Below are 72,089 nucleotides of genomic sequence, written 5' to 3'. Positions count from 1 at the left end.
CAACTTAAGTTCGAAAGTGAAAAACTTTTTCTCCACTGTGCATAGCGCCCATCCAAGATCTTACGAACTCAGTCTTATAAATCACATAGAATCACTTCTTATCTACCAAGGTCGATAGATTCCATGTAGGTGCATACCCAACTTCTACAGTGAGCCTACTGCAGCTAATCTATACCACAAGAACTCATATGGCTAGAGACCATGTATCTGTGTAGTCAAACTATAGCAACCTCACTATAAATAGCCGAAGCATCGTAGGTCAAAGGACCAGTTACACTACTGCAATATCAAGTAAGTCACTGACAAGTGGATAGACATCTAAGTGACTTCTTGTCTTGGTCATGCTCAGTACCCTTGTTCTCTAACAAGCACCTATACTATCACTTCAGTATCCCTGCATTGTGGATTCAAGACTCGTCCATCCATAAGGAAAGCAATCTGTACACGGATCTCATCGGATCGATCACTATCCTCGTGATGATCCATCGATCAGGAGCATTTAGAAACTAATCACCAATGACATATGGCTCAAATTCTCAACTCTTGAGAATATACATCATCATCTTATTAATTCCTTTGATGATTCATAGATACATACATAATATGAATGAAAAAGATGCTCATTTATTTATTCAATAATAATAAAGTCAAGTACAAAACTATGTTTCAGAATTAATAATATATCAGCCAGATTGGCTTCTAGGGCATAAATCTAACATGATCATGGTGGTTATGTGATGTCGGAGCCTCATTTTCATGCTAAGTTGGCTTCCTTTAATCTTGGCATTTTTATTCACAGTTTCTCTTTCCAGAATGCACTGCACGACCCTTAGCCGATCTTCAACCTTGTCCACTAGCTAGATCACCATGGTTGGGCATCTGAAAGATTCGCCCAAGAACAAAATCATTCAACTCAATGATAATACTTCTAACGATAGAAAAGACACTTCTCAAACCAAATCTGAGATTTTGGTAGAATTCTTAAACAAGATCTGGGTAGATGGGTCCCTTGAGCCTACAAAAATGCTCCCATCCTTGACTTTTGATGAGCTCTCCGATTTTGAAGCCTTCGCTATTCAGAAACTGAAAGTCAATTTTCCTTACAGATATAATCTTTCGAGTGGAGAGGGGTGCTAGGCTTGGAATCCTTGCAGAAAAAGCTAAAATAGGAAGAATAGAAGAGTGATCCTCTAACGGGTGCTCAAACTGAGATTTTTTCTTTACAACTTTTCTCCATTCACCTTCAGGTCTATTTCTTCTTTGAGGAAACATCTTTCTTGGGAATATAGAGGAATAAGGGGCAAGATGCAAGGGTGGAGGCACAAAAGCAAGGAAATCTAAGAGGAGATGGATCATATTTGCTCAATAAATAATAGAGAAGAATAGGGATTTTGAAGTGATGAAGAGGAAAAAGGGTAAGATCAGCTTCGATTAAAGAGAACAGGCCTTCCAAGTGTCGACCTGGGAGGTCAACCACCTTTTTAGAGTCGGGTCATCATTAAGCACGAGTCAGCTCCTCAATAACTAGTAGAGCTTTGAGTTACTATTTGAGGCGACTCAAAGCTCTCCCTTACTCCTAGGGGTCGGCTCCTCATAATTTTAAGTCAACTCCTTGATTAAGAGCCGACTCACATAGAAAAAAGGTACAAGATTTTCAATGAGAGGTAATTGAAATAGAATTTGATTCAAGGGGATAGTCAAGAATTCAACATAAAGGATTTAATAGAAGGGATTACAAATTCCCAAAAAGATTTGATCACACAGAATTTGTTTTCATTTAGGGGTTTTGTAAAGATATCAACCAATTGATTTTCAAAGCACATAAATTCAATTATAAAATCATTATTTTATATGAAGTCTCTTACGAAAGGATGTCTTATTTTAATGTGCTTAGTTCTTAGGTATTGTTTTGGATACCATATGCTTATGTTTTGCATCATATCTAAGTGTTCTTTCAACTGCATTTAAATGTGATTCTTTAGGATTAAACTGAAGTTTAGCATATAAGCAAACATTGAATATGATATCAAATTTACTAGTAGTTAAAAATTCTAGCATGCCACAATAAAGTTCTAAGTCAATGCTTTTGTCATACTCATCTAATTTACAAGAGAGGCTTAAAGGAGTACCGAAATATTTTGCATTTTCTATGCCATGTTTTTATAAGATTTCTCCTGTATGCTTTCTTTGGTTGATGAAGATCTCATCTATTGTTTGCTTGATTCAAATATTGAGAAATAATATAAGTTCACCTATCGCGCTCGTCTTGAATTCTCACGGTACGAGCTTGGTAGAATATTTGACATGAAACTTCATAAGAATCACTTCATTTAATATTATCAATATAGATGTGCATAGTTAATAATACTCTCTTCTCATGAACAAGGTTTCAACAATATTTCCTCTTAAAAGATTATTATTTAACAAGAATTTGCTTAATCTTTCATATTAATCTTTAGGAGCTTACATTAAACCATACAAAGTCTTGTTTAGTACATGATTGGGAGATTTATGTTTTTCAATTTCCACATCATTCATAAAGACATTTTTGACAATCAATGACACACTTTAAATCTCATATAGCAAGAAAATGCAAGTAATAATTAGGTATCTTCTAATCCTGCTACAGGTGCAAAAGTTCTTATCAAAAATAATGTATTTTTTCTAGTTAAGTCTTTTAACAACCAAACTAGCTTTGTCTCATATTGTATTTTCATCTTTATTTGGTTTATTTTTGTAACCCATTTAGTTCCTAATATTGGACAGTTCTTGGGTCACTTGCAACTTCTTATACAAATATTATTTCTTTCAAATTAGTTCAGTTCTTATAGCATTTAAACCAATTATGATTTTATTTAGTTTCTTTAATTGATTCAGGTTCTATTGGGGAAACAAAAGCTAAATTATTGCATATATGTCTAATAGATGATCTAGTTTTTACCCCATGCGAAGGATCACCAATAATTAAATCTCTAGGGTGATTGTGAACATACCTCCATTCTCTAGGTAAGTCATGTTTATCTTGAGATTGCTGTTGTGGTTGATTCTCTTCTTCATTACCTTTTTCATCATGGTCCTTTGCATTTTGTGTAGATGTGTCCTTCAAGGTGAGATCCTTTATTTCTTTGCTCAAAGAACCTACATCATCATCAAAGTCCTTTTTCTTTCTTGAAGGAAGATCATTAGTTTCATCAAATATGACATGAATGAACTCTTCTACAACTGAGGTTCTTTTGTTGAACACTCTATATGTTTTGCTGGATGAAGAGTATCCAAGAAAGATGCTTTCATCATATTTGGCATCAAATTTACCTAAACTATCTTTTCCATTGTTAAACACAAAGCATTTACACTCAAAAATATAAAAAATATTCAATTTTAGGTTTTTTATTTTTTGAAAATTAAAAGGGTGTTTTCTTCAAAATAGGTCTTATAGAAATTTTGTTTAAAATGTGACAAGTTGTATTGATTGCCTGAACCCAAAAGTATTTTGGTAGAAGGCTTTCACACGGCATAGTCCTAGCCATCTCTTCAAGGGCTTTTTTTTTCTTTCAACTACTCCATTTTATTGAGGTATTCTAGGTGAAAAAAATTATATTCAATTTCATTTTCATTGCAAAACTTTTTAAATTCATGTTTTTTAAATTCAGTACTATGATCACTTCTTACTTTGAGAACATGTAAATCTTTTTCATTTGAAACTCTTTAATATAGTTATGAGAATTCAGAAAATACTTTATTTTTGTGCACAAGAAATAGTACCCATATAAACCTAAAAAAGTCATCAATAATAACAAAGCCAAAATGCTTGCAACCAAGACTTGAAGTCCTTATTTAACCAAATAAATCCATATGCAATAATTTTAATGGCCAAGAGGTTGAAACTATATTTTTGGATTTAAAAGAAGATCTAGTCTATTTTTTTAGTTGGCATGCATTATAGATTTATCTCTTTCAAAACTTAATTTAGGTAGTCCTATAACTAGATCTTTTTTAACTAGTTTTAAAATTAAATCTATGCTAGCATGTAATAATCTACGATGCCATAACCAGCTAGTCTCACTGATCTTGGCATTCATGGCTACAAAGCATTGCATATTTTTCACGGATATGGTCAAGATTGACCAAGTATACATTAACATGCCTATGCCTGCCTATGTCCTGTAAACTTAATGCCATTATCAATGGGATTAGATACAAAGCATATAGATGATTCAAAAAATTACTTTAAAGCCTTTATCACATAGTTGGCTAATACTTAACAGGTTATTCTTTAAACCGTCTACCAACAAAATATTTTCAATAAATAAGGAGGGTGTGATACAAATTTTACCAACTCCAATAATCTTTCCTTTGTCGTCGTCTCCAAAGATAACGATCTCTCCTTTTCTTTCAAAAGAGATGAATTGAGACTTATCTCCTGTCATATGTTTAGAGCACCCACTATCCAAGTGCCAGTTACTGTTTGCTTTGTGGGTAGCTAGACACATCTACAACACAGAATTTAAGCTTTTATTTTAAGTACCCAAGCTCTCTTAGGTCTTTGAAGGTTAGCAATAATAGTTTCTTTTGGAATCCAAATTTTCTTAATACCAACTTTACCATTTAAGTAATTTCTTTTGTAACTGCAAAAGTTCTTATGTCTAGTTTTTTCATAGTTAGAATATGTCATCTTCTTTTTTTGATTATTTGGAGATTTGATAAGCATTTTTTTAAAAAAATTCTGTTTTAACAGAGGATTATAGCCAAGTCATGCTTTGTCAAATATAGCTTGTTGACTATTCAAAATCATGTTTAGTTGTTTTTTGAACTTAAGGTAAATTTATCTATGATTGGTTTTAACTTATTTACTTCTTCTCTTAACTTCTGATTCTGTTCTAGCAATGTTTGTTTAGCTTTTAATGTATTTTTATTTTCATTCATGAGAAATTGATTTTCTAGTTTGAGTTCTCTATTCCTATGGGTGAGTTTTTTAAATTCATCTGATAAATTATAAAAAGCTTTTTGTAGTTCATCAAATGTGAAATCATTCAAAGTTTCAGAACTCACCACATCCTTATGAACCATGAGGCATAAGTTTACAACTGCTTGAGTTTATTCCTCTTCTTTACTCGATTCATCGCTATCACTCCATGTGGCAACCTTTGCCTTCTTCTTTGACCTCTTTTGGGCTTTCTTCAACAGTGGGCAGTCCGTTCTATAGTGGTTAGATTTTTTGCATTCATAGCATATTAGTGGCTACACTTTTTTCTTATCTTTGCCCAACACCTTTAGCAAAAGGTCTCTTTTCTTGCCATTTTTTTCTTATAAATCATTTTCTTATCCCCTTTTGTGTTGCCAGATTCCTCACTCTTATCTTCTTCTTGAGCATTTAACTTGAGAGCGATGGTTCTTTTTCTCTTTGATTCATCCTCTTCCTGGTTCTGCTTTATGGATAGTTTGTGTGTCATCAGTGAACTCAATAGCTCTTACAAAGGAACGACGTTGAGGTCCTTTGCTTCTTAGATGGCAGTGACCTTAGCTTCTCACGTTCTCAATAATGACCTAAGAATCTTTCTCGCCAGATCACTGTTTGTAAATAATTTTTCAAGACATTTAAGACCATTAATAATATTAGTAATATGAATAAACATATAAGATATAGACTCACTAGGCTTCATTCTAAATAGTTCATAATTATGAACAAGCATATTAATTTTAAATTTTTTAACCTAGTTAGTGCCTTCGTGAGTTACCTCTAGCCTATTCCAGATTTCTTTAGCAAAAGAGCAAGTAGATATTCTATTAAATTCATTAGTATCTAAAAATAGTATAAAACATTCATGGATTTAACATTCAGTTGAGCCATTTTCTTATCAAATTCATCTCATCTTTTTTTTAGATTTAGAAAGAGACACACCATCAATAATTTTTGTGGGTGTGTAAGGACCATTTGTTATGACATTTCCCATGTCATAGTCAAGTACTTAAACAAGTATGTGCATGTGTGCTTTCCAAAATGTGTAGTTTGTTTCAACAAATAGAGATGGTCTATTTGTGAATTGTCTCTCAGCTAGAGAGGTACCAATAGGGGCTACCATATATCTCTAACTCTTACGATTACGTCAATGAGCAGCTTGAGTATCAGGGGTTCGATACCACTTGTTGCCAAGCTATGCAACCCAAGAAGAAGGATAAACTAGATTTTTCAAAAATATTAACTGATAATGCATTGGAATAAAATGTTAAATAGATAATTATTCAACTCAGTAAGTAACCACTAAGTAAATATGCGAGAAAGTAAAGAAAGGAAAACAACAAGACGAATACAAAAAAATTATAGTAGTTCGGTGCCAAGCCTATACCTTCATTCACTCTCCAGGACCTCTTGAGAATTTTACTATAATTTATATCTCAGATTACAGTCTAGTTTTTCGGATTTATAACCAAATCTAGTTAATTTTTTTAGATCAATCAACCAAAACCATCATCGATTATTTTTCGAGTTCATAATCAACCTAGTTTATTTTTTAGGCCAACCAACCAAAATCTACCCCGAGCCTATTGTTGGGAATTGTATCCTAAATGTCAATCATCAGCATGTTGATAATTAAATTTTGTAAATGAATTGATAAATCAATAAAATATTTTTTGGCATTATTCATCATTTTACATCTTCAAATGAACTCTTATATGATGAAGTCCTTAGGACTTATTAATGATAAAGGAGGATTTATCTTCGAGTCCTTAAACTAGTTCGCGACCAAATGATATGTTGTTACAAGGACGACAGTATTATCGAGATTAGGTCATTGTGTGATATATACGTTGGTTGTCCTCTTAACCAAGGAGTGTGGAGACACTAGTATGCCACACAGGTGAAGTGTTGGAGTACATTTCACTGAACGTGACCAATTTCGGAATACTCTACTGTCAAGAGATGTTCCGAGTGGATATGGGTATAAGTTTGACCCTCTGACCTGAGACTGCAATCTCTGACTAGCATGCAACTCATTGTACTTTGGTACCGAACTACCTGAATTTCTAATTCAGTAACGGAAGGTCATTGGGTGCAGTCAAGTACTTGCGTAGTCAGTTATGAGTCGAGATGGAATTGACCCTCCTGGAAACAGAAGATAATGTATTGTGATTAATTTAGCAAAACCTTGGCCAGAATAATCCCAGTGAGGAGTCACGGGATATCTAAAGTTAATCACATAATGGATGTACTAATTATAGGGTTAACAATGAGCTCTAAGTCATTCTGGCATTAGGAGTCAAAGGGATTGAATTATACAGTAACTATAGTTCAGGGTTCCAAAATATTTGCTTTGCATATATTCGGCCTATTCGTACGTCGGATACCATTGCTAGATGGTCACATTGATTAGTGTAGGAAGTCGTTCCTATACTACCGGCTTAGGTTCGAACCTATGAGGTCACACGCATAGAAGATTCCTGATTGATCAAGAAGGCTGATGAATGATTAAGAATCAATCAGGGATAATTTGGTCAATTCGATTGGTAAATTATCTTATAAAATAATTAAAGTAATTATCGAAGGATTAATTAGTAATTAGATTGCTAATGAACTCAATTGGATTGAGTAATTAGACTAAGGATGAGCCAAATTGAATTAGATTCAATTCTGAGCTCAATCAGAATTTTTGACCTGATTGGATTAGGTCTTAATCAAGAGGACTTAGGTTGACCAAACTAAATTAGATTAAATTTGTGCTTAATTAGGGATTGACCTAATTGGATTAGGTTCAACCCATGGTAATTGGATCATTCCAATTGTTAGGATTTAATTAAATTAAATGTGTTTGATCTGAAACTGTTCGGATCTTGAAATCCACTTGTCACATATCCATGCATGGCACCATAAATTGATTTTTAATATGATTCAAAATTAATTTAATTTATTTAATGGTGCCATGGGACACTTGGCAACATCAGGGATCTCTTTTATCATCAGATGGGGTGACATGGAGAGATAAATTCATGAAAAAAATTGGATAAGATCAAATTCTTTCTCTTCATGGCACATGTCATCCTTATCTTTATCTCACTTCTAATTAAGGTTGAATTTCGAATTTAATCACCACAAAATCACCACGTGACCCTCTAATCTGATTGTGGGCATGGGAATTTCGAAATGGAGTGAGGGAATGGGCGACATGATGAAGGGCTTGGATGTGATCAATCCTTCATCATGTGATAGCGCATGAAGCTATATTTGAATTTTGAATTCAAAATATAACTTAACTCTACAAAATCTTGATTGTTGGCGTGTGAAGAGGAGTAGAGTTAGAGTATAAGAGGGGGTTATCAGATGGTGGTCGAATTCAAGGAAAAAAGAGAGAAAAAGGAAAAAGGAGAAAAGAAAAAAGAAAGAAAAAAGAAACTAGTTCATCATCCAACTTGCCATTTGATCTTCCACTAAGTCCTTCACGCCATTAGTATTAGGGGTCCCTGATAAGAGTCTTTAGATCAGATCTAAGTCCTCTTCAATCTCTCTAAACCTTTCCTCCAAGTTCTTCCAAAAAGGCGGATCAAAAGTTGATAGCGTTGGGAAGATCAAATTTCAGCCTCAAGAAATTCTGCGCAAGCTAGCACTTCCGCAAGATTGGATCTCTTCAGGAACTTCGCATGTACTTCTCGTAGAGGCCATTAGTGTGAGTGGCTGCAAAGTCAAGGATCAGATCCACAAGTTTCATCCATCATAAAAAGCATTAATCTAGCATTAATCATTCATTATGGTGTCAAGATCTAGGTCTCATTCTCCGAGATTTTACCCTCTTTTGGGGCTTCTCACAGAGATATCTCCAGAATCCATTCGATGGATATTCGGAGATTAATTGGAATAGAGTTCTTAAGTTTCAAATCTGATAGTTAATCATGCATAAAAGTTTAAGCATAATTGTTTAAATTATTCCGGCATAATCCTATGTGTTCTTACAGTGCTGATTTCTAGATTTGATCTTGTAAGCATGCATGAATTAAAATTGTTTGATTCGATTTTTTTGCTGTATTTTTGAAACTTAAAAGAACTACGTATGGCTTAATCCCCCTTATGAAAGGGTACATAGGCAACCCAATCAGGTTCAGCCATGGTTTTAAAAAATAATAATAATTTAGCATGCTTAATACCGAAGAACCTAGGAATCACTTTCACCTATCCCATGCTCAACACAATCTAATTACAGATTTGGACAGACTTTTCTTCATGTTTCAATCTCTAAAACTTGTTACAGCAATAGATAGAAAGAATTAATTGTTGTTACAAAGAAAACAACTCCTAAATGCAAAAATAATAAATGGAGCTACATTCTGTTGGTTGACTTGATGGATCTTGAAGGCGCTTCACCAACTTTCTAATTTTGAAGATGTAATCTTACCTCACAATGAAAGCTCTTAAAATGATATCTTCTTTGAAGCTCTCTCTTTTGCTCTCTATTTCTGACTCTTAGTGGATTTGTCTTTGTGGTGCCTAAGCTCTTATCTTTTCTTTGGTGTTCCCTTGCATTTATACTCTTTGGAGATGATTGGAATACGTTTCTAGCCGTTAGACAGTTAATAGAGTCATTGAGAGGAGAAAACAGTCGTTAGACTCGTAGAAAAATTAGTCGTTGCAGTTGTCAGGTGTAGAGGGATCGACTTGCAGATTTTTAGGATCGATTCAAGATTTTCAAAAATCGACTCATGATCCTTAGAAGTTGGCTCGAGCTTACTTCTGCTTGTACTGCTCTCTGTCTTCTATCTGCGACACTTGTCGTGTTGGCTCTCTCTTAGTTCATGGGTCATCTCGAGATTTTCAAGAGTCAACTCATTGATTTCATGGGTCGAGTTTCTTCTTGTTTTATGAATTAATCAATTAAACTGAAAGCAATAGATTAGTAAATTTTTGACTCAACTATTTTGCATCATCAAAATTAACTCTTTAGGGTTAACATGATTCATTGGCAGAGAAAGGTGATAAGTCTTGTAACTAAGTTGTGTAATTGTGTCACCGATGTAAGATTAGCTAGAAATAGGACGATCAAAAGATAATGAAAGTAGCATAGATCCAGATGTCTTGATCTTTAAGGACTTTCTTTATATTCACACCATTCGTTTAAGAGAAGAAGGATAGGGTAGCATATGGCATAGTTGGGGCTACAATCAAAATAATCTATTGCTACTCCTATAGATAAATTAGAATCTTTTTGGTAAATTAAGAGCAAAAAATTTAAAAATAAAGTTAAAGATAATTTGAAAATAAAGATACATTATTTTTGTTGATGGGTCGAGAGGTCCTCTGTTTGGATTATAATCTATTATTTATACATATCGCAAAAATTGTAGAATAATTGCTGAATTTTTGTAACTATCCATGTTGGCTCATCTTGATCTTCACCAGTTCTAGAACTTTACCTCCATAATTCCACATATCTCATATATGGCATAACCATAAGTCAAATGCCAATTAAGATAAAATTAACATCCTTCAACCTATGCCTGCACACACTATACTCGAGTCCCATTCTTTCGGCCTATGTCCCTACACTTGTCTTGGTTAGATTGTTATAGTTGAATCCTATTACGTCAAGTATGGATTATGTGATTTCCATCTATTCTGCTTCCTTAATCTCGTCCATATAATGCTTATTCATGACTGCCTAAGTGTTAGATGTTAGCTCTAGAAGCTAATCTGGCTGACACATTATTAATTCTGGAACATAAATTTGTACTTGACTTTATTATTACTGAATAATAGGGCATCTTTGTCATTCATATTATTTATGTGTCTATGAATCGTCCAAGGAATTAATAAGATGATGATACATATTCTCAAGAGTTGAGAATTTGAGCCATGTATCATTGATAATTAATTTCTAAATGCTCCTGATCAATGGATCATCACGAGAATGGTGATCGATCCGATGAGATCAGTGCACAGATCGCTTTCCTTATGGATGGACGAGACTCGAGTTCACAGTATAGAGACACTAAAGTGATAGTGCAGGTGCTTGTTAGAGAACAAGGGTACAGAGCGTGACCAAGATAAGAAGTCACTTGGATGTCTATCCACTCGTCAGTGACTTGCTTGATGTTGCAGTAGTATGACTGGTTCTTTAACCTGCGGTGATTCGGCTACTCATATGAGGTTATTGTAGTTTGACTACACATATACATACTCTCTAGTCATATGGATCCTTGTAGTGTAGATTGGCTGCAGTAGGTTCACTGTAGGAGTAGGGTATGCACATACAAGAAATCTATCGATCTTGATAGATAAGGAGTGATCCTATGCGATTTATAAGATTGAGTTCATAAGACCTTGGCCAGGGCAATATATATATAATGGAGAAAGAGTTTTCCACTCTCGAACTCAAGTCGAATAAATCTAGATATATGACAGACGACGGGGTTTGACGAGTTATCCATTACCCCCGTTCTGTAGGGATCCACGATAGAAGGACTGTATCATACGATAATTGCACCTAGAGGTTCATCATTTCATTTTGCTGGTAGCCACTACATACTGCTAGGTGTCACTGGTGGATGGTGAGACTCATAGGGACCATCTTGATGGTCGATGATCCCAAGTGAGTTGAGTTGGAATTGTTTCAACTCATTAAAAGAAGTTTTTAATGATATTGTGATAGAGATCGCAATATATCTCACTACCAGACAAAATAGAACCTATGGGATCACACACATTAGAGGTATTGACCGATCCGATGGTTGAATATGATTAGGAATCAGAAATAATGAATTTGATTGATAATTAATTGACTCGTTAAAGGTTAGTGAATTGAAGAAGGAATAATTGCAATCGGATTGCAATTTAATTAAATTAATTGGACTTGATCACGAGTCCTACTTGGAGTAGGATTTCTAAAGTCCTAATTGAATTAGGACTGAAATTTCAGTGGTCCTAATTAGATTAGGATTTCTTAAGTCCTAATTAATTTTAATTTAATTAATTAAATGACTCCTAATTAGATTAGGATTGAAGAGTTCAATTGAGTCATGGTTCAATTAAATCCTAATTAGATTAGGATTTGAAAGGAAAGGAAAAGGGTGCACATAATCCTATTTTGAATAGGATTGAATCCTAGCACTTGGATCCAACCCTCCCCACTTAATTAGATTAAGTGGGGGCTAACCAAATAGGAGAAGAGGGAGGGGCGTAGGCCTACGCCCCTCCCTTGGCTGGTGGCGTGAAGGAAAAAGGAGGGGCCATGCCCCTTCTATTTTGAATTCACAAAGGGATAAAATGAGCTCCTAAAATTTAGGAGCTCATCTCTATCCACACACCATAAAAGAGGGGTTCAAGGGGCTACAAATTTTTCATGGTTTTTCCTTGGGATTTCGGCAGCAAACTCCTCCTCTTCTATCCTTCTTTGAGCCGCAAGCAACAAGAAAAAAAAGGAGCCTTGGCGGCTCTCCTACTTCCTCCATTTTGGTTCCAACGCGAAGGAAAAAGAAAAAGGCTGCGGGCTTTTGTTCTCCTTCCATTGAACCAACCTTCTTCTTCTTTCTCCCTTAGGCATTCAAGAGTTGATTGAAAGAGAGGATATCGGCTATCAATAGCCATCTCTGCAAGAGAGCTAGCACTCCGGGAAGATCCAAAAGCTTGGATCGGTGCTTTACTTCATGTGGATACCCGTAGAGGCCGGACGCATGTACGGCTTCCATCGAACCTTCAACAAATCCACGTAAATCAAATTTGTGGAGACCATCTACCGCACAAGATGAAGATTTGATCTTTTTAATGTCTTAAAAATGATTTATAAGAATTTAATCCTAATCTATCTACAAACGATATTTTAAAAATATGTTCATGCGATGAACGGGATTCGCGCATGCCCTTCCGCTGCAGATCTGAAAATTTTTAAAATTTTTCTGCGACATGCATGAGATCCTAACACTAAGTTGTTGAGATGGATTGTAAATAGAATCCATAAAATAAATATCTATAACAATCCAAGATGCAAGCATATAAAAATTCAAACACTTACTCCTCCTTTTGCAGCTTCAAAGTTCAATCTCAAGCTTCCTATTGCACTGCAAAAGCTTATTAATGATCTCCTTCTTCCTTGTATTTGAAGGCCGATCATGCCAACAGAAGTAAATACAAGGGAACATTGAGTTGATATTGATAATTAAAATAAAAAAATGAGAGAATAATGAAGAAAATATGTCAAAGTGAACTTTGACTTTAGTATGCCAGTGGATGGTGTATATGGAGGTGTTGGATTTATGATCAGAGATTTCTTGGCAGGTTGGTAGCAGCCGGAAGTCGGTGGATGCCTGATCTCACTGTTGTAGAGGCAGAGATTCGGGCTGCATAGGAGGGGCTGTTATATGTGAGGGGTGTATCTCGAGGGAGATTCTTCTATAGTGATTGACTGTATACGAGGTTTGGATAGGTATGATGATGGCCACCCTCTTATCAGAGAGTCGCGCAGACTGATTCGGAAGATGGGTGGTCTCCAGATAGCACATGTTTTTCAGGAGGCGAGTCGAGCAGCAGACTGAGTTACTTCCTTCGTCGTCTGGCACTTTGGGGAGTTCCTCTGAACTTCTATAGGAGATATTCTCTATCCCTTGTACTCTTTACTTTCTATTGATTTGGCAGGATGTACTCATGTTAGAGCTATATAAATTGTCGCTTTCACCAAAAAAAATTGTCTAAAATGGTAATATACCTCATATATCGAACATCTAAAAATATGCCAAGCAAGATTTATGCTAGTCCATAATATTTTCCATGATATCCTTTTTCTATAATGGTAGAAATCGATATAACAAATTAGAGAGAATCTAAAATTTGCTTTAAATGCTTCCATAATTTTTTTTCTTTCATTGCATTCGCCATCACCTTTCTTTCTTCGAGTTCCTCTAGGCCTAAAGAAGCATCGGTTATTTAAAATAAAGGCCCATTTGGGGGAGCTGTTGATAATAGAATTTTTGAAAATATAACTTTTAGAAGTAGAGCTTTTATAAAAAGCTATTTGATATTTGGTAACTACATTTATGAAGTGTTGTCACTTTAATATGTGTTTTGTAAACAAACTAAATTTTTTCGTATGACAAAATGACTATAAAGAACATTACATAGTATTATACAACAGAGCATAATAAAATACAATACATAAAAATATAATATAGTATAATATTACTATAATGTAATATAATATTATTATAATATAGTAATATAATTTTGTATACTATAGCATAATAATTTAATATAATATTAAATTATTTAATATAATATATCAATATATTATGTTATAATGTAATATAATATTATATTTATAATATAATATAATAATAAAGATATAAAATATTATAATTATTAGCATAAATTAATTTTACATAATATAACAAATTTTCTAGCTAGATAATAAAATTGGTTAAAAAATTATTAAAGAGATATTTTATGTAATTGTTTTATTTTTTTATGGATATTTTGATTAAAAAAAAGTTTTGGGATGGAACTTAAAATGTTTTTTCAGAAAGCTCCAAAATAATAGGTAATTGCTGATACCACTATTTTTATTTGCAATAGCTTTATATTATGATGTAATGCTCACGTGGGGCAGGACTCACCCAAACCGGAGCGGGGAAACAATAATTTTTCCAAAAACTAAAACCTCCGCTTTTTCCGCTCGCGAGTGTCCGCTTTCCGTTCCTCCTTCGCTTCCCCATTTATTTCCCCCCTTCCTCTCTACCCGAAGCTCCATGGCGGAACCCCAACCGCCGGAGGCCCCCACCAACGGCGCCGCCACCATCGCTGGCGAAACCTTCGTCCCGGGCTCCAAGCGGCAGCGTCGCCCCAGCGTCCGCCTCGGCGACATAGGCGAGCAGCCCGCGGCCATCACTTCCGAGCCCCACCTCCGCCGCGGCAAGCAGTGGAAGATCTCCTCCTCCTTAGTCGGAGATCATCCCCGCCACCCCCTGCCGTCCAAGGACCCCTGGAAGCCCACCTCCAAGACCCGTCCCCTCACCATCCTCGGCCCCGACGACCCCCGCGACGCCCCCGACCTTCCCCTGCCCTCCTCGTCCTCCGGCGCCGCCGGAGCCGCTGAGGACAGGGTCGTCCTCCCCGTCGACGAGATCCCGGAGCCCGTCGCCGTCGCCGTCGCGATCCGGCGGGGGATCCGGGACGCCAAGGCTCGGCGGGCCGTCGCAAGGCGGGTGAGGTCGGCCTGGACTTCCAAGGTCGACGAGGGCACGGACGGCGCCGACATGAAATCGAGCGGCGGGGAGGACGCCGGAGAAGAAGGGTATCGGGAGTTCGACGACCTCCGGGGGGGGGACTCCGAGTGCACGAGGGCGGCGGCGGGGGCTAGGGTTAGGGTTTCGGACAGCAGGGATATAGGTCCGGCCAGTGATGCCGTGGAAGGGGATTTGCCGTCGGAGACCGACGGTGGGGATTGGGACAATCAAAATGGACGGTGCGGATCGTACGAGGACGGCGAGGTCCGGTCGTGGCTGAACCGGCTGGGGCTGGGCCGGTATGCGCCGGTGTTCGAGATCCATGAGGTGGATGATGAGGTGCTACCCTACCTGACCCTTGAAGATCTGAAGGACATGGGTATCAATGCGGTGGGGTCGAGAAGGAAGATGTTCTGCGCCATCCAAAAGCTGCAGAAGGGCTTCTTGTGAGAGTTCCTGTCAGGAATGATGTTGAAAGGGAAAAAGAAAGCAGTTTTGAAACTGGTGGCCAACATGAGAATTGCGAATCTGAAATGGTTGGTTGGTGTTCCTCTGTTTTCTATGAATCCACTCGATATAAGTTTTTCCTGACATAATATTTTCACTTGCTTCAAGATATGATATCTTGCCATTTTTTTCTGGTCAGATGGTTGAGATAGCTGCCCTTGGTAGATAACATGGCAAGGGGCTGTTTTGAATTGTATTAGAAGTTACAACTATGGTATTTACTTGTGAGTCACTGTATTAGTGCGAGATTCAAATGGACATCTTTTAATTTAGCTGTACATGGTTTCAGGATTCGATTCTCATTTCACAACCTTTAGTCTGCATCATAATTTCAATAATAGATGCTTAGGGATGATGATGTGGATGCTGCTATGAATTCCACAATTTGTGTTTCTTAAATTTTGGAACTAGTCTTTCTTTCTTCCTCATTGTACTCTTCATGCTTCACTACATCATACTAGCTTGATATGAGGAATAAAAAGAAATTTATAGACGTGCATACAGATAGATCCAAGAGAGGTAAAAGCTAGGGGTGGAACTATCGAATTATGTTGCCACTGAATTTTTATCTTGTGCCTGTTTGACAAGCATCTCGCTCTGGGACATGCATTCATCTTTCCAAACTCTTGATACATCTTGCTCTAGAAACCTCAATCTAGGAATAAGGATAATAAACATGTGATGGTTTTGGATCACAATGAAAAAGAATAATATATTATCATTTTCTATTTATTGGTTTCTACTTTATGATGTGCATATCTCTCTCAGTGTTGTGTGTTCCTTCATGAAAATGTTCCTATAAAACAGGGGAGGTAATTTCAATCATATTTTAGCTTATTCAGACTATCTCTAGCAAATGCCTTAAACATTAAATACAATACTGTCCATACAACACTTGTTATAGGACATGCTTAGCTGGTGAAGGAGAATAGTAGTTATTAGGCTTTGAATATTCAGTTATGCAGATTTTTTTTGATCTTGTATTATTGGATACTTGTGGACTTCTTGTTGATGTGTTTGGTGATGGTGACATTCTCTTGTAGTTCCTCATTGAGCTTTCTCAAAAGGATGTAGAAGATTATCTTTTGAAAGGAGAATCATGAATAATATAGGAAGTCTGAAAAAGTGCGGTGAAGCTAGGGTATCATGGACATGACTCATGAATAAGTAAATGCAACTTTACTTGGAAAATGTCTACATAAGATGGGGGTTTGTACTCATTACTTGAGGTGTATGGAGCAGCACAGCTACCTTAAGGAATTGACCATGGGTACCACATCAATTTTGTCAACCACTCAAGTTTTGGATGTTGGAGTGAGAATTTGGGTTATGTCGGAGGGTTAAGAAATTAAATGGTACTTTCATGTGCATGACATTTGAAAAGAAACAAATAAAGAGAAATTCTGGCAGGGTAGTATGTTGCCATCATTTTTTTGGCTGCTAGTTGTGGTGACCTTACATGATTTTAATTGAGTTAGTCTAGCCTGTGGTGAGAACTTTCTTCTCCATCTACGGCCCGAGGATGATGGATGGACTGACCTTTATACGGTCATCTTCTAGCGAGATAGGCAATATTCCTGAGATTTTATAGTAGACAAGGCAGGAAAGGGGTCTTTGAGAAATTTGGTTTTTAAGTGATGAGTTTGAAGAAATGATATTTGGTCAACTGCAGCTCATGAGTGGTTAAGACTTTAGCAAACTCTTTTGAAGATTTGCTCGTCTCTCTTCTTTTACAAGCGAATGAAAAAGCCAATGCATATGCCAGAGGGTCCAAGAGTTGAAAGCTCATTCTATAAAAGTACTTGTAATATGCTGATGTGTGTGCATCTCATCTTTTTTTAAATATTAGAGATAAACTGATGCATATCGGTTGGTTATGATTTTTCTGATTGCACAAGTTTTAATGTTTTTAGATGTTGATGTTTGATGTTTTTACCATGGGGCTAGTGAGACCTTAAGGGTAGATATAATTTACCTTGAAATGGTGCTTTTCAAATTTTGTGCCATATCCAAATGGGGATCATGGCAAGCAACACCAGACATGGCATGATGTCTTAATAGCATGTTCCATGGTATTGACTCTTCATGCTTGCTTATACGTATCTTTTCAATGGTCTCAACTCACCAGTATTTCTTTCTAAACATCAAGAAATCATGAGGGAAAAAGCAAAGGAACTAGGATTGTATTAGTCTCTTTATGCCCCCCCCCCCCTCTATAAAACAAAAACCCAACCCGAAATGATCACCACCACCATCATTCTTGGTTGGTTCAAAACCAGGCTTTTTAATCCCTTGTCCTTTTATTATTATTATTTTTTGGGATTTCTATGCATGATCCGCTTCAAAACCCGGTTGTCTTTTATCTTCCCTTTCCTTTATTTCTTTAATAGCTATCTCTCTTATTATTTAATAGATTTTAGGAAACTGCTATCAGCTATTATGTGATCTTAACAGTAACATCACTAGTGTGGTGTATGGACTGGTGAACTGGTGTTGGTCTAGTCTGGCCGATTTTAATGTCTCCTCATCTCAATATTTATTCTTTTGTTTATTGATTGAAACATGCATGTTGCCCAAAATGACATTTAAATGGGTCTGCCTATGTCTGAGTTTTTTTGAGGTTGCTGTATCAGATTCTATAGGATACTTGACTCCTATGTCCCATGTCTAGATAAAAGGGAGTGAAGGGGTTGGGTTTCTAAATCACTTCATCAAGTTTTATAAGTTATGTAGGTCAGACAATATGATGGCTTTGGATGCTAGACTAGGAGCTTTGATCATTTCAGGTGCTTCAACCCTGAATTTAGGGACAGGACAACCAATGTGGCTGCTTATATGGTGCTTACAGACATGAAGGTACCTTTCCTATTATAGACTTTTTCTCACTCTCTCTTTCAACACTCTATTTCTCTCTCAAATCAGGCGGGGGGAGGGTTTGTCTAGGCAGTCATGCATATAATGGTGACTGGGGTCAGGTTGCCATTGTTTTGACTACATAGGTCAAGGTTTGATGGTGGTGGTGATGTCCCGAGGAACATGCAGGTAGTTTGAGTGGTAATGCTGGCATAATTGAATTAGTGGGGCTTTTGAGCAATGATGACAAGGATAGACCTAAATAAATAGCAAGCTTATATTTTAAAGGGAATCTAAGGTATTGTAATTTTATGGGATTTTAAGTTGCATGCACTGAGAGTGGGGGCCAAAACAATTGGGTGTGGGGGACAGGTTACAAACCTAAAATAACTCAGAAACAGAATTACCTCAATGGTATAATTAGCTAGTACTCTACTTGATACTGTATTGAAGTTTTTCCTTTTTTTTTTTTTGGGGGGGGGGGAGGTGTTATATTGAGTTCATTTAATTTGCACTTTGGAAAGGTATTTGTATTAGTTTCAAAGAGCCACGGTCGAAATGTGCATTACTTAATAAATGTTATGTGGTTTGGATGGATGTATCAATACCAATTGGAATTTTTATTCAATATATTGCAACCTGCAAGAGCATGGGAAGAAAAAATTGAGTGGAGAACAATTCTCTAGTGCATGTATCAACATCCAAGTTAATAAATTCTTGCAACTAAGATTTAAACCTTTAGTTGTAGCAATTATTCTTTATTTATTTTTCAGATTATGTCAATAGGGTTTATAAATATCTAGAATGACTTGGAAAGAGTTTCTAGGTAAGCTATTTAATACCTTGAAGAAATGTAACTTTTTCTGGTCTTGTTTTCGGGTTTTAATGATGAGGTAGGTGGATTAGCCAAACTGGATCATTATTATGGGCTTTAATTAATTATAAGATATGATGACATTGACCAGGCCATTGAATTGCTTGATATCTTTTTTTTTTTTTTGGTGAAAACGGCAATTCATATAGCTCTAGTATGAGTACATCCTGCCAGATAAAAAAAAAGAAAAATATATCTCCTACGGATGTCCAGATGATCTCTTCGGAGTGCCGGGCAACGAAAGACGCGATCTAGTCGGCTACGCTGTTCGCCTCTCGAAACACATGTAGTGCCTGAAAATAGTTTACCTCTTGCGCCAGTCTGCGAATCTCACGAATAAAAGGGTGGCCATCCCCATAACAATCCACTCCACGAACCCACTCAATCACCGCAAAGGAGTCACCTTCGAGGCATATACGCTCAACACCTAGTACTCGCCTAGCATAGGATAAACCCTCCCAGGTTGTCCGGAGCTCCGCTCCAATCGTCGTAAGTCTGGGCGTGCAACGGCCATCAGCTGCTATTAGTCTGCCTAGATAATCTCTGATCAAAATCAACACCTTCAGACAACCGGTCCACTGACATGCTACCATCAAAGTTCACCTTGAAATGACCAGGAGGTGGGGGCTCCCATGAGGCATGGGCGAACCTGGATGCTGTGGCAGCAGAAGGGGAGCCCCAGATATCCCTGGCCATCCCAGAAGAAAACATAACGGTAGTAGTGGTGACCTCTTCTGCATGAAGCAAAGCTCTGTCTACTACCATCCTCGGCGGTAATCTCCTACCTTCGAACAAACCTACATTCCTATCCAGCCATATGTAGTAAGCCAAGAATGCCCATAAAATCCCCGCCTCAACAGGATGAGGACTCTGCATAGAGACTCTTAATTGATGAATCAGGTCTTGTGCCGACTCCACCGGTTGAGGCAGAGGAACAGGAGACTTGCTCCATATCTTCCTGGCCATGGGGCATCACAGAAGTACATGATTCGTGGTCTCCTCAATATCTGGACACACTGCATAGCACGGAGAGACCCTCACCCCTCGTTGGGTAAGCAGAAATCTAGTCGGTAGGCAGCTCTAAGCCACCTTCCATATAAAGAGCGCCACTCGTGGGTGAACCTATATCCTCCAAATCCATCCTTCCTCTATCCGCCGGACTGGCTTTGTAGTCAGCAACATCTAAAGATCCCTAGCTCGCACTCGCGACCGACTTGTCGGTAACCAAACTAGCCTATCCTGACTCTCCCGTGCAGGAATCGGTAGGGCCAGAGCTATCTCTGCCAGCTGCTCCCCAAAGACCTTCCGAATCAACCTCTCCAACATCCCCCACCGGGCTCGAACATGTCACTAACCCTGTAACCGGGTACCCTCGACGTATCCACCATGGTTGGCAATCTACTGATCGGCTGCTCAGTCACGCAGCTGTCCTCCAGCACATCCATGGATCGTCCATCACCAATAGCCCATCTGATCTTCGGAAGACCAACGCAGCTCTAGCACTCATCTCCCTCCAGATCACTGAATGGTGATGGTCTGCTCGAGCTCCGTGCACTAAAGTGCCATACTTGGCCCTCATCAGGGAGGACCACATGCCGTTAGGCTCCACTATAAATTTCGCAACATATCGTGCTGCTAAGACCTCCCGTCTCGCCACCAAAGATTGCACCCCCAAACCTCCATAACTGGTCGGCTGACAAATGACATCCCACGCCACCAAATGAATGTCGTCTCTGCCGCCACCTCTCCCTCATATGAAGTTCCTGAAGATCTGCTCCAGAGACCTTAGAAGCGCTATTGGTAAGAATGAGTTGGTGAGAAAGTAGATGGGGATCGAAGAAAGAACTGATCATACTAAGGTATGCCCATCATGGAAAGTGAATACATCTGCCAATCCTTAAGTCTGTGTCTGATACTAAGCTCAAGGAAGGAACAATCCTTGCTACGAAGATGCTGGCCGGAGAGCGGCACCCCAAAATACCTCAGCACCCCCTCCTGCTCTCCCACCCCCAGAATCTTCAATATGGAGGCCTTCACAGCCGGTCTGGTCTTCAGGCTAAAGCAAACTGCTGACTTGTTAACATTGACCTGTTGACCAGACACTGCACATAGTCCTGAAGGATCCTCCAGATGACCCGAGCGACCTGTCTAGTCGTCCAAGCTAACAGTAGACAATCATCTGCATAAAGCGTATGTGAGATTGGAGTGGCCTCCGGCACTGGTCTATAGACCTCCAGCTCTTGAGTAAACATAACATGCTGTAGCACTCTAGACAACGCATCTGTGCCAAGTATAAAGAGCAATGGCGAGAGAGGGCACCTCTGGCACAGACCTTCGAATGACTCGAAAAACTGAGGTGGCGTACCATTCACCAAGATAGCGTAAGACAGGACTCGGACACAACCCATGACCCATCTGATCCATGTCTCATGGAATCCAAACCTCTCCAAAGATTGCTGCACAAAGTCCCACCTCATCCTGTCATAGAGGCCCTCTCCATGTCTAGCTTGATCCCCATCAAGCTCCTCCTGCTCGAGGCCCTACGAAGATCAAACATGAATTTTTGAGCAACGAGTTCACTATCTGAGATACTTCGCCCACCCACAAAGGCCCTCTGCTCTGGATTGATCAGCCTAGGAAGAATACCCCTCAACTTGACGGCTAGTATCTTCACCGTGGCCTTGTACAAGGTAGTACACAGATTAATCGGATGAAAATGATCTGGCTCTGTAGCATCCTGCCGCTTCAGTATCCGGGTAACAAAGGTCCTCTGCCAATCAGTAGACATCACTGCTGTGGTGAAGAACTGCTGTATGGCCGCAATCACATCCTGTCCCACTATCGCCTAGTACCTCCAAAAAAATAGCGGTGGAAAGCCATCCAGCCCCGGGGCCTTGTCCCCCAAAAGGGACCACATCACCTTGTTGCCCAAAGTGACAAGCCAAGAGGGGGGTGAATTGGTTTTTCTAAATTTTTTAATCCTTTAATTAAATCAATTGATGAGTGAGTGGTTCCGTTAATATTAATTGAGTGCGTGTAGTGTAGCTAGAATAATACACAATACAAACACACAAGAAGTATAGTGGTTCAGTGCTCTCCTAAGCACCTACGTCCACTCCCCAAGCGTCCCCTTAGGAATTCACTATAATCCCGCGGATTACAGTTGGATTGTTTTTCGGGCTCACAATCCAAAAATCTTTACACTTTGGTTTTCCGGGATCACCAAAAACCTATGTTGGTTTTGCGGGCTCACAATCCAAAAATCTTTACACTTTGGTTTTTCGGGATCACCAAAAACGTATGTTGGTTTTGCGGGCTCACCAACAAACCTTCACCGTTGGTTTTACGGACTCACCAACAAACCTTACAAAGTAATAAAAAAGAAAGAGTTTGAAACTCCTAAAAGAGTAAATATAACAATTTTACACTAATAGAAGAGATGAGAAAATAGTTATCGCTTTGAGGATGCTTTTCTCTTCTTTGCCAAGGTTCTTTCACTTCACAATGGTTTGGTGGAGCTGTTGAATGCACACTCAGATTGCTCAACCACCTTCTTTTGAGACTTAAATGGAGAACCTTGATGAAAGATGTTACGGCTTGCTTTTTTTTGAATGAACTTTGATTTCTTGGCAAAAGATACTTTCTCTGATGAATAGTGTCACTTTAAATACTTGCCCACTTCTATTGGTCACTTTCCATTGGTTAGATTTGAAAAACTATTCATTACTAGCCATTGGGAGGTCAAAAAGCACTTCTGCAGAACTAGCCGTTATGCCATTGCCCGTGCTGGGGTCGACCCAAACTTTTCTGGGGTCGACTCAACTTACTATTCATCAGACTTGGGGTCGACTCAACTTTCTCCGGGGTTGATCCAACTTTCTGTGGGGTCGACCCCTGCTACAGTGGGGTCGGCTTTCTCAGGAACCACAGAACCTTGTATTTTCGGCTGTTTTCACTAGGGTTAACTCAAGCTTTCTTGGGGTCGACCCATGCTACAGTGGGGCCGACTCAAGTTCCATTGGGGTCGACCCTCTCAGGGATTTCAGAGACATGGTTTTGAGCACATAACCTTGGGGTCGACTCATGTTCGGTTGGGGTCGGCTCCATTGGGGTCGACTCAAGTGTTCCTAGGGTCGGCTCCAGCTGGGGTCGGCTCAAGAAATCTTGGGGTCGGCCCTCTCAGTGAATTCCAGAGAGTTGTTTTATTGAGGCTTCAAATTGGGGTCGGCTCAAGGTTCTTTGGGGTCGGCTCAAAGATACATGGGTCGACTCCACTTACTGTTCATCTATGCCATTTTTATAGGGATGTGCCAGATGGTTCTATGGTGTGCCAGGGTCGACTCCACTTAGCTTGGGGTCGACTCGATCCACACTTTCCTGCATCTTAAGGTTAGACTAATTCATATAATCGATGAAACATATTTCAAGCAATTTTGAGTGTATGCCACGATAGAGCTACATACCCTTAACAATAAAAATCATTGTTTTGCCCTTAAGAGTATATTTCATTTGAAACTTTGCTGAATTAGAATTAAGAGTTCTCTATCCCTTTTCTACTACAAATTTTATCTCGTTGTTAATCATTGGAAGACGTCTTGATCTCATTCTCTTAATATATCATGAATGTATCGAGGGTGTCGTATTCATTAGTGATGTATCACGTTAAACTGTATTATTAATTTGATATTTTCTCAATGGTTGTGTTAATCATCGAAATAACACTATCATCCTCAATCTTCCCCTTTTTCATGATTACAAAACATTGGGCATGAGCAGATTGACACTTATATTAAAATTAGGAGTTTTGTTTTAGAAAGAGCTCAAGTTGCTGAATTTCAGCTTTTCAAATTTGAAAATGAAGACTTCCCCTCTTTCATCCAAATATTACTGATTTGAACTTTTGATTTTCTCCCCCTTTCTTTTGTATTTTATTAATGATGAAACTTCAAAAATTTGAGATAAAGCAAGAGTTTCAGGTTATGTATCGAGGCATGAGAAGTATGTGCCAAATTCAGAAATTTTGATTGAAAATTCAGACTTTCTTGTTTTGAAAATTTTCATTGTTACATATTGCTCCCCCTTAAGTGAATATTATCTCTTCCTATAATTTGCAAACTTATTTCTCCCCCTATATCGCAACTTCTTTTTTTACTTCTCCCCTTTTTTGTTATTATCAAAAGAATGTACAGCAATAGATAGGTAGAAGCAATACATGATAAAATCTAAATTTCATTGATCAAAATGAAATATTGTAGTACACTAATGCCAAAAGTACAATGTTCTTCAATTAAGGTGTAAAGTACATCAACAAAGTAAAATGCATATGAGAACTAGATAAATCCTAGGCACTAATCATGATGGACTCCTGTAGTGCTATCATCGGGCCTAGGGAGAATCTAAGAGCTGTAATCTAGTCCTCATCCTCCTAGCATAAGTCGCGAGGGGAGGTCTAGCCTGATGGGACTGAGTCTGTCGTGGACCTCTGTGAGCTGGGTGACTCTGTGCCGAAACCTCTGACTCAGTTGCTCGGGCACATATGGACCATGAGCCTCTCTCTCTCTGTAATGCTGCCACCTGGTCTCTGAGGCCTCTAATTTCAGCAGTTATACTATCCATCCTGCTCATCATGCCATCAGAGAGAGAGTCCTCACCTGAGCTGACACAAGCTCAGTCATCCTACTCCAAAACTCCTCTGTACATCCCGTAGGTGTGGATGACGAAGGTCCAGCCTCTGAAGGTGCTGTAGGATGATCCGCAGGTATCTCAGGCTCAGGGATAGAGTCTCCAATCTCTGGTGCATCACCCTCCGGTGCATGTATCCCTGCACCTCCACGCACCCACTGACCGTCCACCTTCTCATAACCCATGCGAACTAAGGACCGTACAGTGTAGATGTCGGTAAATAGCAGATACCTGGATATCTCTTCCTCCATACATATGTCATGCTGCCTGAATACCAGGGTGAGTATCATTCCGTAGGGAAAAGAAACTCTTGATTTGCATATGGCCTCTCGCATCTGCCTGATCATCATAGCTGGAAGATTCAGGGGAATACCCTGAATGACATGCTCCATAATTACCATGTCTCGTTCAGATATGTGATCAAATCTTCCACTCTTCGGAAACAATATCCGACCTATGAAGTTGTGCAATAATCTCATCTCAGCTGATAGAGAGCTAGCTATTAAATTTTCTGAATAGTCAAAATCATCTCTTAAAAATTATCTGTAGACCCCTCAACTTGTTCTCTGGTCTTTTTGGTGTGGCTCCTTTGTAGGAGAGATGAAGCAACTCACTTAGGCTTTCTTCTGAAACACGAACCCGTACTCCTCGGACCTCAAACACAAGCCCTCCCGGACCGACTTTTAGAAAGGCATAGAACTCACGAACTAAGCCTGGGTAGGTCACTAAATCTAGGGAGCAAAGATACTCCCATCCTTGTCTTCGAATCCAATCACCCAACCGGAACCCTTCTTGATCCAAAAATTCAGAATGGATCCTTCTTCCCGTGATTACCGGTCTCTCCGCATATTTAGCAAGTTGAACTGAGGGGGAAGGAGGTGGAGGAGGCTCTACACATGTCACCTTGTGGAGGCACTGTAGAAGATTCTCTAGCATGCCCTTCTACGATGGTTGGCTGTGAGATTCTTCCGGATCTCTTAGCAACGGCTCGCTTGGGTCCCATTTTCACCAAGTGCTTCCTTAGGTCTTGATCTAACGGCTTAGGGAAGCAATCTAGCACTGTTTGAAGTTGATTGGAAGGGATTGGAGAGTGGGAAATAGGATTTTAGGAAGAGAACAAAGGAAAAGAATGCCCTAAAATGGCTCACGGGTCTCCCTTTTAAAAATGGGTCCCGCCATTGGGTCAACTCCAGATTTTTCTTGGGTCGACTCAAGGAGGGGTCGACCCCATTCTGGCTCGGGTTGGCCCCGATTCAGGTTTTTTTTTAATTCTTCCTTCCTGATCCTTACCAAATCGTTATGGGACATTGATATATGAGTAAGGAGTCTATAAATGAACAATTTTACTACTATTTCATGGGTTTTTCAAAATTGGAGAGTATCATGAGACAACCTGTTCTTTTCATTTGCTTTCAATCAAAGGGATCACATATGCCTAATTCCCTTCTAAGCATGCAGAATCTATCTTCACTTAAAGGTTTTGTGAATATGTCAGCTAATTGTTTTTCGGTAAATACATGCTCAATACATACATTCCCATTTTGCACATGATCTCTAATGAAATGATACCTTATTTCAATATGCTTGGCCTTAGAGTGCTGAACCGGATTTTTGGTAAGGTTAATGGCACTAGTGTTATCACACTTTATAGAAATGCTGTCTAGTTTGATTCCATAGTTCTCTAGTTGTTGCTTGAGCCATAGTACTTGAGCACAACAACTTCCGGCAGCTATATATTCGGCCTCAGCCGTTGACAATGCTACTAAATTCTGCTTTTTGCTAAACCATGATACTAAGTTATTTCCTAAGAATTGATATGTTCCACTAGTGCTCTTCCTATCTAATTTGCATCCAGCAAAATTTGCATCAGAATATGCAAGCAAGTCTAGACAAGAGTCTTTAGAGTACCATAATCCTATGTTTGTGGTTTCTCTCAAATATCTAAGGATTCTTTTGACAGCACTTAGATGTGACTCCTTAGGATCTGATTGGTATCTAGCATATATTTCCACACTAAATACTATGTCTGGCCTACTAGCAGTGAGGTAAAGCAAAGATCCAATTAAGCCTCTATAGAGCTTCATATCTACACTTTTTCCTTTTTCATCTTTGTCTAGTTTACTAGTGGGGTTCATTGGGGTGCCTATTTTCTTGTGATTGTTATTTCCAAACTTCTTTAATATTTCCTGTGTACTTAGTTTGATGAATAAAGATGTCTTCCTTAGTTTGCTTGATTTGCAATCCGAGAAAGAAATTTAGTTCTCCCATCATACTCATCTTGAATTCTCCTTGCATTAATTCAGCAAATTCTTTGCAAAGACTATCATTAGTGGCACCGAAAATTATGTCATCTACATATATTTGTACTACTAGCAAATTTTTGTCTTTTCTCTTGAGAAGAAGTGTTTTATCTACATTTTCTCTGCTGAAATCATTATTTAACAGAAATTTGCTTAGTCGATCATACCATGCCCTAGGTGATTGTTTCAATCCATATAGTGCCTTATGTAATCTAAATACATGATCAGGAAATTCATGATTCTCAAAACCAGGGGGTTGCTCTATATATACTTCTCCTTCTATATAACCATTTAAGAAGACACTTTTTACATCCATTTGATATAATTTGAAATCCATGAAGCATGCAAAAGCTATAAGTAATCTAATAGCTTCTAATCTAGCCACGGGAGCAAATGTTTCTTCAAAATTTATTCCTTCTTCTTGATTGTAACCCTTAGCTACAAGTCTAGCTTTATTTCTTATAACTACCTCATTTTTATTTAATTTATTTCTAAAATCTATTTTGTTCCAATTACAGAATTATGCTTTGGTCTCTCAGTTAATGTCCATACATGGCTTCTTTTAAATTGATTTAATTCTTCTTGCATAGCATTAATCCAATTTATGTCATTCTCAACTTCTTCATAAGTCTTAGGTTCTATTTATGAAACAAAAGCAAGATAGTCATTTAAATTTCTAAGAGAGGATCGAGTTCTTACCTCTTGAGATGGATCACCAATGATTAAGTCTTTAGAGTGTCCATGTGCGTATCTCCATTCTTTTGGCAAGTCTTGAGATTGTAGTGGCACACGATCATCTTCCTTTTCTTGATTTGGCACGTCATTAAGATTCAATTTTTCAAACTCAATAATTCCTGCATCATCATCAAAAGTACTCTCTCATAGGAGACTCACTATCAGACTCATTAAAAATAATATTAATTGACTCTTCAACCATAAGAGTTCTTTTGTTGAATACTCTGTATGCCCTGCTAGAAGTAGAGTATCCTAAGAAGATACCTTCATCTGACTTAGCATCAAATTTACTTAGATCTTTCTTGCCATTGTTTAAAATAAAACATCTACACCCAAATACTCTTAAATATTTAGCAGTTGGTTTCTTATTCTTCCAAAGTTCATAAGGAGTTTTCTTTGTTATAGGACGTATTAAAATACGATTTAAAATATGGCAAGCAGTATTTATGGCTTTCACCCAAAAGTACGTTGGAAGATTTGACTCATAACATCGTGCGTGCCATTTCTGCCAATGTCCTATTTTTTCTTTTAACAACCTTATTTTGTTGAGGCGTTCTAGGTGCTGAAAATTGATGGAAAATACCATTTTCATTACAGAATTTTTCAAAGTGTTGATTTTCAAATTCAGTTTCATGATCACTTCGAATTGCAATTAAGGTGAGCTTCTTTTTAGTTATGATATTTTTATAATATTTCAAGAATGCTGAAAATGCTTCATTCTTATGTGCAAGAAATGACACCTATGTATATCTTGAGAAATCATCTACTATAATTAGTCCATACTTTTTCCCGCCTAGACTTGCAGTTCTAATAGGCCCAAATAGATCTATGTGTATGAGTTCAAAAGGCCTAGTGGTTGATACTACATTCTTTGATTTGAAAGATGATTTTGTTTGCTTTCCTAATGAGCATGGTCCATAGATTTTGTCTTTTTCAAAAATCAATTTTGACACATCTTTTATTAAATCCTTTTTGACTAGTTTTGATATTAAGTCCATACTAGCATGTCCTAGTCTACGGTGCCAAAGCCAACTTGTTTCACTTTTCCTTTCTTCATGAGTGATTAAGCATAATCCATTTTTCTTGCCTAAATCATTAAGATCTACCATATAAATATTTCAATGCCTATGTCCCATAAGTACAATGCTATTATCTTTAGGATTTGTGATTATGCATACTGAGGCTTCAAATATGACTTTAAGACCTTTATCATAAAATTGACTTATGCTAAGTAAGTTATGTTTCAGACCATTAACTAATAAAACATTTTCTATAAAAGTGGATGGAGTAATATAAATTTTACCCTTTCCAATGATAAGTCCTTTTCCATTGTCTCCATAGGTTACCACTCCACCCTTCTTAAATTCCAAAGTGACAAATTGTTCTCTGTCACCTGTCATGTGTTTTGAACAGCCGCTATCTAGATACCATTATCTATCCCTCTTATTAGCTGTAAGACACTCCTGCAATTAAAATCAAGAATATGCTTTAGGTACCCAAACTATGTTGGGTCCTTTAGGGTTAGTACTTGATATTCCTTTTGGAACCCAAATTTTTTTGGATTTTAGCTTACTCTTATCACTCAATTTGTTATAGTTGGACTTTCTAAAATTACATTCATATATTTTGTGTCCTACTTTATTGCAGCAATGACAAGTTATATTTTCATTTTTGGCTTTCACAAATATGTTCTTTAAGTATTTTTGCTTCCTATTTGTTTTATATTCTAACCCAGTTTTATCATATACAGCTTTTTGACTATCAAGAATCATATTTAATTTAGTTGAACTAAGTGTAAACTTGTCCACTAAGGATTTGTATTTTTCTGCATCTTCTTTTAGCTTGAATTTTTCAGTAATTAGACTTTTGGTTTCATTAGTGAACTTCCTACTTAATGTTTCATAGTCATTAGATAGTTTCAGCTTTTCTTTGTTAAGAGATTGATTTTCATCTTTTAGAACTTTAGTTTTATTGATTAGCTTCTTGTGTTCTTCCATGAGTTCTAAAAATGCATCATGTAACTCTTCTACTATAAAATCACATTCAAGTTCGGAATCTACCTCATTGTCATTGGCCATGTAGCAGATTTGGGCCGTCTCTTGTTGATTTTCCTCTTCCGAACTTGACTCCTCACTTTCACTCCATTCAGCCATTAGGTTTCTCTTTTTAAGCTTTCTTGTCATCCATTTAAATTCCGGGCAATCTATCTTGAAATGTCCGGACTTGTTACACTCATAGCAAATTGGCATTTTCTTTTCTTTTTCTTTGTCAGCCCTTTTCTTTGCTCGAGCTACCTTTGAGGAAGGGTTTCCTTTTATGAAATTTCTTCTTCCCTCTTATAAATTTTTTGAATTTTCTTGCGAGCATAGCCATTTCTTCTTCATCAAATTTCTCATCAGACTCTTCTGATTCAATTTTTTGTTTTGGAGTCGTAGACTTCATGGTAATGGTCTTCTTTTTTTTGACCTTCTCTTCTGAGTTTTGTTTCATGGTCAACTCATGGGTCATGAGTGATCCTAGAAGTTCTTTTAATTGTAGTATATTGAGGTCCTTTGCTTCTTGAATTGCAGTTACCTTGGCCTCCCAAACTCTTGGTAGTGACCTGAGAATTTTTCGCACTAGTTCAGAGTTAGTATAAGACTTTCCTAAACTCTTTAGTCCATTTATGATTTTCGTGAATTGAGTGAACATTTCAGTTATGGACTCTGTGGATTCTATTTTTAACAATTCATATCTATGTACTAATATATTTATTTTTGACTCTTTAACCTGATTAGTTTCTTCATGTGTGACCTCTAGTTTATTCCAAATTTCTTTCGCGGAGATGCATGTAGATATTATATTAAATTTATTTACATCTAGTGAGTAGTAAAGTACATTAATTGCTTTAGCATTTAATTGTGCTAGTCTTCTATCACTCTCATTCCAATCCATTTTTGGTTTAGGAATGATTGTGCCCTCTATACTAATTGTGTGTGTGTGGTCCTCTAGTTATGATATTCCACAAGTCATAATCTAAAGTTTGAATGAATATCCTCATCCTAGTTTTTCAATATGTATAATTAGTGCCATTAAATAGAGGAGGTCTATTTGTGGATTGCCCCTCGCTCATAGAACATCCTATTTGGGTTGTCATGATCTTTGACTCTTGATCGTGAGATCAACAAATACTATGAGAGCACCTAGCTCTGATACCACTTGTTGCCCAAGGTGATAAGCCAAGAGGGGGGTGAATTGGTTTTTCTAAATTTTTTAATCCTTTAATTAAATCAATTGATGAGTGAGTGGTTCAGTTAATATTAATTGAGTGCGTGTAGTGAAGCTAGAACAATACACAATACAAACACACAACAAGTATAGTGGTTCGGTGCTCTCCTAAGCACCTACATCCACTCCCCAAGCGTCCCCTTGGGAATTCATTATAATCCCGCGGATTACAGTTGGATTGTTTTCCGGGCTCACAATCCAAAAACCTTTACATTTTGGTTTTCCGGGATCACCAAAAATCTATGTTGGTTTTGCAGGCTTACCAACAAACCTTCACTGTTGGTTTTACGGGCTCACCAACAAACCTTACAAAGTTATAAAGAAGAAAGAGTTTGAAACTCTTAGAAGAGCAAATATAACAATTTTACATCGAAGAGATAAGAAAATAGTTATCGCTTTGAGGATGCTCCTCTTCTTTGGCAAGGTTCCTTCACTTCACAATGGTTTGATGGAGCTGTTGACTGCACACTCAGATTGCTCAACCACCTCCTTTTGAGACTTAAATGGAGAACCTTGATAAAGAATGCTAGGGCTTGCTTTTTCTTGAATGAACTTTGATTTCTTGGCAAAAGATACTTCCTCTGATGAATAGTGTCACTTTAAATACTTGCCCACTTCTATTGGTCACGTCCCATTGGTTAGATTTGAAAAACTATCCGTTACTAGCCGTTGGGAGGTCAAAAAGCACTTTTGCAGAACTAGCCATTATGCCATTGCCCGTGCTGGGGTCGACCCAAACTTTTCTGGGGTTGACTCAACTTACTATTCATCAGACTTGGGGTCGACTCAACTTTCTCTGGGGTTGACCCAACTTTCTGTGGGGTCGACCCCTGCTACAGTGGGGTCGGCTTTCTCAGGAACCACAGAACCTTGTATTTTCGGCTATTTTCACTAGGGTTAACTCAAGCTTTCTTTGGGTTGACCCATGTTACAGTAGGGTCGACCCATGCTACAGTGGGGTCGACTCAAGTTTTATTAGGGTCGACCCTCTCAGAAATTCCAGAGACAGTTTTGAACACAACCTTGGGATCGACTTATGTTCAGTTGGGGTCGGCTCCATTGGGGTCGACTCAAGTATTCCTGGGGTCGGCTTCAGCTGGGGTCGGCTCAAGGAATCTTGGGGTTGGCCCTCTCAGTGAATTCCAGAGAGTTGTTATCTTGAGGCTTCAAACTGGGGTCGGCTCAAGGTTTTTTGGGGTCGGCTCAAAGATACATGGGGTCGACTTCACTTACTGTTCATTTGTGCCATTTTTGCAGGGGTGTGCCAGATGGTTCCATGGTGTGCCAGGGTCGACTCCACTTAGCTTGGGGTCGACTCAATCCACACTTTCCTGCATCGTAAGGTTAGACTAATTCATATAATCAATGAAACATATTTCAAGCAATTTTGAGTGTATGCCACGATAGAGCTACATACCCTTAACAATGAAAATCACTGTTTTGTCCTTAAGAGTATATTTCATTTGAAACTTTGCTGAATTAGAATTAAGAGTTCTCTATCTCTTTTCTACTACAAATTTTATCTCGTTGTTAGAAGACGTCTTGATCTCATTCTCTTAATATATCATGAATGTATCGAGGGTGTCGTATTCATTATTGATGTATCACGTTAAACTGTATTATTAATTTGATATTCTCTCAATGGTTGTATTAATCATCGAAATAACACTATCATCCTCCCACCTTCCGAATCTCGCTCCAACACCGGTCTGATCAGTGCTGCTTTGTCCTCCTCCAAGACTCCAACCAACGGTGCCGGTATAACCGTTGGATTGCCACTCTCTAACTGCTCGGTCCATCTAGCCCTGAAGAAGCCCTCCAACACCCTCCGAATCGTATCAGGGTCCTCCAATAGTTGCCCATCCTCACCCTTGATAGCCTTGATCCTGTTCCGGTGCCTCTTGATCATAGCCGCCTGGTGAAAGAAAGTGGTGTTTCGATCTTCCTCCAAGATCCACTGTACCTGTAATTTTTGCCTCCAGAAAATCTCCTGCTGTCGAAGAAGAGAGTCATGCAGTGCTAAAAGCGACCTGAGCTCACACATCTCCTCGTCCGATAAACTGTCCCTCACGGCCTCTTGGGACGCAATGTGGCGATGGCCTCCTCCGACTCCTCAATCTTCCTAAAAATGTTCCCAACTCCCTCACGATTCCACCTCCGCAATTGTCTCCTCGTCAACTCCAATTTGCGGGATACCCGATATATAGCATTACCCCTAACGTGTACACCCCATGCCTCCCTCACCATTTCCCACGATCGTAGGTAACATAGCCAGAACTTCTCAAATCTAAAGGGGGAGCGACCTGGAACCAGTGCATCAGTACTAACTAGTAGTGGGCTGTGGTCTGACGCGATCCTCGGCAAGTGGCTAACCTGATGATCCGGAAAGCACTGAGCCCATCCAGCTGTAGCACAGGCTCTGTCTAGTCTCTTCCATACTTGGGCCCGCCCCTGCTGATTATTACACAATGTAAATCTTGGACCCGAGAATTCCAAGTCTATCATACCATTCGACATGATGAAGTCCTGGAACTTCTTAATCCTCTTCTTTTAAGTAAAAGCCTTTCCCTCCATCTTCTCATTCGGGTCGACAATGCAGTTGAAATCCCCTACCACCAACATCGGATAATCCTGATTGATCAACTAAGAGGCCTCCCCCCGCAAAATCCTTCATTGTCGAAAATTTGTACTAGCATACACAGCTACGAGGACCCACAGGGTTCGATTATCCTCTGAAATCACCATTATCACCTCTTGATTGCAAACATTAAAGGCATCAAGTTTACAACTGCCCTGGGCCCACATCACCATTGCTTGATGTTCTCATCACTAGTTAGCACTTAATCTGTGTAACAACCAAGGATGTTAAATGTCTTTAAGGTTGGTGTTTAAAGCTAGAGTTAATCTTGTGTGGATCCCATAAGTACTGGAACCTATGATGGAAAGATGGGATAGGCTACCTTTAAGCTTAAAACCGATGCAGCTCAGTACTTCATATTTTGTTGGGTCCAGCAACAAAAGCTCAAAATAGTTGAGGCCTAAATAATAAAAGCTGATTCCAAATAGTTGGGATAGGGGTTGATGGTTATGGTTACAATATTTGACAGCACTAGGTATCCTTTTATACTATTAATGTCATGGAAAAGCTGGAAAACAAGTAAATTCTTGAAAACTATCTTTGAGGAATAGAAGCTATAGATCAACTTATAGGATGAATGGGTGGAGGAAATTTTTGAGTCTTGACATCGATATATATTTGGATTCTAAGAAAAAAAAAAATCTTGTGGAAGAAGGTTCATATGAACTTTACGTTAGAGAGGCTTCTGAATGAACAAAATCATAAATCCTTTTGTCTCAAAGGAGATATTGACACGTGATTTTTCTTACTGTTACTAGTTGGAGAGTTAAAAATTGTGCAGAATGGATCCGGTTAATGGGATGGTTAATAAGATTGCAAGATGGGAACAATATAGTCTAGACTCCTTAGAGAGAGAGTGGTGAGTGGCCTAATGGGCTTATTACACAATTCTAAAGGAACATGATTGATGCCATTAGAGGTTCGCCAAGCTAGAGGATATTGGAGCAGAATTTAAGGCAGCCACAGACTATTATTCAGCAGTTGTAGTGGTGTTATATTACAATTGCTGAAGAGGAGCTATTTGATATTGGCACATGAGTAATGATTTCCAAAAGACCATGTGGAACTGCTTCCGATTGGTTATTTGATTACAAAATTAATTTTTTTCTGATGCAGCATTGTAGTTTCTTCTTATTAATAAAACCTTTCTGCAAGTTTAATGGATTATTTGCATTATCATTGCATTTATTGGTCTACTATTATGTAAAAATGGGAAAAGGAAGTTTCCATTGATAATGACCTGAAAGAACTGAATTCTGAGGAGTAATATTAAATTTTAAATATTTGTCTAGAAATTGGACATGGGGGTTGAACAATTGAGCAGATGTAATGGCAATGTAGATCTGGTCGGAACTACAAAAGCCAGGTATTTTTGGTGATGGCTTATGATGAATAGAGCTTTTGTTATCCTTGAGATTGCTATCAAATATATCAGTGATCTCGGGAGTAGAATAACCACCACTTGAATGGCACTCTTGTTTTTTATGGTCATCCAGGATAAATTCTTAGTTTGGTTGATTGGCATGGAGATTTTCCAATTATATGAACATGTCCAAAGATTTTGTAGAACTTCATAAATTTTTGCAACAGTTATACATGCAGGTGCAGCTGTAGTGAGAATTTTGTAAAAAGCAGATGTTGATCTTAGATCCTTTTGTTCTATATTCTCTGAACTAAATTAACTAGGCAAAGTTGACAGTTTATGTAGATTTTATGGACCCAAGTTATGTATGGGTTCTCGACAACAGCAAAAAAAACGAAGAGTTGAGAAACAATTTAAGAGAACCAACCGACAAATGAATCACATCAACTTGTTACATTGAGTGGTTAAATATTCTGAGAAGAAGCGAACAACAGGAAAAGCATTTGATACAATTAGGATGGGGAAGCATTTGGGAGATGTGACTAGACTAAGTTAATTTCTGGTGCAAGCAAGCTTGTATGGTATCAGTCTAGATGTGTTGGCAACTATGTGGGTGTTGACTGCAAACAATGCCTAATATCAGACAATAGATGAAAGCTATATGTGAGGCAAACTTGCACTTTTTCTGGATTACATGCTCAGAGCTATTGAAACATCAACACGGATGAGAATGACATACTATCTTGATTGAAAACAGAGAAAGTGCTACAAGTGGGGTAAAATGGTATGTTCTTATTTCAGTTACCCTTGAAGAGAAATTATAAATACATGCAAAGATGAAACTGTTAGGCATATTTTAAGCCAATATGATGACCAGTTATTAGAGTGCGATGAAGTTGATATTACTCGTAGGACCAGGTATAATTGTGTTTGTGTGCGGACCAAGTTTTAGTTGCAGAAGGGTCATGTATGTGCCAAAAGTTATTAGCCTGGACTTATTGTGTAAAATTATCTTTTAGTATTGTGTGGAACAATACACTAAATATTTATCACTGGCAGATATTGAAATGGAAAAATCCAAAGAATTAGTAAAATATTATGCCAAATTGCTTAGGCATATTTGTGACCGGAGGCTGCAGAGATTTGTAAGCACTATTTGATCTCTACTGGAAAGCATGTGATGTGGTGGATCTCTGTACCTACCATTTTTTGTTTTGGAAAACCATGATGGTACTAATTGTCAACTATGAGAAGGGAAATAAACTTAAAGTTGAAATGAAAATGAAGCTGGTCCTTATTGTTAAAGAGGAATGGAGACTCAGAGCTGAATAACCAATGGCATAACAACATGTGGGAGGGTTGATGATACATTTGTAGCTGGTATTGTAAAGTAATGCTGTAATATCTCTTAGTCCTTTGGTGCAACCTTCCTGACTCCATATCAAGCTCCATTGTAATGGGAAAAGGTTTGGTGGCAGTTTTGGCTGCTGTTGAAATTGGTGATTCAACCCTATCAAATTACTTATATTACCAGATGATTCCTATTAAGCACAAGCTGCTAAGATTGGTTTTAAAGCTATCACATTGAGGACTTTTATTTAGGATCATGAATTGATTCACCATTCTAGCTTTGATAACTCCAAGATTTTTTCTTGAGGACAAAAGAGTATTAGAAGATGTCGAGTACTGTTCTCAGAGTGATCTCTTTAGTGATTATCATCAAATAAAAATACGATATAAGGTCAACAGAACAAGTATCTTCACATTTTTTCTTTAATAAAAAGCAACTTGGGTATTCGTTCTTTGTCTACAGTATTTTTGAGACATGAAGTTTCATGGTTTCGTATTGTGTCATACTTGTCGAGTTATAACAGGTAGCAGTACTCTGTCAGCACTGATAACTGAATTAGTTAGTTCATTGCACTGGATGCCAGAGTCTGGGAAAAATCATTGTGTCTTGTTAAGAAAGTGAGAACATGGACACTTATGTTTTCAAAGAAAAGTGTTTTTTTTTAATGCAAAAAATCAATAACTAAGAACAAATTTGTGTGCAAGTTTTCATTTGAGATTGTGTATGGATGAGTAATGAAGGTGGACTAGTTGAGCGTTAGATTAGAAGGAATATTTTGACAATCTTGGATTCCCAATGTGAGTAAAGTTGATGCTTCACTTGATCGCAGGACATATAATAGTTAATACTGACAAGTTGAAGAATGTAAAAACTAGGTGTTGAAGATATTCTGGATCTTTTGAAGAATAAGACAATATAGTTGATTGTTGATGCTGCAATTCTGCAAAGTACCATGTGTCAGCAGACTCTTCACTGCCCATCTTGCTAATGGGGGTAAATCCCATCTCTGATTTCGAACCCTGTAGTTTCTAGTCTTCATGTATATAAGGTCCTCCTTTGCTGCATATGTTTTTTCAGCAATAGGCAGGCGGAAGAAGAATATTTTGACTAGAGAATAAGTCCTCTCAGTTGAGAGAACCAACGTATGACTTCCTCTCTGGTTGTGGCACATATGGTGGTTGGTTGTCAGTGAAAATTCTATACGCAATGGGACATTTTATGAGTTTTAACTTGAACAATTATAGGTTGAGGCTAGTTGGAGTACTTTATTTGGTAGGAAGCCAAACTAGAGCTCAGAATCAACTGCTTGATATGTACTTAAAGGGTAGAATCAATTCCTAGTTGGGATGGAATTCACAAAATCCATGCGTATGGATGCTGTAAAAACCTTATTTTCATGGGAATTTTCTGTTCTTTTGTAAATTCAGGAGGTTTGTTTAGCAGATTCAGTTGTATGGTAATTGAGTGTTGAAGTGTTCTTATTTCTCATCAGTTCCATGCTACCTGCTATATATGAATCATATGAAATATCAACAGTTTGTTGTTTTATAGATCTCTTCAAAAATGTTCTTTGACATGGCTCTCTTTTATTATAAGTAAAATGAGGGATGAACTTGAATATCCAAATTTTTCCGTATGGTGATCTTTAAACACATACCGGAAAATTTTGTCAATGAATCATTGATTCACCAGAACTTGAAGATCATTCTGTTTACTATTTTCTACATTGTGACCAACCTAGTGCTTTTCTATAAACTAGCACATAACTGTCTTTTGAGATAACTTTTTCTAGATAAATTTATGTTGCATTAGAATGAACTGCCATACTTCCATAGCACCTCAAGTTAGCATTATAAGAGATGTGCTTATGGAATATCTTCCATATATTTACTTTAGATTTGGAATATAACTTTTTCTGGTGAAGTTTAAAGATTAAAGGTTTAAGCTGTGACTCTAGGTAATTGTCCATTTGTTCATGTTGTAACGTTGCACAAAAAGTTATTTCCTTTTAGAGAAACATTTTCAAATTGCTGTTCATATGTTTTCTTTCTTGTGAGATGATCATTATTCATAATCATGTCAAGATGTGTTTCTTGCTTCTGCCTGGAGACAAGAACAGGTAAAGAAAGTCGTAGATCATCTGTACTTTATCTTGTGCCATTTGATATATTTTGATCTTTTCTTCTAAAATTTGTAATTTACAGGTATAAGCATATGGCCAATTTTTCTTCTGTAACAAGCTATGATAGCAACTACTAGTAAATATCATTCTTACTGGTGTTGTTTTGCACCGTTAATAGTTAATTGGAACACATTTTTCCAATCATAAAACTTTGTCCAAGTTTGCTTTGTTTTCCTTTTAGCATTGGTTAAGTAAAATCTATGACTTGTTTCGTGCTTCCGTCTCTTTTCCTATATTTGAAACTTATGTCTCAATCAGGTCATACTGGTAGTTGAACATAGTAACTTTGCTGCTGCTTCTGATCAGTCTCTCAGATACATGAATTTTGCGTTTTTTTGTTTTAAAAAATTCTAGCCTGGTGAGTGCATAGCAGGTGATACATTTGCTGTGGCATGTGGCATTTAGTTGGATATAAAGAAACTGGAATTCTAGGGTTTGCTTTTCTAATTCTTGTATCTCAGCTTTACTATCATTATTCTTATGTGTTGCTTTATGAGAATTCTTATCTCGTAAGATTCCTAGAATGTGTTGTCTGATGCTTCATGCTATATCCTTCTCTACAAGGGACCATAACTTGTTATGATAACCTGTTTACATTATTTTCCCATGAAGGATATGTACGATCGATGTTGATGGTATGCTCATCAAAATGCCCTTCAGAGAGAATCACATGCAGGGAACTATGCTTGTCCTGATGCTGGTGGTTCTGTGCTTTTTCGGATCAGTGGTAGTTGTAGCTGGGTCCTGCTCGCTTATTGTTTGTGCCTTTCTATTTTGGTCTATATGTCTCCGTTTTATTTGCATCTTTTATTTGGATCATTGAGTTTGGCCTTTGCTGTTCTCCTCGTCTATTTTGCGGACGCTGACATCCAACTGGTGTTATCTCAGTGCTGTACAGGGGATGGATCTTTGACGACACTTTTGTAGCTCTCCGTGTTCGATCCTCATCATATGTTCTTGATGTATAGTTGACCATAACCTAATTGCTGTTGAACATCTGGCACATGGCTTCTGTTCTTAAGCACAGCAGTTGTCAAAGTCTTAATGTAATCCAAAGCTGGTTTGCTGATTTTGTTTTATAAGATGTGTGCTGCGTGCCGTGATCGTGGTTAGACTGTTTGTCATTTCTCCAACTGTGTTTTATCTTATTTGCATGTATCCAATGATCCATATGGACCAGTTAGATCTTTGTAGGCTCAGTCCAGGAAATAGATCATATCAGCTCTGCATGTTCTTATGTGCCCTTGAATGTTCCAGCTCAGAAGAGGATTTGAACTCCCATTAAGCTTATGCTTATAATGGTGATGACTCCAAACAGTTTGTCATTGTAAACCTTTTGAGTTGTTATAGAGTTGGTTATTCTTTGCCTTCCATTTGCTTTTGATAGAATCGAGGTTTAGGCCCTATTTAGAAGAGCTATTGACAGTAGAGCTTTTTGAATTAGAGCTTTTATAAAAAGCTATTTACTATTTGGTAGCTATATTTCTAAAATGCTATGAAACTTTAATGTATTTGGTAAGCAAACTGAGAAAATATTTTTAGTACAACAAAATGACCATAAAAGATATTATATAGTGTTATACAACATACCATAATACAATATAATATGTATTAATACATCAATATATAATATAGTATAATATTAATGTAATACAATATAATATTATTATAATATAGTAATATAATATTGTATATTATAGCATAGTAATACAACATAATTTGAGATTATATAACATAGCATATCAATGTATTGTGATATAATGTATAATATTATTTTTATAATATAATACAATAATAAAAATATAATGTTATAATTATTATTATTATATATTAATATTTTATTGGGTCTTCTAGAGATTTCTGTAATATAAAAGAATATTTTTTATAATTATAATATTTTATTATAGATATTTTGGTTCAAAAATAAAATTTTATAAATCAAAACAACTTTTCAACATAGGCTAAAAGTATTTTTCCCAAGAAGCTTTATTTTGGAGCTTCTCTCAAGAAGTTTTAGCTTTCTAGCGAAGCTAAAACACTTTTCTGATTTTTTTACCAAATATCTCTTCCACAACATAGGAAGTAGATATTACGGTACCTTTTGAGGAGATGTTGGATAGGTTAGTTTGAGCGGCACAAGAAGATCCAAGGTGCGGGCTACAAACTTATAGGAGGTTTTGAGAGGGGGTGCTGCTAGGCAGATGAATCTGGAGGATGGGAGTCCATCTTCGTGTGGCTCTATTATTGTGGAAGATGGTTTAGGGTTGCCTTCCAACTATGAGTGTGTCGGTGGAAAAGGGTGTCCGGATCCCCTTGAGTTGTAGTTGTACTAATGTAGAGAAGTCCATCAGCCATACCTTGATTGGTTGCCCGAGGATGGCATGGATTTGGAGGAGGGTCTCATTACCACTGCCCCAGGCTGTTCGTTCTGCAAATGATCTTCTTCAAATGATGAGGGAGGTTGCGCGCAGCTCGAGGATAATTGAGTGGGGCGAATAGGAATGTTTGGGCCTTTGAGGACAAGTAGGCGTCACTAAGGTGTGTAGTGGATCATGCTCTCCTTTATGTAGTGAAGATCACTAGGACTACCACGACGACTTCATCTGGGATGGCCAGGGACATGTAGGATCCTCTCTTAGCCGTTACATCGCTCAAGTTTGTCGATGTTTCTTGAGAGCTCACATCCCTCAATCATCTTAAGATGAACTTCGATGGTAGCGCTTCCAGTGATGAAGGTAGAGCAGGGTTTTGTGATCTGGAGTTATAATTTTAGGTTGATTGCTACTGGGGGGGGGGGGGGGGGGTGAAGCACCGCCGAATTGACAACCATAGGATTGGAGCTCAGAACAGCATAGAAAGTCATCACCTTTGTGAGACAGGTGTTGAAAACTAAGCATATCATCTTGGAGGGGGACTAAGTGACGGTGATCGACTAGATATGGGGTGATGGGCGAATGATGGATGGAGACCCTATGTTGTGTGATATCCGATAGATGGTGGAGGACTGTAGAGCCTTTCGGGCCATGCATGTGTACCGAAAGGCAAACAAAGCCGTCGACTGGGTTATCATTTATGCTGCTCAGCACTCCGAAGAGGTCTTCCGACTATACTAGGAGGTCGCCCCTCCTTTGCTTCTTATTTTCTCTTTTGATTCTATTAGCGGCGTGCTCGCTAAAAGTAACGTAAACAACTATTGTACCAAAAAAAAAAAAAACTTTTTGAGGGTTAGAAGGAGAGAGAGCTTTCTGGCCTACCAAAAGCTCTACCAAACCGAGCCTTAGCAGATGAGAAACTAAGTTCGATTTCCTTCTAAATTCACTCTTTTAATATATATTTTTATATTTTCTAAGTGCTCTCTTAACTTTCACCGTCTAAACAAATGATGGAAACAGAGTTAGGAAAACTAAATGATGAATAGATTTATATAATCTATGTCAAACAATGGTGATTTTATATAACCGTATGCATGCCCTGAAACTCATGTCCATGACTAGCCAACATTAGTGAGATAATTGTATGATTTGAGAATGTACATAGATGATGCCCATCTTAAAAATTGGTGGATAATATAAGATTTGATCAACGATCCCATGAGAGGAAGAACAGATGGAAGGAGAGAGAAAAATAACAGCAGGAATTTGAATTAGTTAGTTAAAAACTGAAAAATTTATCAAGCCAAGATGGCTTGGAAATACACTATTGATGTTCCATCCCTCAAACATTGTGGTGCTTCCAAGCTAATTCTCAATGAATTAGATATAACAAAACAGAAGGCATGAACCAAAGTTAAGAACAACAAAATGAATTCAGTGGAATGATTAATTATACATGAGATCGATGCAGAAATCTATGCGTTTCTACCATACTGCAAGATCATCACATGATTGGTGTTAGGCGAGTCCGCCAGCAATGTCACTGCCTCCCTCAAACGCCATATGCTGTCTCGAACGTGTTGTAATGTCCAGTAGGGAAGAAGCAATTGTCCTCTACATGTAATCTCTATCTGATTTTGGTACATAAAAGTGTAAATTCATATGTAAGTATTACATACAATCATATTTATCTATTATTCTATCATTATTATCCATAGCCACAAGTAGATTAGAAGCTAAGCAACTTTGTACTATTGAGCAAAATCATTGGACTTGGTAGCTAATCTTTGGAATGAACATTATAATATCCAGTCCCCTCCATAAGATAATGATTGAGATAAGGTAATCTTGAGGGCATCTTAAGGCTGATAGTCTAAAGTACAATTCATGTTGTCATATACAAGTGTCGTGTGATAATAATGTCTGTTAATGGGCAGGCACTGCGTGTCTCTTAAACTAATGAAATCCATGGACTCCCTTAGAAAAAAGAAAATTTAAAGAATGTCAGCACTAGGGCCAACAGTGGCAAGTAAGATCATATAGGTGGTATAGTAATACAAATAATAATTAGATTATAATAGTATGAGCACCATAACCTCAAAATATTGAGGGCAAATATGATCCTTTGTAGCCTATGGATCAATAAGGGATTGAACAAAAAGGTGTCCCTCTCCTTAAGCCAAGCTTGTTCTTAATCAATAAGATATCTAAATCAAAGGAGAGAGAAGGGATCGCAATTAAAAATAAATAAATCAAACACCTACATGTATATTTTCATGCATGCATCAAGAAGAGAGCCCTAACCCACCTCAAAATCTCGAGGTAGACCAATTGATAGTTGATAAGAAGGTTCACCAAAATTAGGTAATTTACAATATTATATTATTAATAGAATTATTAACCAATTTAATTTATTCTAAAAAATATTTGAGGTTATTTTTAATATTACTAATAAGGTGATGAAGGGCTGGAGGTAGTGGCCGCGAGGTAACGTCCGCTTTACCCCATGCCATTGCTTTACCCCATGGGAAGGGATTCTCAAACCATGGGCGTCACGTAGTTTGACCCCTCCACCGGGCAGCGGGCAGCTGGCCCAGATAGAGTTAAAAGAGCAATGGAGCCTGCCCGTCCCACCACCCTATCTGCCCGCCCTTTCTTAATCATTACGAGAACCCCACCTCTTCTTACCTTTACCCTGTAACCCACCAAACCTTTATTTATGCGTCGCTAGAACCATCCAAAATTTTAACTAGTATATTACCCATACGCACATATATATTTTGACAATTTTGTAAAGTTGCCCCTGCCCATGTCCCATGAACCATGTACTGAAAATAAAAGAAACCTATCTAATTAACCATCACTAGAATATCAAAAGGTGCAATATATTGGATTAGCTGTACTTACGTAAGAGCTATATAAAATATCGTTTTTAACAACAACAACAAAAAAAAAAAAAAAAAAAAATTGGATTTAATCCTAATACTGACAAATTACAATTGAATTGAGTACGCAAGTCTAACCTATTTTAGGTCTGGTAGATGTATCCTTGACTTGTATAAAACCTTGTTTCAGGTAAGCTTCAACTAAGAATACAAAAATAGTGCAAGAGGCATTGGCTATATTAATTTACATTCTTGTTGGAGTTATGTATAGTAATTATAAAAACCTAACCTAATCCATTTATATGATGTGTAACAAAATTCATAGTTAGTCCATCTTGTAGACCAATATATATTATACAAATGTCATTAGATATACTAAAATTTATTTACATTTAATTGATAAATATTAAGTGAGCTACATACCTGTCCACCCCATAGGACCTACATTTATATATATTATTAGTATTGTCTTTAATATGGGGAAAAATGGATCATCCAACCCACAACTAAAAGGTCGTCCAGTTTCGGCCCAGTGAACGTCAACGACCATTAATTGAATCTTCACTTCGGCCTAGAGTCAGCTCGACTTCGGGACTTTGCCAAAAGCTCCACCAACTTTAGATATTTGCCGACTCCTCCGACCAAGCTCGAGGTACCTCCAGACAATTGTTGACCCGCACCGACCAAGCTCGGAGCGCCTACCCCAGCAATATGCCTCGACCTTCGAGCTCGAGGCGCTCCACCGAGCACGCCTTGGACCCGGAAAGCCGAGCTACTCCCAACACCTGCCAAGCCGACCTCGTCAAATGCATGACGTGACCACTTAACGAGCTTGGCCTCGCCAACGACCGCACTCATGTGTGGGCCTATGCCTACCTACGTGGCCGTACTTCACAACACTACCGTGTCACGTCTCCATAATCGGCTTTCAACAGTTAGACGGCACCTTGACTACTCCGACCATACCCTGCCATGACTGTCAACACCCTATCGTTCTCAAGAACGGGCAGTACTGCACGCCACCAGTCAGCCTAAGCTGCGCGCCATCCGGCTCAGAGCCACGCCTCCTCATGATAAGGGCTAATAGTGCCTCTGCCATATGGGCCACTCCACTGAGACTATAAATAGCTTGGTTGGGTAACTTCTAAGGGACCTTTTTGGCTGGACTAAATTTACCCTACTCTAACTTGATCATTGAAGGGCCCTCCCCAGGAACACTGGTGAGGCTTTGTGCAGGTCCACGGCCGTCGCGCAGGAGGTAGCTTCCGTCTTCCCCTTTTAACCATCGGCGGCTCCCTCGACTCCATCCTCGTGGTCACTCTCGGCCAAATTTGAACCACAACAATCTTATTAACGCTTTCCATGTGTGTCAAAGAAAATAAAAGGTAGTGGATCTAAGAAGCATGCCAAGGAATCTGCATAATTTTTGTAAGACCCCACCGCTCAGAGAAAATATTGGTTGAATCAGATTTACCGCTGAACTAGTAGATCAATCTAACGGTAAAGCAACATGCACAAAGACTGAAGAAAAAGAAAATGAGAATAATACACATGAATTCATACATGTTGCTTTCTGATTAAACTAGTCTACCAGCTCAGCACTGGTGGTCGTTGTCCGACTAAAAATTTCGCCATGGCTAACCAAAGAGGCAGGGAGAGAAGAAAGAGAGAGAGAATAAATAAGAGTAGCCGACAAAAGAAGCACGCCGAGGAATCCGCACAACTTTCATAAAACCCCATTCCTTGCCACCCTTTTCATCTACCAACCGGCCTCCTTACCAAACACAACACATCACAACAACATCGCATGCACGTCTCCCTCACGATGTCCTTTTCTATACAAACTCCTCTCCTCTTATCGTGGAAGCCAAAACAAGATAATATTCTCCCTCTCTAGGAGAGAGGTGCTCTAAAAACAAATGGTGGGAACCCCCCACCCCTCCTTGTTTTGAGGCCTCCAAGGGCCTCTCAAAGCCCTACTATACATATAAATTTTGTCCCCACCCCATAGTTTATGGGTGAAGGTGGTCCTCCATTTGCTTTTTGTCTATGTTTTGATGGTTTCCTCTTCACCAACTTGGAATGACTCTTATTGAACATGTATAGCACCCACCCCATGCATTCATTGTCTTCCCTCAAAAGCCAATAATATGTAGCTATCTATTGTGATGTGGATGGGATGCAGCTGGGGCCTTAAATATTCCCACAAAGTGCACCACTTAAGCCTTTGAGGTGTCCAATAACCACAGTCTTAGCCTTTCTAGAGGGGAACATATTGGACCTAGATTTGCTGTTGAGAGGCTCAGGTGAGGCCGGGGAAAGCATGACGACGGCCGGCGTCACCTTATGTACACATTACATGCAAGGGGTCCACGTGTATCGGTTGCTTTCCTAAGATAGGGTTTTCTTTGTCCAACTGCGTTGTCATTCAGGCCATAATTAAAGTCAAAGATGTTGAATAGGTTGCATTGTTCTTAGTTCCTTCCCCTGTATATAATAATCAACCATGAAGATGATGGTACTCTATAGAAGATCCCTAATAATCAATGAAGGATTGCAAAATTAGTTCAAGGACTTCATTTCATAAAATGACTAACCATGAAGAATACCTAGCACCATACGTAATGTCCTAATTTCAAAACATTCTTTCTCATCAACCAAGAATAATCACATGCTCATGGGAGTGGTATGCAGATCAGAGCAAATATAACAAGAAAATAACTAAAGTACAAACGAAGCCTACAAAATATTAACAAATTTGAAACACCATCATTCCGTGCTGTCAACCAAAGGATGGCATGTTCAGATACTTGAATATCAATAGTTAAAAGGGAAGAAAATCTCTTATATAACTCTTAACTCTAACCATGGACCACTTAGACTTAAGAGCGATGACATGCATGACGGAAGGTGTATCAGGTTGTTAGAGCAACTGGGAAACCATGTTGTATTATTCTTAATCAGTTTCTTCTCATTCATCCACCTCTCTTAGATTAGGAATGCACTTAATATAAAGTAGAGCGTACACCGATGCAATGCAAGAAGGATGTCAAATTAACGGTATAGAGTTGACTTTCAAAATAAAAGATTGGCATGACAGGAATGTTGAATGGTTGAAGGAATTATGATGAGTATAGAATATTCTTTGTATAATACTGCATGTTTACAGGTCATTACAAGCATATATATATATATATATAGTGATGAACGTTTTAGGTGGGGATATAGTAAGGCAAGAGGAATGATGAGGATAGCAATATTAACAGTTCATCAAGAGCATACAGTCAGTATTGCATGTTTTAGGTAAGGGAAGAACAACTAGTGATAAACTACTCGAAAGAATGCAAGTGGTTGTCCTCTTATCTGAGGTTGAAGGTGTGTCCTAAAAAATATTGTATAAGACCACATTCCGTAGTGCAGGAGAGGCATAAACTCTTCCCTTGGTAAAGAAGTCCATGCAAAAGAATTCATAGGATTTGGAGTAATTATGGTAAGATAGGAAACATCACCATTCGAGGCTTATCAGGAAACTTCAACAAAGATATATACTAAAAACCTAAAGGTGTAGCTTTGATCGAAGACCATGTCAAGCAACTTAATTTACCTATTCACTAACCACTATTTCTAGTATATTGAAGTACAGATATTTATACATAGCTTAATTGAGAACTTGCTAGTCTACTTTTCTAGACTGTGAAAACAGAAAGGGATTTGATGTATACTAGACATCCCAAACCCCTCCTACAGATAATACACATTATGTGTTGAAATAATCAAAGTGAAATTCTCATCATAGGGAAAGAAAGAGGGAGGGAGGGGGAGACAAGTCCTCTAAATTAAAATCCTAAAATTACTAAAGGCCCGAAAGTGAGAAAATTTAGTAAGACATTACATTGAGTGATTTACAGAAAGAGTAATTCTTTTAAAAATAATTTCTTTTAAAAATAATGCAACTCTGGACAACATCAGTAATGGCAAAAAATAAATATTGTCATCCCTAAGTAAGTTTATAGTTGTTAGGACATGTTTCTGGAAAGGCAAAGCTTGCATATGATGGTTTTCAATACTTCAAACTCATAATTTTGACATTTTCCTAAATTAGAAAATTTTCAATTGAATGAATTCATATTCTTAAAAATCTCGGGTCGTGCAAAACAGAAGGTTCAACAATGGAAAAACTTCAAAAAACACAAAAAAAAAAGGAAAAAAGCAAGTAGTGTGACATTCTACTAAAGCAGAAATTTTTCATTTCATAGTTTAATTTGGGGCATTTTATAAATTTCATTGCACAACCAACAATCTAATATAATAAAATTATATCTTTTATGTCCAATAGCCAGCAAACTCGAGATATATCATGAGTTTGTAGCACATCCTAATGCACCTCAAATACCTTGTAGGAAGAAGGAAAACATGTTTACAACAGAAATACTAGAACCCCACTTCCCCTCCCGCCCCCAAACCCAAAGAGAAAAAAACAAAGAAAAAGGAAAAAGAAGGGATAAAGCAATGAGCCTAGGTCTTCAATTACATAGTGAAAACTTCGCATTTTTCAAACTCCAAACAGAATAGATTCATAAGAGAAATGGTACAAAGCAGCTACATGTTACTACGTACTGTGAAGGAATTTTTGCAGCAGTTGCCATGCATGAATTTAGACATATAAGCATATTAAGAATAGTGGTTTATCCGAGATTTTGTTCACCACACAACATCTAGTAAAACCTAGTAATCCTAATCTAGAATGATCATCAATGACAAATTCTGTGTGACATAACAAGAAAGACAAGTATGTCTGAATGTTCATATACAGATTTTAGCATTTGATTCGATAAAACAGTAAATTTACATAACATCCATCTTTATAGTTATTGTTTCTAAGAACTTCAATAACCACTACTTATGGGTGCACTTTAAATGTGTTATAGCAAGTAGAAAACACAATACAAGAAGTAGGTGTGATTGTAATTCTATTGGTTATGCTTTCAAGATATATATGGCAAAAAGGATAAGGGTAGTAGGCAAAGTCGTAGCTTATTTGAACGTGAATACAACAAACACATCTCAATGCATTTTCCATGTATAAGAAAATGACTACTAACTTTGACAATTGAACCCCCCACCAACCCATGCCCCCACTTGTGAAGAAAAAAAAAAGATAAAGCAATTAACTACTACACGAAAAAAGGAATGGATCCTAAATCTTTCTGGGTTCAATAGTTAACTCAACTGTCTAATACGTACATGAGATACTGAAAATTGTCAGAATCAATTTATTAGTTATTAATTATTTGACATCTAATAATAGTTCATTAAACTGCTTTAATTACATAAATTTTTCATGAGAGATTAAGTGTAATTTGGATCTTCACCAGCCTTGGGGAGTAATGTGAGTTACCACCTTAAAGGTATATATGATCATTATATAATTGTTTGCTAGTTATAATAATATTTTGGATTTCATACCTCAGTTAAAGATCTTTGGATTGCATTACTATCCTTCAGTTTATCATTTTATTAGCCATCAATCAAAACCTGTCCTTATTCATAAGACGATGTCAAGACATATTGGTAAGAACTATCAGCCGAGAATAAATGTTTAACTCCAGTTTTTTCTATTTTTGACACACATACTCTGATTTAGAGATAGAGAGAGGGAGAGACCGCTTTCCAATGCTGAATTATTATATTAATGATTCCAACATTTCTAATAAATACGTTGTGAAAAAAATTTCTAATTTTTTTTTTCTACAACAAAATATATGCTAAAACATTAGATTAAATTTATTACCATCTCTACATTATGATGCTTTTATATTCTTTTTATTAGATTTTTTTTTTTTAACTTTTCTTTCACAATAAAACTCAGATATGATGATCAACTCAGATATGATCATCTGCATCCCGAGCTAAACATCTGCCCTATTGATGAATCAGTGCAGGTTGGCCAAGTTCCCCATCCATTCTGGATGGATGGATTTCTTAAAAAAAAAGGAAAGAAAAGAAAAAAAAAGAAAGAAAAATAGTATGAGAGGATCAACATTCATATTATATATACTCTAAATAAGCTTAACCAAGCTAAATCCAGGAAAAGGAAGGGTGGTCAAAATAGATGGTAAGATAATAACGTTCGGGAAAACAGTGTTCATAGCAAATGAACTAAGATAACTATAGAGTTGGGATCACAGAAAGCAAAAAGATACTTATAGAGTGAGAAAGATGATTATAGAATAAAAAAGTTAAGGAAATCTCAGAGGGAAAATCCAAAAGCTCAAGCAAGCATATATATTATAACCCACTGAAATTGTGCTCTTTCCTCTTTCATTCTTTTATATGATCTCGTGGTAAGATGAATTTTTTATCTTAACATGTAGATGATTGGCATTAATCATAGAAAAATAATCCCTCTATTATGTTATCACCTATTAATTTTTTGATGATAATTTATCTATCCCCCCCCCCCCCCCCCCTCTTTTTTTGTATGAGATATTGTGGAAATGAGATAAATGTTTAAAATTCGGCAGCTCATCTCAAAACCAATGAGGGATGATGTGAAATATTTGGCAGGCTACAATGAGCAACTCCAACTCATACCCAAAATGAATAGAGAGATAACCTCCTTGTCCAAAGTTATCCTCTATGAGGGGGGTTAAATATACAGTAAGCCCTTCCACAGGAAAACCCCTTACAATCTATAAAAGAAATACGGAAGTTCCTTACAACTCTCTTCTATAAATGATCATATTCTTTAACAAAGACGCCTGCATTGTCCTACAAAGAACAAGAAGTGCCTATTTTCTCTTGGGAAATAGAAAAACTAAAAATGCCTAATAAGTGTACAAACAGGCCAAGCCTAAATCATTATGAGAACAAAGATTGAGACATCTTTTACTGATGGGGAGAGAGGGAGAGAGAGAGAGAGAGAGAGAGAGAGAGAGAGAGAGAGAGGGTTTCCACAAAGACTCCATCCCATAGGTGGCTTCACGTTTAGGATAGTGTTTAGGATAGTGCATTGCTTTCAGCAAAGGTAGGTGAAATAATGCTCTTAAGGTCGTCTCGAGCACCCAACTAGGAACAAGGTCAGTAATGTCCATCAAAACTTTTTTCAAATTTCTAGAATGGATATGAAATAGCCATTGCTCCTCATATCATCTCCCCCATATATTCTTTACTATAAGAACTAATTTATACGGCCCTCCTACTCTTACCTATAAGCTAAGGCATGTCCCTTCCATTTATGGCATGTCAAACCTACAAAGAAAAAGTTGCTTCGCCATGATGGGTCATGAACTATACGGTTTTCACAGCCCACTTCAAACATTGTAACCAAAAAATGTGCACTTCAAACCCCCCTCTCCACGTAATAAACCCACCACCAGCACTGATAAGTGATAACCATGTATCTACCCAACCCCAAGGCAGCTCCAAAACAAGCTCAGGAAGCCCTAATCATGGCGAGGGCAATGATGTGCCACTCAGACACTCACATCCCACCTACAACAGGTTACTACAAAAGCTAGCTAGTATCCCACTTTTAAAGGAGCCTTTTTTAGCTCCCAAGTTCCTTTCACCATCCCAACCCCAGCTATAGAGAAAGTAGAAAGATACCTGGAACCCATGTAGTAGACCTCACGGCGGTCTTGCTCCCATTGTTGTGATATGCTAACAATGATCTTGCTAGAAATCTTGGCATTAACCCAATTGCAAGACTATTGACAATCTATGAGCACGCTTTCCATATCAAAATAAGAAGCCGCAGATTAAACTAAGAAAAATATAACAAGACTCAAATTAAAAGGGGGTTTTCATGATTAAGTGTACCTCTGATTCATCCTCCAATCCCAGCTTGCTCACCAAGTACTTCATCAACAACCTAACTGTCATCCTCCCATCCCTGTAAATATATTTTTTGCAAGAGAAAACAAACCTATTTAAGCAAGGCCATGGATTCATCTCAAGCCCAAAAAGAGCTAAAAGAGAAGAAAGATTACAAACGGATAGTTATTTTCTGAGAAAGTAACATAAGGAGATAGTGTTGATACTTAATCCTCAAGTAGCTCTTTGGTATCTGAGGCAAAAAAGGCTCCCTCCCTCTGCATTAAAACCAAAGGAAACCCACATACGTGAACAAAATAATAATGAAAGAAACTAAAGAGATTCAAGAAAAGAAATCACTATTATATATCCAATCAAATTATATATAGATATAACCAAGAGAAAAAAAAAATGGAAATATCAAGGACAAATATAAAATAGAAGGACTCACTGGTTTTGTGCCGCCTGAAGCATGAACCAGACACCGGTCTGGGGCCTCGGCGGCGGGCTAACCACCATCATGTCGGACGGGAATATGAATTGCCGGGCCACAAACTCCGGCATCGCGGGCGGCGTCCTCGAGCTGCTCCCCATGATCGGTCCGCGGTTCCACAACCCCCACGGCGGTGGAAGCGGCGTTGCATCCTGCCGGTAACTCATGATCCGTTGGTGCGGCGCCAGCCGCGGCACCATCACGGAGGGCATTCCCGCCACCACCGGGCGAGCAATGGCGCGGGGATCGGACGGCGAAGGCCTCGACGACGAAGACGATCGTCTGTCGGTAAACAGCTCGAGCTCCGTCAATCCTTCTCGACGGCGAGAGGGAGTCGTTGGCGGGCCGAGGCCTAATCGGAGCCAGTTTCTGGAGCTGCTGCTGGTCCCCACCTCTTCCTCGCCGTCTTGTTCGTCGTCGTTGTCACCGTCGGGTCGGCGGGTCGGGGTCTGAGGGGGCTCTTCGGCCATTAATATTGGATTGGATCTCAGGGAAGGGGGTTTGGGCTCGAAATCGGAGCAACAACCTCCATAGCCGTCGTAGTGCCGGCGGAGGAGGTTCCTAGCCGGGACCATCTCTCATACCATGGTCACCCCCACCCTTCCCCGCCGTCCGACGATGAACACCTCCTCTTCACCAAATCGGAAACTGACACAAATACAAAGCCCACCGGTGGTAGAATAAGAAGAAGAGCAAGAAATTAAAGGAGGAGAAATACAAGTTCATGAAGAGGAGGAGGAGGAGGAGGAGGAGGACGAGGAGGAGGAGGAGATGAAGAGGTGGATGGGGTTGAGTTTACCAGCTAAGGCAAGGGACGACAGAGAGAGGGAAGGAAGGGAGGCTTTTGGATCTCACTTCCCACTAATTCCTCTTCCTTGGAAGCTTTGTCGAGATCAAATAGTTTTCTTTCAGACAGAAAGAATGAATGAATGAACAGAGAAGAGAGAAGGAATGGTGGGGTGGCAGTTGTACATTTATTTATATATTATATATTTTTTAACATAAAATAAGATTTCGATATAATAATATTTATAGTTTTTTAAATAAGTTAAGGAAACAATAATAATAATAAAATAGGAAAGGGTGGTGCCTACGTCGGGGGGTCATGGGGGAAGATGCGAGTCTCGCGACATGATTACCATAGCACCCACGGGAATTTCAGATATTTACTGACGTGTCCTGGCGGGGGGGCACCGAAATCGAGGCACGGCGGGGCATTATTCCGGTTTTTCTTAAAAAAAACCGGCCCGGCGGTCCGGACGGGATGTTTGGTTTCTTTTTTCTTTTGCTAGATCAGACGGTGCAGAACGACCCAAAGGCAAGTAGGTGGGCTTTGGGGCCCACATGAATTTGATGGGACCGGAGGATCGAATCGTATCCGTGGGGTTTGATTTGACGGTGCAAAGTTAAATAGAGGTATAGAGAGAGAGAGAGAAAGAGAGAGAGAGAGGAGGAGGAGAGCACGTGCTCACGACGGCGGCTACCACCACGAAACACAGTATAACACCTGAGGTTATGCTGTCCCTCAGGACCATCACAAATAAAAATATTTCATTCCGTACAGAGTGTTTAATAATCATGCAGATTTTTTTTAAAATGGATAAACCCAAGCACACATGCAACCAATAAAATTAAAAAACAAAATGTCTTGAAGTGCATAGTACAACCCTCTATCTCCACCAAGGCTCGTGGCAGATTTTTTTTTTTAATTTTTTCTAGCACTACTTTTATTCTGTAATTTGGTAGCTCGGTACCCAACTTTTACTCCAAATATAATTATAAAGATTAGTTAATTAAAAAAAAATTTTTGCTTCCAGGAGGAGGCGGCTGACCAAAATATTAATTTATTGGGGGTAAAGTAATAGTCTGTCAAAATAAAAATTAATGAATAATATTGTTAAGATAACTAATAGAGAGATATTAAATTGAAAAATAAATATTATAATTAGTTAAATGAACAAGAAAAATGTCAAATAATTGATTATTATTTTTATCACATGATAAATATTGTAATCTGAGCACCAAATATTGATTATTATTTTTATATCAGATTTTGACTCTGCAGGGTATCGATCATCAATTTAGTCCCAAATTAAGGGTCTTTCCAGGCTTTGACCCATGTGAGGTAGGGTAGTTATGGATGAAATACCCCTTTTGGGATGAGTAGGATGCTCAAAACTTTTTAGATCACAAAAATAAATAATTATTTATTTTAATTAAATATTCATTTATTACAGCCACTAATTTATGATGACTAGCTTATCAAATTTCATTCAAAAAGTTATGAAGGTTATAGCGGTTGACAACGGCATCAGTTTTAAGATAACAAGTTTTTGGTGATCCATAGGGAAAGAAAGTATCCTTAATTAAGATTTTACGAAACTGCTGTCATGATATCCAAGAGGTTTTAATATAAAGAGAAAAAGATGCGAGAATTGATCAGAATCATGCAGTAGAAAGGCAGATGGGAAATGGTGTGAAACAACAGATGTTGATTTTAGTGTGATTAAATCTAAGGGTCGATTGATGGTTTTAGATTGGTGATGGGTGGACAGCTGAAGTTTGTATTATAGAATTTTTTTTGCAGATACATGTTAAGCTTGTGTTGTTTTGAGAAAGTTGTCATGGTGCCAGAAGCATGCAGACCAAGGAACGGCTTGTAGCATGATCGAATGCAAGGAATTGGCTGACACTATCTTTAATTTATTATGCTTAGTAAAAAATATTGATTCTTAAGTTGTTAATGGGAAAAGAGTAAATTGGAAATTTCGAATAAAACTAGTAGTTTGGGCAATAATTGGACATTAAACATCAAAGAGAGCTAAGACACTATTACTTGAGCAAGGGAGAATGGTAATGTCAAAATCATAGATTAAATATTCAATTTTGTTCAAGAGTTCAAATCTTTATTGCCAAAAGAAATTCAAATCCTCAGTTTTTCTTTTCATTCATTTTCCTTTGGCTAAATCATTCTTCATCTATCTATCTAAAGTTCGCAAAAGAGGAGCCAGATGGATTATTTATTGGTATGCAAGAGCAGCAAAATTGGCTGATCCGTAATAATCCTAATCAACCAACTCAATCTATCATGCGCCACTTAAACACATGCCTAGGAACCCCATTACCCGCCACACAAATGAAGGGCAGGGCTCCATAAGCATGTAAGGCCGCAATCTATTAAATAAAATAAATATAATCAAACTAACAATAATCCAATAATATAGGTAGGATAATAACCATAATTTTCAGAATTTACTCAATTTTTTTTCAAAACATAAATTAGATACATGCCAATTCTCAAGACATACACAAATTACATATTTATGTAAAACTACAACTCAACCAACAAAATCACTTAACAAAGTTTTTATGGGGTTCATATAGTTCTATGAAACAATAGTATCTTGGAGCGCTCCAAATAAAACTGTAAAGGCTGGTATGATCCAACTAGACCTAGGGCCTTCCTTTAATCTCACAATCCAATCTCTATCCATTCTCTCCTATGGCTCGAGCTCTATAAAAAAGAAAAACAAAATCAAAAGAGTGAAATAACAGCATAGTAGGTAACCAAAACTATAACTAAAAGAATCGGGCAAGTATAATCAAACAAACTTGAACAATTATAGATGCATGATACAAAATAACTTATTTAACAATATAATATTTTCATAATCCAAGTTATACTTATAATGCCAAAGAGCATCATACATGTTATTTTTTGAATCAATATTTCAAATATAATTCAAAGGAGCATTTTAGAAGCCATTATCAAAATCAAGGTTACTCATGCCAACGCTTTCAATAAATATCTTATGATCATTTTCTAACATAATTTATCGACTTATCAATCTGAACAACTATGGCTACATTATTTCTGTGGCAAGGTCCAAAGTACTGCATTTAACCATTGCGGGTGGTCTAAAGTGCAGCACTTACCCTTTGCATAGTAGGTCCACTGTACCATATTTAACCTTATTGGAGTAGGTCCGAAGTATTGTACTTAACTCCTACTAAACACCCTTGCTAATAGAGCAATCAAATACCAATATATAACCCCCTTGTTAGTGCGGTCCGAAAAAGACGAAGTCCAAATTAATACACAAAATCCAATTATTTTACCAATATCATTATATTTTATTTGCTAGTATAAATATGGCTCAAACAATTTACAACATACACAATTATACATAAGTATCAAGGAATTTCAAATGTCTGATATACAAGCATGGCTTTCCAAAGAAGGAATTCAAACACCTTCGAAAATGAACAATCCAAAGTTTCATGTAGAGATTTCCAATAATTCAAATATTTCTTGTAATTTTAAAAATAACTCATAATTATGGATACACATGAATATCAAGGATGCTTAAAAGTATCAATGACATAATAATTTTCTACTTGATCCAATTTACACATATATAAAGCAGACTATACAATTTTCAAAGTATTTAATAATAATTATTACAAAATATATTATATATATATATATATTATATTTTAAAATTACTCTAGTTAGGTTGAGATTACTTACCTATGAGTCTAGACTACATTCAAGTTTAACTACTCCAAAAGTATCCCTAAGACCGAATAACCCATAATACAAATAATTAAAATAGACATAATTTCTAAAATACTCCAAGTCTACAATTAACTTTTCAAATTTATTTCTAAGAACATAGAGGAATCAATGGAGGTCACTAAGCCTCGAAACAAAGTCTGACAATAATTTTATACTAAAAGCTCCGATAGGCCAATCCCTAAACTATTTATTTATAATCCAATTCTAATTTAAAATCTCCTTCTTCAATTCTAGATCATTAGATATATATAATTTGGTACCAAATCTCCAAAATCTATCCTCATGAACAAAATTTTGGTGGGCACCTGTCTCAACCTCACCTTTGAATTGCCTTAGTTTTTTCAATCAATATCGGTTGGACTTTAAGATAAGCTAGCCATACATCAGAACTATGCAATTGTATCTTGATTGCAAACCTCTTCAAGTCTTCTAAGATTTGCCTCTCAATAATGATCAAAGTAGCTAAACATTTAGAGAACTTCTTGCTCAAGATATGTGCCATCACATTAGCTTTCCCTAGATGATAATTAATAGAAAAGTCATAGTCCTTCAAAGGCTCTGACCATCATGTTCAACTTCTTCTAGACGAAGATATACTTCAAACTCTTTTGATTAGTATCTATCTCACATTACTTACCATATGGATAATGCCTCCAAGTCTTAAGAGCAAAAAGCACCATCATCAACTCCTAAGTCATGAGTAGGGTAGTTTTTCTCATATGATTTCAACTACATGGAAGTATAAGCCACTACCTTATTATGCTACATCAAAATATACCCCAAGACTTTCTTAAAAGCATCATTATAGATAGTAAAACCTTTATTTTCAAAAGGTATGGTGAGAATAATAGTGGATAATAATGTTTTCTTCAACTTTTAAAAGTTATAAGTCTATTTAAATTTGACCACCTTTGAGTTAAACGAGTATTGCTACCTTTTTCATCCTAGTGCAAATGAGCTTGAGAACTTGGGATCCTCAAGGAACTCGGTTGATCGAGGTAGAGAGCGGCTCTCCAAGATTGACTAAACGACACCTAGATGCATGTGTAGGCATGCCATCAGTGTTGGGCTAGCAAGAAAGGTATGGGTTGAATGGAGGATAGAGTACAACATAGTTTCAGATGCTTTGATTTTCAAAAACTTTCGCCACCATCACACCATCATTTGAAGAAGATAGAAATGGAAAGAGGAATAATGCTAGGCTATGTTGGAAAGGGTGTAGCGCTACCTACAATATAAGTGTAGTGCTGGATTACGGTAGAAAGCTAAGTTATACCTATTCTTAGGATAAGCAACTAAAGTAAAAGTAAAGATAAAAATAAACTATTTGGATTTATTGTCCAAGGATCCTAATACAGTGCAATTCTATTTATTTATGCTAATACATATCAACTACATACAATTATAATAATTGTCCATTCCAATGGTTGCTTCTCACATACGATCTCCATTCATGATGGTTTAGTAACTACCGTCAACTATCTTCCTATTATGTATAAGTACGATCTTCTGACACCTATTTCTTATAGCCTCGAGACCTATACTATCCATAATTTACATGAGAGTTTTTGAACATTCGTAATGTCTGGTACCAGGCCAAATTGGTCCTTACATTATTATATTGCCGCTTGGCATATGAAACACGCACCACAGCAAAAACTTTCAGAAATCCTCTTTGATATGGTCGTCCTCTAGCCCTGTAATGCTTATGTCCGGTATTATAGGACCACTATAGTTTTGCCTTTTACTCCTAGACAAACAATCAGAAACTAATGTTGGCAAGGATTTGCCAACTTCACCAGTGATCCTTTGTATTTTTTCATGATCGACACTTTCATGATACCTCAATCAGTAGATTCTAAGGTCTCCATTGTATAATCTTCAGCTACTCCCTCTGAATGTACTGAAGTCTCCAACTCTGGTTTCTCATGCACCATAGTAATTTCACGTGCTAGCTAATAAGCCAATTCGTCCATCATCGTGATCCAATCGGAGAACAAAATGATTTTTCTCAACTCATTTAACTCGAATCTCTCAAAAAAAAATAAAAAAAGATAGAAGACTTTCGAAAGTAAGGCTTAAGTCCTCTTTTGTTTCATTGATGATAAAAAGAATAAGGCATACAACCTCTATTTATAATGATGAGGTTTGTCCTTATACAATTCAGGTCGCTTCCTAATTTTAATAGGACTCACTTTTTCAAAATAGACATCACTAGTAGAAATAAAGTTGAAAAGCTAAAATTCTACATGAGGTAGATCCTGACTTCTACATCAACTTTGCCTTCTATTACTCTTAACCTTATTCTTCTCGGATGGATACATAGGTTTGATCAAAGACTTATCAAAAAAGAAACTTTTGATTTGACAGATCCATTTCAAACCCTAAATGATAAAATTTGAGCTCGATCGCTAGAGGCACTGCTCCCTAAAGAGCATGTGTCTGTGAAGCATCACATCGTAGATCTAAAAAAACTAACTGATTAAAAAAAAAAATATCTTAATTGGATATTGTATCATCAAGCTATGACTTTCGAAAGCTTGGCTTATGCGGCTTTTTGATGTGATGGATCTTATTCAACCCTACTCATTATGACGAAAATGATCCACATCTAGTCCGAGGATCCTCTTAGATCACATAGGAATGAGTAAAAGTGTCTTCACCATAGGACTCACTGGAATGTACTCTAGCCTTGTATATTGGCATTTAATTGTAGAAACAAGTCTTTCAAACTATCCCTCTATCAAAGTCAAAAATGCTACATATCTCTCCAAAAATGGTCTTAGAATAGCAGCCACTTTCTTTGCAGCTGCTTCTTTGGCTTTCTTTGACCATGGCATGATAGCATCTATTAAGTTGTATCACCAAAAATAGTGTGACGATGACTATACAGGGTCCCGCCAAAGATGATGTGGCAAGGACTACACAATGTCCTACTAGACATACCAGAAAGCCTGTTGTTGCCTTTTTTACCCCATCTAAGTGAGCTAGGAAACTCAAGATCCCTAGAAATCTCGATGGATCGAGGTAGAGTGTAGCCCATGAAACTTGACCAAGTAAGGCTTGGATACTGCACAGGCATGCCACCTATATCAGGCTACCGTGAAAAGTGTGGGTCGAATGGAGAATAAAGAGCAATATATATCCATGTGTCTTGACCTTCAAGGACTTCTGCCACTACACACCACTATCTTCTAGAAGAACAAGCCAGTCTTAGAATGCTACGGACATCAAAAATATTTGTTGGCTAAATCCATTTATAATTTCTTCCTCTTTTTTTGGATCACAAAAATACCTTATTTTGATACCACATGCCTAAGAAATGCCACATTGTCCAGTCAAAACTCACACTTCATCGACATTGCATATGACTTCCTTATTCGCCCATCTTAAGTGCTCTTCATGCTCTTCTTTACTTTTGAAATTTAGATATCATCATTGAAGACAACCACAATCTAATCTAAGAAGGTTTTGAACACCCTATTCATCACATCCATAAAGACCACTGGTAAATTATTCAGCGGCCCAAATGACATCACCAAAAAATCATATTACCCATACCTTGTCCTAGAAACTATTTTAGGAACATGTTTTGCCTTGAATTTCAACTGATGGTAGCCTAACCCTAGGTCAATCTTGAAGAAGACTTGGGCTCCTTGTAGTTGATCAAATCAATCATTTATCCATAGCAAAGGATATTTGTTTTGCACATTTACCTTATTTGACTTCTTATAATCAATGGTGAGTCTCATGATCTCATCCTTCTCTTTCACAAATTACACTAGAGCTTTGACACATTGGGCCTAATAAAGCCCTTATCTAACAATTCTTGCAATTGCTCCTTCTACTCTTTCAATTTAGCTAGGGCCATCCGATATAGAGCCTTAGAAACTAGACTTGTGTTGAATACTAGCTCAATAGAGACTTCAATCTCCCTATCATATGAAAGTCTGAGCAAGTCTTGGGAAAAACATCTAGAAACTAGCAAATAGTAGGAATATCCTCCAATGCTAGGTCTTCTTGTTGAGTGTATATCATAGTAGCTAGATAATCTTTGCGACCCTTCTTCAGCATTTGCCTAGACTGTAATGCTGATACTACTCATAGAGGTGCAACACCTTTACTTCTAACAAAGCTAAACTATGGTTGGCCTAGAATATAGAAGTTCTCTTTCCATGAAAATCAATTGAGTCATGATAGACAACTAACTAATCCATCCTCAATATAACAGTAAAATCTTGCATTTCAAATTGTTAAATGTGCCAACAATTCCATATCTTTTGCTCTGATTACATAGGGCTTACGAATACAATTAGCAATTAAAATATCTTTAATAGGAGTACAAGACATAATTCAACATCTAAAGGCTCACGCGATAGATCATGCATAATTAAGTTGGTGAGACTGGAATTATACTTGTCACCACCATATTAGAAGCTTGGGCATCCTGCTACATCAATGCATAGACCCTCTCTTGTACCCTAGGCTTCTGAATCCCCTGCTTTCTCTAACCCTCAAGAGTTGGTCATCATTCAAAAGGCACCCTAATGGTCTAAGATGTCTGAGTAGGCTGCCTCTCCATCTTAAAGGGATAGGTAATCACATTGTGGCCTAGCTAGCTACACTCAAAACAAGCACCACTAGTCCAACAACAAACCTCATCTTCATGGCTCTTGCCACATCTAAGTCACCAATCTCCATAGCTTTGCTAAATACTAACAATAGAGTGTTGAGTCTCTCTCCTCTTAAACTGTTCGGTAGAATTCTAGCCAAATCGAGATACTACTATTTGGTGTCTCTTCTTCTTTGAACTACATTCCTATCCTTCTAAACATCATTAAGTTACTTCCGATCAAGAGTTCTTTGGTTATAACTACCACATATGTAGCCAAGTTAAATGCATTTACAAGCTATCTATGTTGGGGCCTTAGCCCCTATAAAAAATTTTGAATTCGATCCTCCTTATCATCTACCGAGGAAGGAGCAAACTTGGCCAAATAGGTAAACTAAGTCTCATACTAGGCCATAGATATGCTCCCCTGCTCCAATTTGGTGAAATTTTACTCCTTCTATATCAGCACACTCTTAGGGAAACATTCCTCATAGAAGGCCTCCTTGAACATTTTCCAAGTGACAACACCTAATCTACACCTGCACTCCTCCAGTAGCCTCCAATCATATGCACCTCCTTGTAGGAGATAGGAGGCAAAACCGAACATTTCTTCCTCTAAGCACTTTTGAACATGGAAGACCTTTTTCATTTCTATCATCCACTTTAGTCTTAAATGGAACAGTGGTCCCTGCAAATGGTGGTGGAGCCACTATTAAACTCAGCAAAACTACTATGTCCCTTAAATCACTGCTACAGCTATGGAGTATACTATGGTTACCGATTTTGTTACCACTAGTTCTGTTATTATTGCATTTTCTACTAAATCTATAATTGCTGCTACTAGATTTGTTGTTGCTGCATCTGTATCAATTGTAGCATCTTAGATCAAAACTACTCCTGATTGTTCCCCATAGGGTCATCCAGGACAAACTTGTCAGGTTCACCTACGCCCTCCTACTAGTGAGTGCCACTAGCATACGAATTATCCTTAACATGGGTTCCCCTGAATGATGTGCCATTCTAACCTATATTCATAAACAATAATACCAACAAATTATAAAACTTTCTCAATGCTTAAACAACCAATGATAGATGACATATATGAAACATAAAGGTTATATATAGAAATATTTACCATATCTTGCAACCCCACCTACACTCACCCTATGATTTATTCCTAAAGGTCAAAACATAGGCTTCGATACCACTATAGTTGTCGCACCCCCGACCTAAGCATGTGCCAAGGAATGTAACAACTCACCGCAAATACAAATGGTTAAGCTCCATAAGCATGTAATGCAACAATTTGTGAAACAAAAAAAAAAATATAACCAAACTAGCAGCAGTCCAATAATACAGGCAGGATAATAATCATAATTTTCAAAACTCACTAATTTCTTTTTCAAAGCTTGAATTGACCACATACCAATACCCAAAATATCCACAAATTACATATTCAAGTAAAATTAACACTCAACCAACATAATCATGTTACAAAATTTTTAAGAGATTCTTGTAGTTCTACAAAATAATAGTATCAAGGAGGGTTCCAAACAAAACTATAAAGGCTGGTTTGATCTAACCAAATCTAAGGTTTTATTCTAATCACATAGTCCAACCTCTACCATCTATTCCTATCCCTTTCTACCATAGTCGTCTTTTGCTACTGTGGTAGTCGTTTACCTTTAAGCAAGTCTTTGGTCATGCTCACTGGATGATGAAGCTAAAGAGGATCGAGATAGACTTTGGCCGTCTTGCTACCACTATAGTTGGTGGCTGTGGGTGTCGGATGCCCTCGGACCCCAAATCCTTAAGGCCAGCAACATTGGCCCAACCATAGTTTTAGCCTTTGGCAGTCATGCTGTCGCTCTGGATGATGACTGCAGGAGACGGATCTCCTCGAACTCCAAATCTCTGAAAGTGGCAAAAATGGCCCAATTAGAGCTTTATTTTGGGGAGTCATGTTGCCTTTCTGATTAGTGGCTATGGAAGATAGATATCCTCGACCCCCACACCCTATAGGTTGGCAAAGTTGGCCCAACCAGTTCTTCTAATCGATCACCACACCCCGAAGGGTGGCAAAGTTGGCTCGACTTTCTCCACTTTGCAAATTTTGGAACTGCAAGCAATAGAAAAAAAATGCACTTTTATTAATGATGAGAAGTAGATAGAACTTGTTAATGCCAAAGCATTTCAATGATAATATATTCTTAAATTTTTAGAATTCCATAATTAATGTACTAATTTTCCATCCAAGTGTTCCAACCAATATATCCTGGAATACACTTCCTCAGTGATTCTATAGGGTCCTTCCCAATTTGGGGTTAGCTTTTTTTATCCTTCTCCAGGATGTTGTGCTCTTCTCAACATGAGATCTCCAAATCAAAAGAAGTGTTCATTCACTCTGAAGTTGTAACATATAGTAACTCGCTACTGGTACGCGACCATGCGGATTTGAGTTCACTCTCGGACTTCTTCAATGAGGTCAAGCTCAGCTCTTAGGTCTTCTTGATTTTGCTGCATGTTGTAGCATTCCACCCAATGAGTTAGCATCCTGATATCTATAGGTACCATGGATTCTACCCCAAAAGCAAGGTTGAAGGGCGTCTCTCCTGTGGGAGTTTGGCTTGTGGTGTGGTACACCCAAAGAATGCTTGGGAGCTCGTCAGCCTAAAGCCCCATAGCTTTGTCCAGCTAGATCTTCAAGCTTCACAAGATCGTTCTGTTCGTCACCTCAGCTTGTGGCCTTTGGGTTGGCGACTGAGGTGAATCAATTCTCAATGCTAAGTTCCCCATAGAAATCTCTAAAGTGGACATTATCAAACTACTTCCCATTGTCAATTACCAACACCTGAAGAATGCCGAATCTACAATCCTTGCATTGTTCTTGGTAATTCGAGTTGGAGGTTGATGTGGGAATTGATTTGCTTCCTATATCTTATTGCCAATGGAAAGGACTTAAGATATCTATCCCTCATTATGCGAAGGGCCATGGATTTCTCATTAGTGTCAACTCGATGGTAGGTTGATGTGGGATGTTGGAAAACCTCTAGCATCGATCGCACTTCTGGATAAACTTAATAGTGTCCTTTAAGGTACACCAATAGTTGCCCTCCTCAGCACTTATAAGCTAGTGCTCTGCCTCTTAGGTGATTGCCACAAACTCCTTCATATATTTCTTACTGAACATAATGTACTTCATTTGACTTGCAGCACCTCAAGTATGGCAAAGTATATGATCTTTTGTTGAAATTTCTATTAAGGAGAGTGTATGTGATTGCTTGATATCTAATCCTTCTAGCTTCTTTTCTATCCTTGGAAAGGTCTTCATCTTCAAGGTAGTTCACCAAGGGATCTATCCATCTCGACTTGTCATCCGCTTGTATTATGGAGTTGCTTTCTTCTTCAATACTTCTGCTCTATAGGACCTTGGGGTAAATGGTGTGTTCGAGATCAACAGATGCAAAGCTAGCGAACTTGGACAAGAAAACCACCTTGCTATTCTCGGACCTCGATATCTGATGAATATCGAAGTATTTGAGGTCAGACTACCATGGTTGTCCTCCTTAGCCTCCTAGTCTCTTCAGACTTGGTTGACTACAAGTTGGGAGCCATTTTATGCTATGAGTTGGACCACCTCAAGTTTCTTTGTAAGTTTTAGTCGAATCACCATGGCCTCATATTTAGCCTCATTACTGGAGGCGGAAAAACCGAACCAAAGTGCATATCCTAATGATTCACCCTTTGGGCTTACCAATATCAATCCATCTATGTTTTCTATTGCATTGGAGGATCTATCGACATATAATGCCTAGTTTGGGAGACTGTTGACTGAGGTTGGTGCTTGTTCTGTGTTCTTTTCCTCGGGGATAGTGAAATCAACTAGGAAGTCCACAAGAACTTAGGCTTTGATAGTTGGTTGGGGATGATACTGGATATTGAACTCTCTAAGATCTACAGACCACTTTACCAACCTTTCTGATGTCTCAGGCTTTTGCAAGATCTACTATAGTGGTTGTCTAGTAAAAACTACAATGTTGTATGCCTGGAAGTATGGTCTCAATTTCTCAAGCTAAGATAACAAGCGCATAGGACATTTTATCGGTTCTTTGGTACCTCGCCTCGGCATTATGGAGTACTTGCCTAACATGGTAAATTAGCCTTTGTCTGGATATATATTCGTTAATAGTCAAGAGCCTTTCTCCTTCTTAGACCGTAACCAAGTTGATGGGCACTTAGGAGATGACCAAGTAGAGGTAGAGTACTTCTCTAGGTTCTGGTCAAGAAAGAAATGGAGGCAACCTGAGGACTTTCCTGAGCTTGTCAAAGGTTTGTTGAAACCTCTGGTCCACTTAAAGTTTTTGATGTTCTTCCAGGCCTCAAAGAAAGAAAAGCACTTGTCAGCCAATCTCGAGACAAATCTATTAAGGGTAGTGACTTGACCCTTGCAGCATTGGATCTTCTTCACTATTTCTGGCGGGTCATCTCGTAAAAAGCCTGAATTTTTTCGAATTTGCTTATGTACCCCCCCATGTCACCATAAATCCTAAAAATTTTTCAGAGGATACTCTAAAGGTGCACTTTTTGGGATTGAGCTTCATCTCATAGCAATGTAGAACTCTGAAGGTTTCCTCCATGTCTGCGCTTCTGACTCTTCATCAGCATATCGTCCACATATGCCTCCATATTGTGGCTAATCTGATCCTTGAAAATTTTGATAACTAGTCATTCATAAGTAGCCCCAGCATTTTTCAGACCGAAGGGCATAAATTTGTAACAATTTAAGTCCTCTTTCTGTAATGAAGGACGTCTTCTCCTCGTCCATCGGATGCATCTTAGTTTGGTTGTATCTAGAAAAGGCATCTGTGAAGCTGAGGTGCTCTTGTCCCAAGATGGCATCCACAAATTGATCCATCCTCATGAGCAGCAAGCTGTTTTTCGGGTAGGTGCTATTGAGGTCGATGAAATCAATATAGATCTACAACTTTCCATTCACCTTCTTCACCACATTGCCCAACCAATCTAGGTAGTGAACTTCTAGGATCAACCCGACTGAAGAAGCTTGTCGACCTCCTCATTAATACCTTGGTCCTTCTCTAGGGTGGAGTAATGCTTTCATCCGCCAAACAAACTTGTAGGTTGAGTTATTGTTGAGCTTGTGGACCATCACAAAGGTATCAATTTTGGGCATGTCTACCACTGTTAATTCAAACACATTTTTATTAGCCCTAAGAAAATGAATAAGTTGACCACATAGCTCGAGCTCTAGCAAGGAGCAAATTTCCACCACTTGGTTGTCATCCTCTTCTTGCAGGGATATTCGGATCAAGTCTTCTACTGGTGCCCCCTCTACACTTTCAGTTCATACCAAAATTCAAAACCTTCAATAGGGAGTGCTTCCTTGCTCCTCCCCTTAAGGCAAGTCACATAGCATTGTTAGGCTGCTGCTTGGTCTTCTTGGACCTCCCCAATTCCATCCTCGATCAGGAGTTTCATGACTAGATGATAGGTGGAGGTGATGGCCTTCATCGCAATGAGGGTTGGTCCCCAAATCATAGCATTATAGGCTGAAAAAATTTAGACGACCAGAAAATCCATCATAATAGTCACTTATCGAGGTGCTCGACTTGCTGTGACCGACAGAAAGATAATTCCCTCTAGTTGCACCAAGTCTCCTTTGAAGCTAGCTAAAGGAACTTTGATTGGCTTAAGCTGATTTGTAGGTATCTTCATCTTCTCAAAGGCCTCATAATATAATATATTTGCCGAGTTGTCATTGTCTACAAGGATCCCCTTCACCTCAAAGTTTGCAATGGACATGAAGATGACCAAAGCATCATCATAGGGGGCCTGGACCCCCTACAGATCTTATTCGGAGAAGGTAATAACTTCTCTCAGTCTCTGCCACTTAGACTGTTGGTCCTCCATCCTGATTTGTCGGACATGGGCTCTTTTGCAAGCTGCATTCACCAACATGGCAGGTCCACCAATGATTATATTAATGACCCCAGCCATGAGTATGTTATCAAGGGAGCGTTGAGTTGGGGGGCACCTTGTAGGCGACTGCTGATCTCTTCCTCCATCGTCTCTCCTATCTCGCTCGACAAAACAATCAAGGTAGCCATGATGGATGAGCTTTTCAATATCGTCTTTCAACATCGGGACTCGTGCAGCACTGGATCTCCTTCATTGTTCTTGGCGGGGTCATCTCTTAAAAAGCTTGAATTATTTTCGGATTTGCTTATCTGCCCCACCATCTCACCATAAATCGTATGAATTTTTCTAAGGATACTCTGAAGGTGCACTTCTTGGGATTGAGCTTCATCCCATAGCAATGTAGAACTTTGAAGGCTTCCTCCATGTCGGCACTTCAGACACTTCACCAGCATATCGTCAACATATGCCTCCATATTGTAGCTGATCTGATCTTTCAAAATTTAGATGACCAGTTGTTGATAAGTAGCCCCAACATTTTTTTAGTCCGAAAGGCATAACTTTTTAAAAATATAAGCCCTTTTTCTATAATGAAGGATGTCTTCTCCTCATCTGTCAGATGCATCTTGATTTGGTTATATCTAGAAAAGGCATCTGTGAAGCTAAGGTGCTCTTGTCCTAAGGTGGCATCCACAAATTGATCCATCCTCGGGAATAGCAAGCTGTCCTTCAGCCAGGCCCTGTTGAGGTCGGTGAAATCGATGTAGATCTACCACTTTCCATGTCTTCTTCACCACATTGGCCAGCCAGTCTAGGTAGTGAATTTCTAGGATCAACCCCAGTCGAAGAAGCTTGTCGACCTCCTCATTAATACCTTGATGCCTCTCTAGTGTGAAGTTACTTTTTCTTCTTCCAAATAGAATTGTAGGTTGAGTCCATATCAAGCTTGTGGACCATCACAAACATATCAATTATGGGCATATTAACCATTGTTATTGCAAACACATCTGCATTAGCCCTAAAGAAATGAAAAGGTTAAGAGCATACCTCAGGCTCCGGCAAGGAGCTAATTTGCTCCACTTGGGTGTCATCCACTTCTTGCAGGAATATTGGGACCAAGTCTTCTACAGGTGCTCCCCTCTACACTTTCAATTCATCCCAAAGGAATAAGGAGTGCTTCCTTGCTCCTCCCCTTGAGAGAGGTCATGTAGCATTGTCAGGTGGCTGCTTGGTCTCCTTGGACCTCCCCGATTCCATAATCGAATAGGAATTTCATCACTAGATGGAAGGTGGAGGTGATGGCCTTCATTGCATTGAGGTCTGGTCCCCTGATCATAGCATTATAGATTGAAGGAATTCAGATAACTAGGAAATCCACTATAATAGTCACTTGCCAAGGTGCTCAACTTGGTGTGATCGGTAGGAACATAATTTTCTCTAGTTGCACCAATTCTCCTATGAAGCCAACAAAAGGAGCTTTGATTGGCTTAACCTAATATGCAGGTATCTTCATCTTCCTAAAGGACTCATAATATAATATATTTGTCTGTCATTTTCTACAAGGATCCTCTTCACCTCAATGGTCAAGGAGATGGCCGAAGCATCATCATAGGGGGCCTAGACCTCGATATTCTTCAGAGAAGGTAATAACTTCTCCCATTCTTTGCCCCTTAGATTGTTGGTCCTCCATCCTGGTCAGTCGGACATAGGCTTTTCTGCAAGCTACTCTCACCAATGTGTCAGGTCCACCAATGATTACTTTAATGACACCACCCATGACTCTATTATCAAGGGAGGGTTGAACTGGGGGGCACCTTGCAGGAGAGTGTTAATCTCTTCCTCCATCTTCTCTTCTATCTCGCTCAACAAAACAATGAATGTAGTCATGATAGATGAGCTTCTCAATATCGTCCTTCAAATATCGGCACTCTTGCGGTGCTGGATCTCCTTCACTATTCTTGGTGGGGTCCATTTCTTGAAAAGCCTAGATGTTTTCCAAATTTGTTTATACGCCCCACCATGTCAACATAAATCCTAGAAATTTTTCTAAGGATACTATAAAGGTGCACTTTTTGGGATTGAGCTTCATCCCATAGCAATGTAAAACTCTGAAGACTTCCTCCATATCAGTGCTTCAGACTCTTCACTAGCATATTGTCCACATATGCCTCTATATTGTGGCTGATCTGATCTTTGAAAATTTTGATGACCAGTCGTTGATAAGTAGCCCTATCATTTTTTAGTCCAATGGGCATACCTTTGTGGCAATATAAGTCTTTTTTTTTTGTAATGAAGGATGTCTTCACCTTGTCTGTCGGATACGTCTTGATTTGTTTGTATCTAGAAAATGTATCCGTGAAGCTAAGGAGCTCTTGTCCAAAAGTGGCTTCCATAAATTAATTCATCCTCGAGAGCAGCAAGCTATTCTTTAGGCAGGCCCTATTGAGGTTGATGAAATTGATGTAGATCTACAACTTTTCATTCGCCTTCTTAACCATATAAGCCAGCAAATTTAGGTAGTGAACTTCCAGGATCAGCCCTGACCGAAGAACCTTGTTGACCTCCTCGTTAATACTTGGTGACTCTCTAGGGTGATGTTATACTTTTTTCTGCCAAACAAATATGTAGGTTGAGTCCACACTGAGCTTAAGGACCATCACAAAGGTATCAATTCCGAGCGTGTCTACCACTATTAATGCAAACACATCCGCATTAGCCCTAAAAAAATGAATAAGTTGAGCGCATACCTTGGGCTCCAACGGGGAACCAATTTGCACCACTCGGGTGACATACTCTTCTTGCAATGATATTAGGACTAAGTCTTCTACAGGTGCCCCCTTCTGCACTTTCAGTTCATCCCAGACTTCAATGCCTTCAATAGGGAGTGCTTCCTTACTTCTCCCCTTGAGGGAGGTCACGTAGCATTTTTAGGTTGCTACTTGGTCTCTTTGGACCTCCCCGATTCCATGCTCGGTAAAAAATTTCATCACTAGATGGTAAGTGGAGGTGATGGCATTCATCGCATTAAGGGTTGGTCACCTGATGGTAGCATTATAGGTTGAAGAAATTCTGACCACTATAAAATCCACCATAATAGTCGCTTGCCTAGGTGCTCGACTTGCTGTGACCGGCAGAAAGATAATTTTCTCTAGTTGCACCAAGTCTCCCATGAAGCCAACTAAAGAAGCTTTGATTGGCTTAAACTGATCCGTAGGTATCTTCATCTTCTAAAAGGCCTTGTAATATAATATATTTGCCAAGTTGTTATTGTCTACAATGATCCTCTTCACATCAAAGTTTGCAATGGTTAAGGAGATGACCAAAGCATCATCATAGGGGGCCTGGACCCCCTATAGATCTTCTTTGGAGAAGGTAATAACTTCTCCCATTCTTTGCCCCTAGATTTTTGGTCCTACATTCTGATCTGTCGAACATGTGCTCTATTGTAAGCTGCTCTCACCAATGTGGTAGGTCCACCAACGATTACTTTAATGACCCTAGCCATGAGTCTGCTATCAAGGGAGCATTGAGCTGTGGGGCAGCTTGCAGGTGAGTGTTGTTCCAATCCTCCATCTTCTCCCCTGCCTTGCTCGACAAAACAATCAAGGTAGCCATGATGGATGAGCTTCTCAATATTGTCCTTTAGCTATCGACACTATTCAGCATCGTGCTCATTGTTGTGGTGGAACTAGTAGTAGTTGCTTCAGTCCCTTCTTGTTGAATCAACTTCATACTTTCGATCGATTGGATATAGCCTTCACCTCTTATCTCCATGAGGACATTGCTCTACAAGGTGTTCAGGGGTATGTAGTTTTCATACCTCCGAGAAGGAGTCCTCGAACATCGTGGAGTCTTTGGATGTCATGGAGTCTCCTTCTGCTCCATCAACTTCTTCTTTTTATTATTGTGGGCCTTCTCGTCATCTCGGCTCTTTCTTTTCTTCTCTGCTTAGTTGTCGCCTGACTCCCTTCAAGCACTCATCGTCTCTTCGACATTGATATGCTTCTCTACCTGCACAAGAAGCACTATGAGGTTCATAGGGGGCCTCTTGGAGAGAGAAACTAAACCTGGAGTTTCTCAGGTCAAAGAAGCAACTATCATGGCCTAATCAAGATCACGAACCTCCAACACTTCAAAGTTGAAGTAGTTAATGTACTTATGAAATGTCTCATCTCTCCTCCACTTGATGTTTATCAGGCTAGCTGAAGTCTTCATGTGACTCCAGCTACCGATGAAATGCCCTACAAATCTCTAGGTCAACTGATCAAATAAGCCAATCAAGAATGGTTGAAAATTAGAATACCACACTCAAAGATCTTTCTTTAAGGTGGCCACAAAAATGCAGCACATAATGGTGTTAGATGCCTCATGCAACAGCATAATTGCCTTAAAAGACTCATCAATTGGTTTTGAGGTGCCATCATACTACTCTATTTGAGGCATTTTAAATCTTGA

At 38.3% G+C, this 72,089-nt stretch overlaps 2 protein-coding genes across 4 annotated transcripts; one reads left to right on the top strand and one right to left on the bottom strand.

Annotated features, from left to right (window-relative positions):
* The first annotated feature begins 14,545 nt into the window (after positions 1–14,545).
* LOC103695928 (ankyrin repeat and SAM domain-containing protein 6-like) lies at positions 14,546–40,056 on the top strand. 2 transcript variants are annotated; one of them, XM_039131031.1, is made up of 3 exons: positions 14,546–15,728; positions 15,839–15,923; positions 39,557–40,056. In XM_039131031.1, exon 1 carries the CDS (start codon positions 14,560–14,562, stop codon positions 15,640–15,642), a length of 1,083 nt encoding a protein of 360 aa, XP_038986959.1. In that variant the 5' UTR covers positions 14,546–14,559; the 3' UTR covers positions 15,643–15,728; positions 15,839–15,923; positions 39,557–40,056. The 2 variants fall into 2 exon arrangements, with proteins under 2 accessions (XP_038986959.1, XP_008775600.3); XM_008777378.3 differs by lacking the exon at positions 15,839–15,923 and having other exon boundaries at positions 14,566–15,728.
* Positions 40,057–42,560: 2,504 nt separating this feature from the next.
* On the bottom strand, positions 42,561–53,430 carry LOC103695930 (protein LAX PANICLE 2-like). Of its 2 annotated transcripts, XM_008777381.3 has the most exons (5): positions 53,309–53,430; positions 52,468–53,157; positions 52,244–52,294; positions 52,023–52,095; positions 42,561–42,947 (listed from the first exon to the last, which is right to left on the bottom strand). In XM_008777381.3, the coding sequence occupies exons 2-5, from the start codon at positions 53,082–53,084 to the stop codon at positions 42,792–42,794; spliced, it is 897 nt and encodes a 298-aa protein (XP_008775603.1). In that variant the 5' UTR covers positions 53,085–53,157; positions 53,309–53,430; the 3' UTR covers positions 42,561–42,791. The 2 variants fall into 2 exon arrangements, with proteins under 2 accessions (XP_008775603.1, XP_038986958.1); XM_039131030.1 differs by having other exon boundaries at positions 52,468–53,430.
* Positions 53,431–72,089: the final 18,659 nt, after the last annotated feature.

The sequence above is a fragment of the Phoenix dactylifera genome, chromosome 10, assembly GCF_009389715.1.
Source record: "Phoenix dactylifera cultivar Barhee BC4 chromosome 10, palm_55x_up_171113_PBpolish2nd_filt_p, whole genome shotgun sequence".
In the NCBI taxonomy this organism is placed as follows: domain Eukaryota; kingdom Viridiplantae; phylum Streptophyta; class Magnoliopsida; order Arecales; family Arecaceae; genus Phoenix; species Phoenix dactylifera.
This window is presented reverse-complemented; position numbering and strand designations above follow the sequence as displayed.

Excerpts from the sequence above, each read along its gene's own strand:
- LOC103695928 (XM_039131031.1), top strand. The coding sequence starts at position 14,560 with ATGCTCACGTGGGGCAGGACTCACCCAAACCGGAGCGGGGAAACAATA.
- LOC103695930 (XM_039131030.1), bottom strand. The coding sequence starts at position 53,084 with ATGGTCCCGGCTAGGAACCTCCTCCGCCGGCACTACGACGGCTATGGA. Across the intron at positions 52,295-52,467 it reads CTTCAGGCGGCACAAAACCA|AGGGAGGGAGCCTTTTTTGC; the intron begins GTGAGTCCTTCT and ends GTTTTAATGCAG. Across the intron at positions 42,948-52,022 it reads GATTGGAGGATGAATCAGAG|ATAGAGATTACATGTAGAGG; the intron begins GTACACTTAATC and ends TACCAAAATCAG.